This window comes from Phoenix dactylifera, chromosome 1 (assembly GCF_051530095.1).
Source record: "Phoenix dactylifera cultivar Ajwa chromosome 1, Ajwa_hap1_PhDact_Kaust_v1.1, whole genome shotgun sequence".
NCBI classification, from domain to species: Eukaryota; Viridiplantae; Streptophyta; class Magnoliopsida; order Arecales; family Arecaceae; genus Phoenix; species Phoenix dactylifera.
In genome coordinates this window covers 57,426,662-57,498,750 of record NC_143190.1, presented here as the reverse complement: position 1 = coordinate 57,498,750, position 72,089 = coordinate 57,426,662, and the positions used below count along the sequence as shown (strand labels likewise).

Below are 72,089 nucleotides of genomic sequence, written 5' to 3'. Positions count from 1 at the left end.
ACCACCTTATTTGAAAACACTCATTATAAATATGATAAAGCAATATGTGATTTGGAACAAGCACCAAAAACATGATATAAAAGCTTGAGTAACTTTTTGGTAGAATATAATAGTGATAAATTTATGCATCAAAAAGAAGAATTTGTGATATCTTATTTGCTCAAAGTATACATTGATGACATCACTTTTGGTTCTACAAATGAAGATTTATATGAAGATTTTACTAAGCTCATGCAAGGTGAGTTTGAAATATGTATGATGAATGAATTAACATTTTCTCTCGAACTCCAAATTAAGACAAACAAGAAAGAGGATCTTCATTGACCAAAGTTAGTCCACAAGAAAACTCTTATAGAAGATTGGCATGAAGAAGGCATGTCTATGACCTCATCTTGTAGAATTTGAAAAGGATGAGCAAGGTAGATCTATTATTTTTAAAGCTGTATTGAAGCATGATAGAATAATTATTTTATCATACAGCTAGTAGACCAGATTGTATGCTCATTATGTGCCCTTGTGCAAGACTTCAATCTAACTCTAATGAATCATAATTTATTGATAACAAATGAATCATAATCTAAATTTTGATAGAAACAACTGTTTAAGATAATTTGATAAAACTTAGCTAGCATGTCTTATTGATAATTATCTTAAGCAAATAGAATCTAAGCTAAATTGATTCTGAAAATAAAAAATTGATTTGACCTTGATGAATCTTCCTATTACCTCATATGCTTGTCCTTGAACCATCTTGGTTAATGAAACTATCTCTTTAAGTTCAAGTGACATGTGCTTGCTTATATTTAGGCAATCTCTTGAATAAAGTGACTCAACATTCAATTATTGTCATATTGTACGTTGAGTCATCTAGTTAAGAAATATATAGTATGAATGTTTTGTATCTTGAAGAAACTAATAACTTTCCTTCAAGAAAGAAAAAGATTTTGTTAATAATGCACAATCCTTAAGCAAGAAAATGAGAGATTTCAGCTTGAAGGACACCTCCACATAAGATATAATAAACATTCACATGCAAACAAGAAAGGGGACCTTCTTCAGCCAAAAGTTTACACATAAGAAATCTAGTAGGTATTTGACTGAAGAATGCAGAATGAATCGATAATTCTAGATACCTCTCTCATAAATTAACTGAGCAAAGTCAATAACTTAAATCTTATTATGGCATGATTAAAGTCTTTAATTATTAATTTTTGATATCATGTCTATATATGTATTGATTGACTTATACTTTTAGAAATTGTTTCATGGTTTGCCCAAACTAAAATATATCTTTGCCTATGTCATAACCATGAATACACAAGTTTATGCTTAAAATTTTGATTTAAAATAACTTGTGAGAAGCTATGAATCCTTGAGCATAATGAAAATGTTGTTTGCATGATATACCTCTATATGATACATTTGATTATTTCTTTATTCTACTCTTTCATGTAAATTACTTGAGAATAACAAAAAGAGAGAGAGATAAAGAAAAGAAAATGAACATTGTTCAAGGGAAGTAAAAAATCTAAGTAAAGGCAAATACTCCAATCTTAAGGAAAAGCAAAACAAGCATAATATATTCGGTACATTTGTGAGACTTGTGTGAGCATTTTTTTTAAGAGATAAAATTCGTAATCAATTACATTTAAACAGGAGGAGTTTGAAGTAAATCTCTTAACCTTTCTATATTTCTCATCATAGGGATAGTGCCAATGGGGAGGCTAGTGGTAGTACCCGGCACTATTTGACCCAACTATTCAGTGTAGGGTATATTAGGGACGGCACAAGAGGGAGGCTAGTGGTAGTACCTCGTGCCCCTTCCAACTCCACCGGATAGGGAGCAAATAGAGTATAGAGCATAAGAAAGTAAAAACGAAAAAACAATATCAAAATGTTCGTTAATCGGTTACGAAAAGAAATTCAAAAAAAAAGGAAATGAATGACAAAGTAAATGAAAGTATATAAGAACAATCAAATCAAGTTTTAATCACTTGAAAATACACCTTAAGGATGAAATCAGTGCAAGATTATATTTAAATAGAGGGAGTGTATTTGAAAAGAATTGATTTTGATCCTTGACATGCTTGTTCTTAATATTTTAATGCATGACTTAACACATAATATATTTTGCATGTGGCATGATGTTTTGAATTATGGGTTCTCAATATTTTGTAATGCTCCATGCTTGGATAAGTTGATTGAAATATATCCTAACTTGGAATATGTCTTAACTTTGCCCACAAGTCTTTGCTTCACCCTTGCTTCAAACTAACTTGTGTTCCAATGCTTGAATGTTTGAAATACTACATAAAGTTTTTTTTTATAAGTAATATTAAAAAGAAATTTCAGTTTTATCATTCACGATTATCTTTGAAAGTTAAATAGATTTACAAAAAGAAGAAGAGAAGGATATTTCTATTTAGGCAAAATGAATTGATCTTGATCTATCTTTCCACTTGCCTAACTTTGATACATAATCTCCTAATACTTGTTAAAATATCCTCCATTTTGTATCGAAACTCAATATTAAATACAAAGATTCTGAAAGTGCTCAAATGTTATTGAAATATGTGTTTTCAATCTTAGTGATTTAAGATGAGCTACAATGTAGAAGATACATATCTCAAATTATAATTTTGAAAGCCTTCTTGAAAATTCTTATAAAAATTCAGAATCTGATTTTGTATAAAAGCTTAAACTTAACTTAAAAATGCTTATATCGTTACATCTTTGTAACCTTAGTTATATGCTTCAATGATCGCGTCATTCAGGAGAATAACTCAATATGATTTCTAAATGAAAATTTTAACATAAGAAAAACAGAATTAATTTTGACGCCTTGGTTGATTGTCTCGATACGCATCCGAAACGTATCTTTTCTTATTCTTAAAGTGTACTAATATTGGTCTAAATAATGTGTCTTTCAATGATCTTAATTGCAAACAAATATTTTTAAATATATGATTTTATTTTGATATTGAAAAGATTTATTGTGCTTCATGTATACATTGCTGAAAAACTATGATTAAGAAATTGAGTTCTAAAAATATATATACCTCAATAATCATCTATATGTTTTTCTCTCCTACACTCTTAAAGACTTCCATCAAAATATATATATAGAGTGAATAATCTTAAAACTAGAAATATTTCAGCTCACTCAAATGATTCTTAAAAGAAAGAAAATGTAAATGCTTTTGAAAGAAATTGAGCTTCAAATGAATCATTTTCTGATTAATATTTCTATACATTTTCTCTAAGATTAAGAGAAAGCATAACTTGTTCTTGAAGGATTAGAAAGAGTAATTGCTACAAATTTTGAATAATTCTAGATCACTCTACATTCTCGATATCATAGAATTTCAGTTCTATTCATGCTTGTCATCAAAATCTGAAATTCAACAAAGAAAAGGATGATTAAAGAAGAATGCATCTTTTGAGGGGGAGCTTTAGATATTCAATCTAAATACAAAAGGTTACATCCATTTGATGAATATCTTGAATGTTTTATGGATTGATTTTGATGAACCTCCTTATATTGCAAGACTTGCTTTAGTTACATAATAAGTTTATATCTTAAGATGAGTTCTATAAAGGTTGTCTTATCTCAAACCTTGAGCTTTATGACAATATGCTGAAACTTATAGAAAATATATTTTTGTGATTGACAATTTTATTGAACATTATCCTCAAATTATAAACTCTTAAATGGAATGATCAATTTAGGGGGAGAAAGAAAATTTCAGAGGGAGAGATCATATAGAACTTAATCCCATAAATCCATAACTAAAGGAGAGAGAAAGAATACTAAATGAGAAGTGATCCTAATACTCTTCAATATGTATCATCTGAAATTTAAATCTGAAAATCTTTATGATAGACCTGAGGCTTGTTATTTGGTTAATATATCTTATGCATCAATCATGAACCAAATTGCAATTCAAATAGTTGATCTTAAGAGCCTCTAATTTTATAAAAAAAAGGAGAATAATGTTGAATTTCATTGAGTATCTCTCAGAAAATCTATTTTGGAATTCACTAATGAGTCCTAATTGGCTTGCTCTTTAGAACTTCAATTTTGTACCAATTCATATTTTTATGTATCAAAATGTGCTTATTTTTAAAGGAATAAAAGAAAGTCTTTAAAAGAACTCTAAAAGAACTTTCAAAGCTTAGCATTTTATGTATGCTTTAAGATATATCATAAATCTCATGAATTCATATTTTGGTATTTATGCCACAATATTTCTATATCTTAAAAGAACTTTGAAATCATTAAGAGTTAATGATCCAACATGATGTTATATTATTCGAGTATATAAGTTTTGATATTATACTCCAAAAATTTTGATTAGATTACTCTCATGTTGCTTAAATACTTAATATATTGGACAAAAGATTTTAAATGAACAAGCTTTCATGCTTATTATTGAAGAAGAGGTTAGATTTCTATTCGTGCTTTCTTTGAATATCATTCTTGGTACTTCTTGAATTAACTTGAAAAAGATTCCACCTACACTTGATTTAAAAACTATCTTTGGAATCACATTCGATGTGCTCTCCTTATAATTTGCTCTAAAATCATCTTAATTGGCTCTGATTTATGTTGATTAATCTCATTCTGACATTATTGCCTTGAGTTATATGATTCATATTCTTGCAATAATTTGACATGCATTAACTGAAAATCAGAGTACAATAAGGAAAAGAAATATTTAAGTATCATTATCTTTGTGCTTAATGTTTCATTATCTTGTAACCTTTTTGATGTTGTCAAAAAGGGGGAGAAATATCTGAGTATATGCTCATAATGCTTTATATGTTGATTATGTTAAGTTGATTAAATCTAAAACATTATCATGAAGTATATTTTAAAGATACATGTTTTCTACTTCATGCAACTTAGTTATGCATTAGTTCTAAAACACAATCTATTTTATATTGCATATACTCCAAGTTTTGTCATCATCAAAAAGGGGAAGATGTTGGGAATTGTATCCTAAATGTCAATCGTCAGCATATTGATGATTGAATATTGTAAATAAATTGACAAATTAATAAAGTATTATTTGGCATTATTCATCATTTCATCTTCAAATGAACTCTTATATGATGAAGTCCTTAGGACTTATATTATGATAAAGGAGGATTTATCTTTGAGTCCTTAAACTTGTTCGCGACCAAATGATATGTTGTTACTAGGATGACAACATTATCGAGATTAGGTCGTTGTGTGACATATACGTTGGTTGTCCTCTTAACCAAGGAGTGTGGAGACACTGGTATGCCATACAGGTGAAGTGTAGGAGTACATTTCACTGAACGTGACCAATTCCGGAACGCTCTACTGTCGAGAGATGTTCCGAGTGGATATGGGTATAAGTTTGGCCCTCTGACCTGAGACCGCAACCTGTGACTAGCAAGCAACTCACTGTACTTTGGTACCGGACTACCTGAATTTCTAATTCAGTGACGGAAGGTCACTGGGTGCAGTCAAGTACTTGCGTAGTCAGTTGTGAGTCAAGATGGAATTGACCCCTCCTGCAAACAGGAGATAATGTCTTGTGACTAATTTAGCAAAACCTTGGCCAGGGTAATCTCAGTGAGGAGTCACGGGATATCTAAAGTTAATCACATAATGGATGTACTAATTATAGGGTTGACAGTGAGCTCTAAGTCATCCTGGCATTAAGAGTCAAAGGGATTGAATTATACAGTAACCATAGTTCAGGGTTCCAGAATATTTGCTTCACATATATTCGGCCTATTCGGACGTCGGGTACCATTGCTAGATGGTCACATCGATTAGTGTAGGAAGTCGTTCCTATACTACCGGCTTAGGTTCGAACCTATGGGGTCACACGCATAGAAGATTCCTGATTGATCAAGAAGGCTGATGAATGATTAAGAATCATTTAGGGGTAATTTGGTCAATTCGATTGGCAAATTATCTTATAAAATAATTAAAGTAATTATCGGAGGATTAATTAGTAATTAGATTGCTAATGAACTCAATTGGATTGAGTAATTAGACTAAGGATGAGCCAAATTGAATTAGATTCAATTCTGGGCTCAATCAGGATTTTTGACCTGATTGGATTAGGTCTGAATCAAGAGGACTTAGGTTGACCAAATTAAATTAGATTAAATTTGTGCTTAATTAGGGATTGACCTAATTGGATTAGGTTCAACCCATGGTAATTGAATCATTCTAATTGTTAGGATTTAATTAAATTAAATGGGTTTGATCTGAAACTATTCGGATCTTGAAATCCACTTGTCACATATCCATGCATGGCGCCATAAATTGATTTTTAATATGATTAAAAATTAATTTAATTTATTTAATGGTGCCATGGGACACTTGGCAACATCAGGGACCTCTTTCATCATTAGATGGGTCGAAATGGAGAGATAAATTCATGAAAAGAATTAGATAAGATCAAATTCTCTCTCTTCATGACATATGCCATCCTTATCTTTATCTCACTTCTAATTAAGGTTGAATTTCGAATTTAATCACCACAAAATCACCACGTGACCCTCTAATCTGATTAGGGGCATGGGAATTTCGAAATTGAAAGAGGGAAGTGGCAACATGATGAATGGTTTAGATTAGATCAAGCTTCATCATGTAATGGCACATGAACTTGAATTTTGAATTCAAAATTCAAAACCCCACAAAGTCCTCCACAAATATGGGATGGTTGGCATGAAGTTAGGTAGGAGAGCAACATTAAAAGGACCTCCATCATCTGGTGGTCGAATTCAAGGAAAAAAGAGAGAAAAAGAAGAAGAAAAAAGGGAAAAGAAAAGAGAGGAACCCTAGTTCATGCATGAAAAAATTCTGCATTCAATCTAGCTGACTTCTTCCTCCTCTAAGTCCATCGCGCCATTAGTGTTAGGGGTCCCTGATAAGAGTCTTTAGATCAGATCTAAGTCCTCTTCAATCCCTTTAAACCTTTCCTCCAAGTTCTTCCAAGAAGGCGGATCAAAAGTTGATAGTGTTTGGAAGATCAAATTTCAGCCTCAAGAAATTCTGCGCAAGCTAGCACTTCCGCAGGATTGGATCTCTTCAGGAACTTCGCATGGACTTCTCGTAGAGGCCATTCGTGTGCGTGGCTGCGAAGTCGAGGATCAGATCCACAAGTTTCATCCATCATAAAAGGTATTAATCCTACATTAATCTTTTATTATGGTGTCAAGATCTAGGTCTGATTCCCGAGGTTTTACCCTCTTTTGGGGCTCCTCACGGAGATATCTCCAGAATCCATTCAATGGATATTCGGAGATTAATCGGAATAGAGTTCTTAAGTTTCAGATCTGATAGTTAATCATGCATAAAAGTTTTAGCATAATTGTTTAAACGATTCCGGCATAATCCTATGTGTTCTTAAGGTGCTGATTTCTAGATTTGATCTTGTAAGCATGCATGAATTAAATTGTTTGATTCGATTTTTCCGCTGCGTTTTAAAACTTAAAAAGAACTACGTATGGCTTGATCCCCCTTATGAAGGGGTACGTAGGCAACCCGATCAGGTTCAGCCATGGTTTTAAAAAAAAAAAAAAATCCGCATGCTTAACACCGAAGAACCTAGGATTCACTTTCAGTGGTATCAGAGCCAGGTTCATGTTTAAACTTTTATGTTTTAATTCTTGTAATTAAATCTGAAATCATGAGCATGCTTAGATTAGATCTAAAGTATTTTTTATGATTGATTTAATTGCTGATTATGCATGATTAACTAGATCTGAAATTTTGAATGCATATGATGCATGTTTGTGTTAAGATTTGTAACATAAATAAATCTGAAATCATAATATTGTTTAGATTAGATCTAAATAAAATTTATGATTCATATGATCTCTGATTTTAATGAACAAATCAGATCTGAAAATAAAAGTGAAAAAACAAATACATAAGATGTATGTTGTTTGTATTAATTCATGTTGTTATGTATATGTGATGCATGAACATTAAATATAATGACTTAAACATGAATTTAATCTGATTACATGTGATTAATTACAAAAACTCAGATCTGAAAATATGTTTTAAGAACTGAAAGATTGTAATTAATATGTAATTAAAAAGAAATATGCAATGATCAAAACTTTCATAAGTCTAAACTTAATTGAGAATTAAGTGTTATGAAATAGAATTGTAACTCAATTAATTGACATTGCATAATTCTTTGGGCATATGGGTTAGCTTGAATCAAGTTCCTAGGATTGGGTTAGACCTAAGGTTAGAATCATACATGGACAAATAGAATTAATTGATCAAATCTAATTAAGTAGTAACTAGATTAGGTCAAGAAAATTCTAGATCAATTTACAATAGTTGTAGATGGATCAAGTCCATGTCTTTGATTAGACCAAGATGGAACTTGATTTAGGCTCAGAGGTGTAGCCCGAGTCATTTGAGTAATCAAATCGAAATTGATTAACCAGTCGGTGTCTAAGGTAAGTTTGGCAGTTTTGACCGGTGGTTTTTAATTGGGAGCTACTCGCACTGATTCGTCTTTGCCGAGTTAATGGCATATCCCTTCCACCGATCTCACTTACCTGGCCGACATGGTCAATCACATTTTGATTGGATCACTTAATGATTCGAGTTAGCCCATGCCTATAAAGAAAATCAGTTTGACTGATTTAGGTGTCTCCTTAACCGGTTTGAGTCTAATCTGATTTGGTGAAGTCAGTGGGAGAAATTAGACTAACCGGATCTTCTCATCTATCCTAATTATGAAATTCTCTAAAATTATTAGGTCCTTAAAATGAAATGGTTATGGGGATAACTAGGTCATAGCCTCCCATTAAGTTGGGTGATAATGGGTCCAATGTTTTGATAATTATTGGAGGCGCGACACGCCTGGTACTTATCAAGCATTGGAATTGTCATTCAATATATGATGAGTTAAGTGTACCTTCAATAGGCGGTCAGGTGAGCCGAGCCACACTCGGGCTTGGTCGTCTATTAGTTGATTAGACTTAACCCTATCATTTAATGGTTGGACCTGACTAGGGTATTCGGTGGAGGCGCCACACGCCTGCCGAAGAACCTAGGGCAAAATTATCACTAGAAGTTGCTTGGTGAAGCAACTGGTTTAGAACCTACCAATAGGTGCATATGGGTTAGCCGAGCCACACTCGGGCCTATATGCGATCTATTGGGTTCTAGTGCCCACTAAAGAATTAGGAGTAATTTTTCGAATTGGAGGTAGAGGCTACCAATTTGTATAAAATAGTGGGAGTATCTTTAGACTAAAGTCCAAGTCTACTGTGTTTAGTCAATTCATATACTAATAGCCAAATTTTCTTTTATGTAGAAATGGCCACAAGTTTGTCACTTCGCTCATTATTGGATAATGACAAGTTGACTAGTCCCAACTTCAATAATTGGTATAGAAAGTTGAAAACTCAGCATAGTCAGACCAAAAGGATTAAGGATGACCAAAGTCAGGCAGAATGCTTCTATTGTAAGAAGCAGGGGCATTGGAAGAGGAATTGTCCTCAGTACCTTACCTCACTTGACCCGAACAGGCTAAGCAAGAGAAAAGGGCAATCAGTTGCTGATCAAGGTATTTATATGATAACACCTTGTAATTTCTCTATATGTGATAATTCAACCTGGGTATTAGATACTGGAAGTCCGTTTAATATGTGCAATTCATTGCAAGGACTTCAGGTCAATGAGAGATTTGAAAACAGCGAGAGATTCCTGAATGTTGGAGATGGAAGATCTGTTCCAGTTCTAGCTTTAGGAAATCTCAAACTTGTTTTCAATTCTCATGTAGTTGTCTTGAGTGATTGTCACTATTGTCCTGCATTCTTATTGAATGTAATTTCCGTAGGCCTTTTGGCCATGAACGGTTATGAAATTTCAATAAAGAAATATTCTTGTGATGTCATTATGAATGGTGTTACTGTAATGAATGGACAATTGAGCAATGGCATCTACTTGTTATCACAACCTGTTAATGTAATGTACACGTCAAGTAAGCGTCCTAGAATAGATAATGTCACGGATGTCTACCTTTGGCATCATAGGCTAGGTCATATTAACAAGAACAGGATGAACAGGTTAAGTAAAGAGAGAATCCTCAATGTTAATGATTGTGAATCATTGACAACCTGTGAGTCATGTCTTCTTGGTAAGATGACCAAATCACCTTTTACCGGAAAAGGTGAACGAGCCAGTGATTTATTGACCCTTGTACATTCTGATGTATGTGGGCCAATAAGCACAGATGCTAGAGGTGGGTATTCATATTTCATTACGTTTACAGACGACCTTTCTAGGTATGGTTATGTCTATTTAATGAGACATAAATCTGAAGCATTTGAAATGTTCAAATTGTATCGTAATGAAGTAGAAAAACAAACTGGAAAGAGTATTAAAACTCTTCAATCAGATCGAGGAGGCGAATACCTTTCCAATGAGTTTTTGACATATTTAGGAGAGAATGGGATTCTCTCCCAATGGACTCCTCCTGGTACACCATAGTATAACGGTGTATCAGAAAGAAGAAATCGAACTCTGTTAGACATGGTTCAATCCATGATGGGGTTTGCAAGTCTGCCCATATCCTTTTGGGGATATGCACTTGAGTCAGCCTGCTACATTCTAAATAAGGTTCCAAGTAAGTCTGTAAATAAAACACCACATGAGATGTGGACTGGACGTAAGCCAATGCTGTCTCACCTTAGGGTTTGGGGGTGTCCAGCATATGTCAAACGTTTGAAGACAGACAAACTTGAACCCAAGTCTGACAAATGTTTCTTTGTTGGTTATCCTAAAGAAACTAAAGGATATTACTTCTACTTTGCTGAAGAACAAAAGTTATTCGTAAGCAATAGAGCTGTTTTCTTAGAGAAAGAATTCCTTAGTGAAGGAACTAAAAGCTCTAATGTTGAGCTTAGGGAAGTTCAACATGTAGAAGATCCGACACCATCTACTGAACTAGTTGAGTCAGATTTGATTAGATCAGATCCAGAACCCATCTTAGATGCACCATTAAGGCGATCAGGTAGAGTACCACGTCAGCCGGACAGATACTACGGTTTCTTGGTCCAGGACGGGGATCCTGTCGAACTTGATGAAAATAATGAGGATCCGATCACCTATATGGATGCTATGCAGAGGCATGACTCTGATGCATGGCTTGGAGCCATGCAATCCGAAATGGAATCCATGAAGGTCAATGATGTATGGACATTAGTTGACCCACCCGAAGGGATTAAACCCATAGGGTGTAAGTGGATTTTCAAAAGAAAACGGAGCGCAGACGGAAAAGTAGAGACCTATAAAGCCCGTCTGGTTGCCAAGGAATATCGTCAACGTTATGGTATTGACTATGACGAGACGTTTTCTCCTGTGGCAATGCTCAAATCCATTCGGATTATGCTTGCGATAGCAGCACACTTAGATTATGAAATCTGGCAGATGGATGTTAAAACCGCTTTTCTAAATGGAGATTTAGAAGAAGAGGTGTATATGATGCAACCTGAAGGTTTTATATCTGCAGATGAGTCTAAGGTGTGCAAGCTTCAAAAATCCATTTATGGATTAAAGCAAGCTTCACGAAGTTGGAACATACGATTTGATAAGGTGATCAAATCATATGGCTTCATTAAGAATGAAGAGGAACCTTGCATTTATAAATGGGCAAATGGTTCAGTTATTATATTTCTTGTTTTGTATGTGGATGACATTCTTTTAATCGGGAACGACATTCCTGCATTACAAGGAATAAAGGTTTGGCTATCATCTCAATTTGCCATGAAGGATTTGGGAGAAGCATCTTACATCCTAGGGATGAAGATCTATAGAGATAGATCTAGAAGATTGCTTGGATTATCCCAATCCACATACATTGATACTATACTGAAAAGGTTCAGTATGATTAATTCCAAGAAAGGCTATCTTCCAATGGGCCATGGAATTAACCTCTCTAAAAGGGATTGTCCGACAACCTCTCAAGAAAGAGAGACTATGGATAGAATTCCATATGCTTCGGCAGTGGGATCTATAATGTATGCCATGACATGTACTAGACCAGACGTGGCATACTCACTAGGAGTAGTGAGTAGATACCAGTCTGATCCAGGTAGCAACCACTGGAAGGTTGTCAAAACCATCCTTAAGTATTTAAGAAATACTAAAGATCAGTGGCTTGTCTACGGTGATTCTGACTTAAAACTTGAGGGATATACCGATTCAAGTTTTCAGTCAGATCAAGATGATAGCAAGAGCGTGTCGGGATATATCTTCACTCTTAAGGGTGGGGCCATCTGCTGGAAGAGTTCCAAGCAGCATACAGTGGCAGATTCTACATGTGAAGCAGAATACATTGCAGCATCTGATGCAGCCAAGGAAGCCGTATGGTTGCGCAAGTTCATCACCGAGCTGGGAGTGGCACCTTCCATTGATGGTCCAGTTCCTATATTTTGTGATAACACTGGAGCCATAGCTCAGGCAAAGGAACCTAAAGCACATCAGTGGACCAAGCATATTCTGCGACGTTATCACCTGGTTCGAGAGATTATAGAACGAGGTGATATTGATCTTCAGAAGATTGATACAAAAGAAAATCTGGCTGACCCATTTACCAAAGTCCTCGGCATCAAAGAGTTCAACGAACACAAGTCGAAGATGGGTATTAGATACTGTGCCGATTGGCTTTAGGCTAAGTGGGAGTTGTTGGGAATTGTATCCTAAATGTCAATCGTCAGCATATTGATGATTGAATATTGTAAATAAATTGACAAATTAATAAAGTATTATTTGGCATTATTCATCATTTCATCTTCAAATGAACTCTTATATGATGAAGTCCTTAGGACTTATGTTATGATAAAGGAGGATTTATCTTTGAGTCCTTAAACTTGTTCGCGACCAAATGATATGTTGTTACTAGGACGACAACATTATCGAGATTAGGTCGTTGTGTGACATATACGTTGGTTGTCCTCTTAACCAAGGAGTGTGGAGACACTGGTATGCCATACAGGTGAAGTGTAGGAGTACATTTCACTGAACGTGACCAATTCCGGAACGCTCTACTGTCGAGAGATGTTCCGAGTGGATATGGGTATAAGTTTGGCCCTCTGACCTGAGACCGCAACCTGTGACTAGCAAGCAACTCACTGTACTTTGGTACCGGACTACCTGAATTTCTAATTCAGTGACGGAAGGTCACTGGGTGCAGTCAAGTACTTGCGTAGTCAGTTGTGAGTCAAGATGGAATTGACCCCTCCTGCAAACAGGAGATAATGTCTTGTGACTAATTTAGCAAAACCTTGGCCAGGGTAATCTCAGTGAGGAGTCACGGGATATCTAAAGTTAATCACATAATGGATGTACTAATTATAGGGTTGACAGTGAGCTCTAAGTCATCCTGGCATTAAGAGTCAAAGGGATTGAATTATACAGTAACCATAGTTCAGGGTTCCAGAATATTTGCTTCGCATATATTCGGCCTATTCGGACGTCGGGTACCATTGCTAGATGGTCACATCGATTAGTGTAGGAAGTCGTTCCTATACTACCGGCTTAGGTTCGAACCTATGAGGTCACACGCATAGAAGATTCCTGATTGATCAAGAAGGCTGATGAATGATTAAGAATCATTCAGGGATAATTTGGTCAATTCGATTGGCAAATTATCTTATAAAATAATTAAAGTAATTATCGGAAGATTAATTAGTAATTAGATTGCTAATGAACTCAATTGGATTGAGTAATTAGACTAAGGATGAGCCAAATTGAATTAGATTCAATTCTGGGCTCAATCAGGGTTTTTGACCTGATTGGATTAGGTCTGAATCAAGAGGACTTAGGTTGACCAAATTAAATTAGATTAAATTTGTGCTTAATTAGGGATTGACCTAATTGGATTAGGTTCAACCCATGGTAATTGAATCATTCTAATTGTTAGGATTTAATTAAATTAAATGGGTTTGATCTGAAACTATTCGGATCTTGAAATCCACTTGTCACATATCCATGCATGGCGCCATAAATTGATTTTTAATATGATTAAAAATTAATTTAATTTATTTAATGGTGCCATGGGACACTTGGCAACATCAGGGACCTCTTTCATCATTAGATGGGTCGAAATGGAGAGATAAATTCATGAAAAGAATTGGATAAGATCAAATTCTCTCTCTTCATGACATATGCCATCCTTATCTTTATCTCACTTCTAATTAAGGTTGAATTTCGAATTTAATCACCACAAAATCACCACGTGACCCTCTAATCTGATTAGGGGCATGGGAATTTCGAAATTGAAAGAGGAAAGTGGCAACATGATGAATGGTTTAGATTAGATCAAGCTTCATCATGTAATGGCACATGAACTTGAATTTTGAATTCAAAATTCAAAACCCCACAAAGTCCTCCACAAATATGGGATGGTTGGCATGAAGTTAGGTAGGAGAGCAACATTAAAAGGACCTCCATCATCTGGTGGTCGAATTCAAGGAAAAAAGAGAGAAAAAGAAGAAGAAAAAAGGGAAAAGAAAAGAGAGGAACCCTAGTTCATGCATGGAAAAATTCTGCATTCAATCTAGCTGACTTCTTCCTCCTCTAAGTCCATCGCGCCATTAGTGTTAGGGGTCCCTGATAAGAGTCTTTAGATCAGATCTAAGTCCTCTTCAATCCCTTTAAACCTTTCCTCCAAGTTCTTCCAAGAAGGCGGATCAAAAGTTGATAGTGTTTGGAAGATCAAATTTCAGCCTCAAGAAATTCTGCGCAAGCTAGCACTTCCGCAGGATTGGATCTCTTCAGAAACTTCGCATGGACTTCTCGTAGAGGCCATTCGTGTGCGTGGCTGCGAAGTCGAGGATCAGATCCACAAGTTTCATCCATCATAAAAGGTATTAATCCTACATTAATCTTTTATTATGGTGTCAAGATCTAGGTCTGATTCCCGAGGTTTTACCCTCTTTTGGGGCTCCTCACGGAGATATCTCCAGAATCCATTCAATGGATATTCGGAGATTAATCGGAATAGAGTTCTTAAGTTTCAGATCTGATAGTTAATCATGCATAAAAGTTTTAGCATAATTGTTTAAACGATTCCGGCATAATCCTATGTGTTCTTAAGGTGCTGATTTCTAGATTTGATCTTGTAAGCATGCATGAATTAAATTGTTTGATTCGATTTTTCCGCTGCGTTTTAAAACTTAAAAAGAACTACGTATGGCTTGATCCCCCTTATGAAGGGGTACGTAGGCAACCCGATCAGGTTCAGCCATGGTTTTAAAAAAAAAAAAAAATCCGCATGCTTAACACCGAAGAACCTAGGATTCACTTTCAGAAGATTGATGACCCAAAAATTGATTTAAAGATTAATTTTGATGATCATAAAACCTTGAAGTATAATTACTAATGCTTGTGTTGCAAGAAGAAAGATAATTTGTTTTGCAAGGAATATATCAAGTTGGAAAAATACAAGAAGGCCTCAAAAGCTCTCAAGAAAAGTTGGAAGAAAGCTACACTTCATTGGCCCATGTTTCAAGTTCAAAGGATTCAAGTTGGAGGAGCAAATTCAAAGAAAGATTCAAAAGAATAGTCCTCGAGTCGACTCTTGGAAGTTCAGAGTCGACTCTGGCACTCTAGAGTTTCAAGGAACAGTGCTCGAGTCGACTCCGGAATTCTGCGAGTCGACTCCGACTGAGAACAGACAAAAAGACAGAGAGTTGATTTTCAGCACTGCAGTGCTCGAGTCGACTCCCAGCCGAGTCGACTCCCAGCCGAGTCGACTCCTGCCTCAGCCGAGTCGACTCCTACTTCAGCCGAGTCGACTCGAGCACGCTGGGAGGCATAACGGCTAGTTTTTTCTCAACTCCAACGGCTCTATTTTTGTCTCTAACGGCTAGTTTTTTGTTTCCACGCCATCCAAAGCTATAAAATCAAGGGGAGAGCTAGGGGAGAAGTTAGGAAAGTTGGAGAGAACACTTAGGAAAGAGATTTCAAGAAAAAATCTTCCAAAAGCACAAAAGGGCCATTCAAAGCAAAAGAGAGAGAAGAAGAGCATCCGAGTGAATCCCAAAGCTTCCTCTTCAACTGTGTGCTGCCTCAGTGATCCTCTACCTCGTGCCAAATCAGAAGAGGGTCAAGTAAAGAAGAAGCCGAGTCCTTCATCTACAAATTTGTTTGAGGGCTTCTTCTCTTTACTTTACTTGTTTATATTTGCTATATTTGCTTATTTAAGAAGCTTGTATTTGCTTTAAATTCTTAGTCTAATATCTTGTAACTTGATTCAATCAAGGGATTGAATCAAGGGGTTAAGGTTTGTTGGTGAGCCAAAGGAAAAACCAACGGTGTTAAGGTTTGTTGGTGAGCCAAAGGAAAAACCAACGGTGTAAGGTTGTGGTTGGTGAACCGGGAAAAACCAACTGGGTTGGATTGTGAGCCCGTGAAAACAATCGGATTGGTTCTAGTCGGTGAGCCTGTGAAAACCGACCGAGTTCGTTGTAATCTCGCGAAAACAACAAGTTGGGTTGTGAGCTTGTAAAACAACCGGCTGTAATCTAAGGGATTATAGTGAAATTCCCAAGAGGTCTTGGGGAGTGGATGTAGGTGCTGGGGTGCACCGAACCACTATACATCTTTGTGTTTGTGATGCCTTATTTCTTGCGTTTCATGCCTTACATACATACTTGACTGTGTAATATCTCTAGCTTTATTTCTTAATTGATTATAAGAGATTGTTTAGAACTTGCTTAGCTTTCACTCTGTTCTTACAATTCACATAGATTAAATTGATCATACAACTATAAGTTAATTTAGGATCAATTGCGCCCTAGAGCCATAGTATAATTGCTCTAGCTTAATTTATCACTACATAACTTGTAATTGCCTAGAGCTTAAGTAAGTAACATCTTATCATTCCGCTGCATTCAATTTAAAGTAAAAAATTAGGAAACACAATTTTTAGAAAACCCAATTCCCCCCCCTCTTGGGTTGTTATCTTGGGCAACAATCAATATTTGTTAAATGTTGCTCGAGCCCTTAGATTTCAAGCAAGCTTACCTCTCAAATTTTGGGGAGAATGCATTCTTACTGCTACTTATCTTATAAATAGACCCCCGAGTCAATTACTTAAAGGTAAAACACTTTTTTAACTTTTGTTTGCACAAAAACCAAACTACAACCATATTAGAACTTTTGGTTGTTTGTGCTTTGCCTCTTCATTAAACCGAGCTAGATCTAAATTTGATTCAAGAGCTCACAAGTGCATCTTTATTGGCTCTCCTTATGCAATTAAGGGATATAAGGTCTTTGATCTTGAAAACCATTCTGTGTTCATTAGTCGTGACGTCATTTTTCATGAAGATGTGTTTCCTATTAAATCTGTTCATTTTGATGATACCAATGCTTTTGTTTTCCCACATCCTATTCCTGAAGTAGTTTCTTCTTCTATCAATCATTCTTCTATTGATTCCCATCCTAATGTTACCCATACAGAACAAGCCACAAAACAATCCATTTTTTCTTCTTCTATTCCTCCTCCTAGAAGGTCAACTTGGATACGAAAGAAACCTTCTTATCTTCAAAATTATCATTATCAATTAGCCGCCTCATCTTACAAGCCAGTCAATTCCAGCAGCATAGTTCCCTATAATTCAAGTAATCCTCATGATATTTCTCAATATCTTGGATATGACAAATTTTTTCCTTCTCATTTTGCCTACACACTCAGTCTTTCCAATATTGAGGAACCTACTTCTTTTGAACAAGCTGCTAAGAAACCTGAATGGTGTGAGGCTATGGCTAAAGAAATTCAAGCTTTAGAAGAGAACAACACATGGACTCTCACTTCTTTATCACTGGGGAAACATCTCATAGACTGCAAATGGGTTTACAAAATAAAACTTAAATCAGATGGTACTATGGAAGGATTGAAGGCTCGTTTGGTTGCTAAAGGTTACACTCAAAAAGAAAGCTTTGATTACTTTGACACTTTCTCTCCAGTAGCTAAACTTACCTCTGTTAGAACCTTGTTGGCAGTAGCTGCAACTCAAAATTGGCATTTTGCAACAACTTGATGTTAATAATGCATTTTTACATAGTGACTTAAATGAAGAGATTTATATGAAAATGCCTCCTGGATTTGGCAGCAAGGGGGAGTCTTCATCATCACAAGTAGTTTGTAAGCTGAATAAATCATTGTATGGTTTGAAGCAAGCATCACGGCAATGGTTTGCTAAATTCTCTGATTTCTTAATTCAGCAAGGTTTCAAGCAGTCTAAAGCAGATTACACATTGTTTACCAAATCAAAGGCTAATTCATTTATTGCTCTTTTAGTATATGTTGATCATATTATACTTGCTGGAAATGATTTAGAAGAAATCAATGCTCTCAAATCTGCACTTGATCATTAATTTAAAATTAAAGATTTAGGGGTTTTGAAAGATTTTCTGGGCTTAGAAGTTGTAAGGACCCGTGCGGGCGTGTGTTTAGTCCCACATCGGTTATTTGCTGTGTAGATCTTGGATACTCATACAGGATCAAGGAACTCAAATAAAACCTTCCGGCTAGCCATTTTGTTAGAAATGGTATCAAAGCGGACCCGGCCCATAACATATGTGGACTAGGAGACATTGCAACATGGATCTATTGGGGCTGACCACGGGCCAATCGTGGTGTTTGTGATTAGATTTGAATAGATTTGAACCCTTAGCCTGACGAGGACGTCAGGGCTTGAACGGGGGGCGTATGTGAGGATCCGTGCGGGCGTGTGTTTAGTCCCACATCGGTTATTTGCTGGATGGATCTTGGGTACTCATACAGGATTAAGGAACTCAAATAAAACCTTCCGGCTAGCCATTTTGGGTGAGATCCTGGGTTGTTACAGAAGTAGCCAGGTCTACAAAATGAATATCAGTCTGTTGGTTTCACTGAGGATGTTGGTTTCACTGGTGCAAGAGCAGCCAAAACCCCAATAGAGCAAAACATGAAGCTTGACAGATTTTCTGGAAAATTGTTAAAAGATCCAACAACATATAGACGATTAGTTGGCAGGTTACTTTATCTCACTATCACTAGACCTGATTTGTCATTTGTTGTTCAACCATTAAGTCAGTCTTTGGATCAACCAAGGCAGCCTCACTTGAATGCAACTCACATAACTCTTAGATATATTAAAGGCACACCAGCACTAGGGATTTTCTTTCTAGCCTCCAATGATCTTCATCTAAAAGTATTCTCAGATTCAGATTGGGCAAGTTGTCCAGATACAAGGATGCCAATAACAGGGTATTGTGCATTTTTGGGAAATGCATTGGTGTCCTGAAAATCTAAGAAATAAAACACAGTATCAAGGTCATCAGCTGAAGCAGAATATAGAGTAATGGCCTCAGCTACTTTTGAAATTCAATGGTTGTTATACTTGCAAATTTGGAAGTAAAACATAATAAGCCAGCAATTTTGTTTTGTGATAATCAGGCCGCTCTACATATTGCTGCCAACCCAGTTTTTCATGAAAGAACAAGTATATAGAGTTGGATTGCCATCTTGTCAGAGACAAAATTCGAGAAGGAGTTATCCATACTTTACATGTACCTTCTCAAAATCAGCTAGCTGACATTTTTACTAAAGCAGTTAGTGGTCCTTTGTTTCATTTATTACTATCCAAGATAAGTGTGCATAATATACACACTCCATCTTGAGGGGGAGTGTTAAAATAGCTGAAGCTCTTTCTCTCTCTGGCACACACAGGAACTCTGATACAAACAGTGGCTAACAAACAAAAACCAAGAAAATTCTGTTATTTCTATTAATGTGGATAAGAGAATTAGTTAAAGATTAACAGCTGGATTAGTTGTTATAACAGTTTTCAATTAGTTAAACTTTAATTAGTTACTATAGTTAATCAGTTACTCCCGCTCTATTTAAATACAACTCTGTTTCTTCCCAAGCTTTTTCCCTTTCTTCTCCTGAACTTTCTCCTCTTCTCAGTCTTCATTCCTTTCATCTTTAACAGTGGATAAGGATAGATAATTCATAGCATGGCCATTGTATCATGCCCAAAAAAACACATAATGCATGGAATGTGTTGCTGGAAATCAGACCCGAGGGTGACCGCGAACCAAGGAGGAGGAGCTACTGCTGTAGTGCGGTGGCAGACGGCTGTTTCCGGCGGACCTGCAAAAAGCCTGGGCCGGGGTATCCGGCGAAGGCCCTCCAATGCTTAAGTCAGAGAGGAATCTTGAGATATTTTAATGGAGAGATGTTTTCTGGCGATGGAAGAAGATACCTCTCTCCCCGGAGTCCCCCCTCTTTATAGGAGGGGGTGTAGCGGTTACTCGCAATCAGATGTGATTACGCAAATCTTGGATTAAATAAATTACCTTAGATGGCACGGAATTTCAGGCTAGCTGGCAATCGGTTGAGATTGCTTGGATTCAAATATTGACAGTCGTTGTGGCGGAGACTGCGGAATTTGATCCCGAATATGGAGAATTTTGGTGAGCCCTTCTTTAGGTAGACCAGCTTGACTGTTGGAGTTGGGGTCGATCTCAGCTTCTGACTAAGTCTTCCTTGGCCTCGAGGTCAATCGGGTTTTGCTCAGCCGAGACCACGCCTACCGAGGTCATGCCTATCGAGATCACACTTGCCGAAATCATGCCTGCCGAGGCCATGCTTACCAAGGTCATGCTCGTCGTCGGACTCGGGTGCTTTAATCATATGTGTTGGGTGGTCCACTTTTCCCCCCATCAGAATGCCCTGCTATTTTACCAAACAGCCATGATTCTCAAGGGTGCAATACACAACCCATGCGGTGTGTTAGCACTTTCTTTTTAATTTATTTACATTTGCATGTCTCGTTGAAATATCTAAAACCTGGCTTGCCTGTTTGTTTGTTAAGTTGTTTTCAATGGTTCCTTTTTCGAGAAAAAGTAAAAAGGAAAACAAAATGACATTGGGCATCAGTCGATCTCCAATCTCTAGAAATGAAATGATGGTTAACCTAAATAACTCCACGAGAGATGATCCAATCAATCAATTGGATCCATAAACAATCAATTTAAAACAAATTTAGATTAGTGATATAAATAAATTAAAATCATAAACAAATCAGTCTGTTGCTGGAAATTGGACCCAGGGGCGACGATCGGCTGAGAAGGAGGAGCTCCGGTGCTGGAACGGCATGAGGAGGCGGTCCGTCGGCGGGCGGCGTCCTCCGGAAGACCGGAAAGAAGTCGGTGGCCGGGGTTTCCGACGCCAGCCCTCCGATGCTTAAGTCAGAGAGGAGGCTTAATGGAGAAGAAAGGAGATGTCTTTCTTTTAGGTTTCAGAGTCCAACCCCTTCTAAGATGGAGGGGTTCCCCTTTTATAGAGGGGTATTGTATTACCTGTGAAGTGATGGAGCCAATCATTTTTGTCCCGATTGACACATGATCGTGTGCATTAATATAGTGTTGTGGGAGATCAGACCGGAGTCAGTGAGCCGTCGTGGCTGATCGGACGTGGCGGAGTAGTTCAACTACCTGCCGTGGAAGGCTTGAGATCCATAGATAACACGCGCATTGATTGTTGAGTGAACCAGAGATCAGCAGAGGCCATATGCTTTAATGGTTGAGTGAACCGAAGATCAGCAGAGGCCATACGCTTTAATGGTTGAGTGAACCGAAGATCAGCAGAGGCCATACGCTTTAATGGTTGAGTGAACCGGAGATCAGCACAGGCCATGCGCATTAGTTGTAGACGGCGAAGCAGGGTATGGTCTCCGGTTGATCTACGGAAGGGTGTGACGTTAGTAGGTGAGTGGTGAGGTTGGGCTTTTGAAGCTAGGCTCCCGAAGGAGATTAGACCGAGGTCGAATGCTCTGACGGGGCATCTCGGAGTCCAGCATTTGGTCGGGCGCCGAGCTGAGCTAGTCGCCTCCCGGTCGGGCGCCTCCCGGTCGGGCGCTTTCCAGTCGGGCGCCTGCAGGTCGGGCGCCCGACCTTCGGGCGCCCGACCTTCGGGCGCCCGCAGGTCGTTCTGGGATAACTTAGTTTTTCCCCTAACACTACCCCCCGACTTCCTAGTTCGAGCCGCTTGCAAGCTCGGACGTGGAAAGTAGCTGTCTAATGGCACTCCACACTATTTAATGCCGCATCGGTGGGGGCTAGAAAATTTCGAATTTTTACGGCGCTCCGCACGTTTCAAGGCGCTCCGCACGCTTCAAGGCGTCATTAATGGGAGAAGGTGGGACGACGCCTTTTCACCGTCTGAAACGGCCTCGTGTCGTGGGATGATTCGGTATTCAAAGCGTCGATTTGAATCGGAACGCCGTTTTGGCCTCTTGGGGCCGACGCGTGGCATGATTTGGACGGGAGGCGGGATCCTGTCTTGCCGATCCGGGCCGTTGAAGAGGTTTATATAAACCCTTAACTTGGTCTCAGGGTTTCTATTTGGTTGCCATTGCTTGGTGTTTTCCGGTATCCCCTTGTTTCTTCCGGCGGCCTCCCGAAGCGGTCATTCCGGCTCTCTCTCCAATCCTACGATTCGTTGTCATCTCCGGTGAAGTTCCAGTAGGTGCTTTCTTCCCCCCCTTGTCTGCTCGGAGGGTCTTCATTTTTTGATTCCTTCCCCCTTTTTTGATTGTTTCTCTGGGATGGATCGTGGTCCGGACGAATTCGGATCCACCATGAGTGGCGAGGAGGTGGAGATGGCTGAGGAGTGATTTTTTCCTCGGCGAGGGTTCCGTCTAGAACCTGCGGGGTCGGAGGATCGAATAACGAGGCCTCCCCCAGGTCGGATCGGGGTTATCTGGAAACACTCTGGGCCGGCCTTCGGTTCCCCTTCCACGGGTTTGTGAACGAGCTCCTGGCGACTTATCAGCTCGTCCCAGCGCAGCTCGCTCCAAACGCTTGGAGGACTATCGTCGGTTTTCTATCCCTGTGCCTTTCGCACAGGATACCGACCTCAGTCAATGTCTTCCGTTGGTGCTTCTTACTGAAGTCCAACCCGGGAGACGGAGAATGACTGTATCTTGCCCTTCGGGGTAGTCGGTCATTTTTTCGAGGCGCTCCGACCTCCATTCACGGGTGGAAGGAGAAATTTTTTTTTTTGTCCTCCGAGCGGTCGTGGGGATTCGACCCCAGGTGGGGGCAGGCCCGGCTCAAGACTGCCAACAAGCTCCCAAAATTGTCCGAGAACAGGCAGAAGATCCTCGACGCTCTTTACGGCCTCGAGGAAAACATTCTTCTGAACGACCTCGTAAGCGAGGATGCTCTAGTCAACGTAGGCTTGAGCTCGGCGCGCCCTCAGGGTAAGGGTGGTGGTTGTCTTGCTCTTCTTTTGTCTCTTCTCTGATATTCTAACTTTTCCCTTTCTTGCCTTTACAGACGTTCCGAAGATGGTGACCAAGAACGCGACCCTCTACGCTCGCTTCCGAAAAAGGTCAGCCGAGATTGGTGGGACCCCGCTCGAGCCCAGGAAGAAAGCCAGGTCTTCATCTGGTGCGGGTGCTGGGGCGAGCGTAGCCCAAAGTGGGGCTTCCAGGTCTGCTCGGGAGGTCCCGAGCATCGACCGCAGGGGCTCGGGTTCGGCGGGAGCTTCTGCGATGCTGGCTTGCCCGGCTCCCCTTTCTCAGCGCCCTGATCGACGTCCTGTCGAGCAGCGTCGCTCCGATTCCGAGCAACGACGCTCGGATACCGAGCCGGGGAGTAGTCAGGGGGCTCCAAGGTCGCCCCCGCCCCCACCGAGCCCCGCGAGGCTCAGTCTCCCTGGTCCCCCGGAAGTCGATCCCCGACCAGAGCGGAGGCCTTACCTCCCCTCGTGGGAGGTTTTTGAGGGTGACTCGGCCCTCGACGATCCTGCAGTAGCGCGGCAGGTTTTCCGAGTCGCGCTGCTCCCGGCCGACCAGGCCAAGATTCGGTCCACGAGCTACAACAGCTTCTTGGACGGGATCTATTGCTCCGCGATCCGGGTAAGTTTACCTTTAAACTCTCGTTTTCATCTTTTAATTTTTAGCCTTGACTCATTCTTCCATTCATTGTTAACAGCATCTCCATGAGGTCGAGACTCTGATGCACATAGTGTCCGACTATCGGGAGCGGGCCCGAAGATGCCAGCATGGGCCGGAGGAGGCCGAGAGGAAGCTTTGCCAGGCCGAGGTGAAGCTCTGCCAGGCCGAACTTCTGCGGAAGGAGCTGCTCGCAAGAGTAGAGGCCGGCGAAGGCGAGCTCTGGTTGGTGACCGCGGAGCTTGAGGAAGAGAAAGCCGCGCACGCTCTAGCCAGATCGGAGCTACGCGGCGCCGAGGCTTGCCTGGCTGAGGCTCGATCTCTGGCCGTCGTCCTCCAGAATGAGGCGAGAGCTGCTCAGCTCAAGGTCGAGCAGCTCGAGGCTCGGGAGAAGAAGGCCGAGGAACGAGCCGAACAGGCGGTACAACTCTTCCAGGAATCGGAAGAGTTCCGCGAGCTGATGGAGGAGGAAGCCGTGGACGGACTTATCCACGGCTTTGAAGATTTCCGAAATCAGCTGAAGCGGCTCTGCCCCGAGTTCGATCTCAATCTGCTTTAGCCGGGAGCGGGGATTGAGGAGGGCGAAGATGGGTGTGAAGGCCTGACTAAGGCTGAGGTTGAAGCGGCCGGGGAGGCCACTTTGGAGACTTCCGCCCCGGGGGCTCCCGAAGGAGCTCCTGATGCCGCTCCTGAAGCTGTCGGCGACATCCCAGCTAATGCCTCCACGACCGTGGCCAGGTCGGCAGAAGAACCTGGGGAGGCTCCAACAAAGAGCGCCGAGGCGGCCGTCACGGACGACCTCGGAGCCGCGCCCGCTCCTTAGGATTTTGTTTCGGCCTTTTTCTGTGTTTTGTTTTGTAGGCAAGGTCGGCCCCCAAAATTGTATGGCCGAACCTCAGTTGTACTCAGCCTTCGGGCTTTTATTAATAAAGAGTTTCTTTTTCCTAAATTTGCACTCGTCTCTTTCTTCTGCATGGTAGATAACTTTTTAATCGTTTAACTAAAATTTCTTCCGGCCTCGTTTGGCGAATTCCGTGAACTCGGCCTCGTTCGTAGATTCAGGGTCTGTAGACTTAGGTCCTGATCGTGTTCGCTAAGCTGTCGAGCTTAGGTCCGATAGGGAAGGTTCTGAGATCGGACTTCAGGGAAATTCACCGAGCCCTTGAGCTCGGCTCTTGAGCCCTTCGAGCTCGGATTCGAATCTCGCCGAGCCCTTGAGCTCGAATTCGAATCGCCGAGCTCGGCTAGATATTTAGGCTTGGAGTCGCCGCTGCAGGCCGACACTTAGACTCGGCCAAGCCCTCATTCAGAGGGGTCCGCACGAGCTAATCTGTAAATTAGTGGTAAGGAGATCATGCCTTAGGTCGAGGAGACCTCGGCTTATGGCTGGCTCAGAGGGGCATCCCGACCTTGGTCGAGAAAGGTCCCGATCTTGGTCGGAAATTTGTCGATCGGTATATAAACAAGTAGATGCAATAATGTAGGTACTAGGTAGAAGGTACCTTTCACCCTGTTAGAGCCGAGCACCTCACGTCGGGGTAGGTAATTCCATTTTGCAGTCGACACTACGTAGTGCTCATTGGCTCGTAGTTCGCTTCCGTAGGCGATGCCGTCTATTGTTGAATAAGATGGCGCTTGGGTTGGGGCCTCGTGCGACAGCGCAGCTCGCTCCAGCCAACCAGGGGGAGTGCCGTGTTTATTGTCTGCTTTAGGAGTGCCTGCACGCTAGGGGGTCTGCGCAGGAGCCACCCCGTCGTTGAAGGCTACGGGGGGCCCGCAAAGGTCCTACCCCGCTCTTGTTGTCTTCCCGAGGTCGAGGGAACTTGGGCTCACTGTCGACCTGGCGACGCTTCCCAAGATCGAGGAAGTTTGGGACTCTACTATCGACCCACGGGACATCTCGACCTTAGTCGAGGGATCGAGCACGAGGTTGATGGAGCTCGGGCTCGTTGTCGACCTGGTGACGCTTTCCGAGATCGAGAAAGTTTGGGACTCTACTGTCGACTCACGGGGCATCCCGACCTTAGTCGAGGATTCGTGCGCAAGATCGAGGGGTCTGGGAACGCACTATCGACCCGCGACGCTTTCCAAGGTCGAAGGAGTTTGGGACTCTACTGTCGACTCACGGGGCATCCCGACTTCAGTCGAGGTATCGTGCGCAAGGTCGAGGGGTCTGGGAATGCACTATCGACCTGCGACGCTTTCCAAGGTCGAGAGAGTTTGGGACTCTACTGTTGACTCACGAGGCATCCCGACTTTAGTCGAGGGATCGTGCGCAAGGTCGAGGGGTCTGGGAACGCACTATCGACCTGCGACGCTTTCCGAGATCGAGGGAGTTTGGAACTCTACTGTCGACTCACGGGGCATCCCGACTTCAGTCGAGGTATCGTGCGCAAGGTCAAGGGGTCTGGGAACGCACTATCGACCTGCGACGCTTCTCGAAGTCGAGAAAGTTTGGGACTCTACTGTCGACTCACGGGGCATCCCGACTTCCGCCGAGGTATTTGAGGGAGATCGAGACCGAGCTCGATATCAGCACGACGAGGTGCTTCAAGCTCAGCGCGGCGAGGTGCTTTAGGCTAGACTGGAGCATCTGAGCTTGGTCGGGCATCCGAGTTTGGTCGGGTAGTCTAAGGATCACAAACATCCCAATATCAAGAGAAACATAGCATAATTAAATGACCGCAGATTATCATGAAGAGACGAGACTCATGCCCCCGATCACCGAGAATCCCTCAGGGTTTTACTGGTAGTACATCCGAAGGTTTTCGGAATTCTAGCTCCGCGGGATGAGGGTCCCTTCGAGGGATTCCAACTTGTATGCTCCGGGCCGCTGGACACGCACGATCCGGTAAGGTCCTTCCCAATTCGAGGCCAGTTTTATCCGCTCGGTTGGCTGAAAGCTTCAACTCTTCTGAGGACGAGGTCTCCCATTTTGAAGGACTTGGCCCTGACTTTGGCGTTGTAGTACTGCGCCGTCTTCCGTTGGTACCTTATCATGCGGACTCGGGCGGCTTCCCTCGCCTCTTCGATGAGGTCCAAATTGTTTCTGAGCTGAGAGGAGTTGGAGTCAGCATCGTAGCACTCCACCATTGGTGAGGGGAGTCCAATCTCCAAAGGGATAACGGCCTTCGTTCCGTATGTCATGTTAAAGGGGGTCTCGCCGGTAGGTAGTCGAAATGTAGTCCGGTAGGCCCAGAGAACATTGTATAAGTCTTCGACCCATTGCCCCTTGGATCGGTCAAGCCTGGCCTTGAGTCCCTGCAAAATAGTGCGATTTGTTACCTCGGTTTCTCCATTCGTTTGTGGATGGGCGACCGAGGTGAAGCGGTCGAGATACTTCCTGAGGGATTCCCCCTTCCGCTGCTTGACGTCCAGGAGGGAGTCCGATGTTCGCCGTTGGCGCCGCCTGGCCGCAAAGTTGGTGACGAACTGCCTGCCGAGCTGCTCAAAAGAGGAGACCGTGCTCGGCTTTAGCCCAGAAAACCAAAGTCGAGCCGTTCCTCGGAGGGTCGCTGGGAAGGCTTTGCAGAGCATAGCCTCCGAGGATCCTTATAATGCCATAAGGGCTCGGTAACTCTCCAAATGGTCGAGGAGGTCGGTCATCCCATTGTAGGGCTCCACGTGGGGCATTTTAAACCTCGGTAGGACCGGCTTGTCCTCGATCTGGCGGAAGAAGGGGGACTTGTTGGTAAATTCGAAGTCACCCTCGCGCCTTGCCCTCCTGCTATGGAGCGCCTCAATCTGGCGCTCAAGATTTTCGACCTTCCTGTCGAGCTCCCCAGCTTGGGGGATTGCCACAGTAGTCTGCTCCGACTCGTGACGGTCCGGAGCTGACTCAGCTTTCGAGAGCTGCGGCTTCCTGTCTAGGCTCCTCCCTGGCAGTTCTCTCCGGGAAGAGGCTCGTTCTTCATTATTAGCCCTGGAGGAGCCATGAGGATTTTGGCCCTGGAGGATCGGTCTATTTGGGGGAAACACTGGCTGGACCTAGGCCTGTGGAGGTAGCATAGGTGAGGCTTCCTGACGCCGCAGGCCTTGGACGGCGGCGGCCAAAGCCTGGACCTGCTGTACCAGAATGTTGAACTGTTCCGGCTGGACTTGAGGAACCGGGTCAGCCGGAGGCGGCGAGTTTTGGACTGAGTGTCCAGGACTTGGTGGAAGATGCCGGAAAGCATTGGAGGCTCCTTTACTTCTCAACTTCATGGCCGCAACTCGAGCCCTTCCTCTAGCACCAACTGTTGCTGGAAATTCGACCCGGGGGCGACGATCGGCTGAGAAGGAGGAGCTCCGGTGCTGGAACGGCAGGAGGAGGCGGTCCGTCGGCGGGCGGCGTCCTCCAGGAGACCTGCAAGAAGTCGGTGGCTGGGATTTCTGGCACCGGCCCTCCGATGCTTAAGTCAGAGAGAGGGCTTAATGGAGAAGAAAGGAGATGTCTTTCTTTTAGGTTTCAGAGTCCAACCCCTTCTAAGATGGAGGGGTTCCCCTTTTATAGATGGGTATTGTATTACCTGTGAAGTGACGGGGCCAATCATTTTTGTCCCGATTGAACATGATCGTGTGCATTAATATAGTGTTGTGGGAGATCAGACTGGAGTCAGTGAGCCGTCGTGGCTGATTGGACGTGGCAGAGTAGTTCAACTGCCTGTCGTGGAAGGCTTGAGATCCGTAGATAACACGCGCATTGATTGTTGAGTGAACCGGAGATCAGCAGAGGCCATACGCTTTAATGGTTAAGTGAACCGAAGATCAGCAGAGGCCATACGCTTTAATGGTTGAGTGAACCGGAGATCAGCACAGGCCATGCACATTAATTGTAGACGGCGAAGTAGGGTATGGTCTCCGGTTGATCTACGGAAGGGTGTGACGTTAGTAGGTGAGTGGTGAGGTTGGGCTTTTGAAGCTAGGCTCCCGAAGGAGATTAGACCGAGGTCGAATGCTCTGACGGGGCATCTCGGAGTCCAGCATCTGGTCGGGCGCCGAGCTGAGCTAATCGCCTTCAGGTCGGGCGCCTCCCGGTCAAGCGCCCGCAGGTCAGGCGCCCGCAGGTCGTTCTGGGATAACTTAGTTTTTCTCCTAACACAGACTATCTAGACATATTTATTAAATGGATTGAATTTAGATTTAAATCTTTGATTCATTAAATCTGTCTTGCCCTGTTTAAACTTATTTAACCTACTTCTATCATATTGAACACAATCTGCTTAATCTATTTAATCTATTTAAATTCATTTTATCTATTAAAAATCTACTTAACTTATTTAATACATTTAACTTGGTTCGATTTGTACGGTAAATTAGCTGTGCATGTCAAATTATATTACCTATTTAATAAATATATCAAATCTAAAATTTAAATTTTGATATGTCTAATAAATAAATAGAATTTGTATTGATAAATTTTTGACCCAGTATTCGAGCCATATTTGACCCGATCCATCCTGAGGCTGTGTTTGGTATACGTTTGCCTCAGACATCATCCCTGTTGCTATCCTCCAAATGTGGAAGCACCTTGAATGGACGGGAGCTGATGCCGTTTTGTTAAAAAAGTGCCACCACTTACCCGCCAACCTCTTGTCTCTCGAGTCCAGTTGGTCTGATGAAAAGATGCCCGAATAGATCACGATGACATTTTAGATTTATTTAAATGCATCATTGCAACTCTTGAGTTGCATTAGTGAAAGAAACCACAAACTTGGTTATCACAAGGTTACCAAAAAACCATAAATCTAGTGTAAATATATGTCCAAGGTTTTATATCTAGGATTCCAGATAGATCAGTGGAAACCGAATCGACAACGACCAAGGATGGCTGAGGTCACCTTGCCATCAGGAATCGAGTGGAGAACGGCCGCCGACCAGGATAAAAGAGTCAATTTATTGGTTCAAAGGCGTACCTCACAATACATCCCATCTATTGGATGCCACACCTCTGATTTATATCCTCCACCAACTCCCAAATATTATCCTTTCTCATCTCATATGATCAAGCCTTAAAATAAGTTATCAAACTTAGCACGTAGAATCGCATGTGACATACCTAATATTCACCTAATTCAAGGCGCACACGTGCCAAGTGCACACCAGGATTCATTCCATGTCCCTCGGATGCGAATTCGCCCTCCTGGTATCCAATCATAGACAGAAGAACATCACATGCTCTTATCTGGGTTTAGAGCAGACCCTTCCTCTCTTTTAAATAAGTTTCGGACGCAAGGTTCACCATCTAAGCTGGGTCTTAGATCTAGAATCTTTGACTTGAGCTAATAAAAGATAAATCAATCTCTTATTAGATTAGGCTAATAAGAGATCCTCACGATCTCCTACTAGATTTATTTTTCTGTTTTGTTCTTTGATTATTGGAATTGAATCAATTTAGTTTATCTTCATTGTTCTTCAATGTGAGATTGATTCTACTAGATTGAGCCCATGATTTCCATGGCCAATCTAGAATTCTATGCTGTTGAAAAACATAAATTCAGCAAATGTTACCTACAAATTGGTACAGTCTTAAAGGGCGGATGCCAAAAAGCGATGCAAGAGCTTGATGGGGCTTGGGACCATAAGCCCCATCATTGTAGCATTTGGAATAGAGAGCCATTAATTTTGGGTGCTTGTCTCTCACAAGTCATCCCCTTGGTTGCTGCCCATCATATGGTGGGGCTCTAATTTGTCCCGCTTTATGCCTCGACCAAAAGTTAGGCTCTTTGTCCCGACCATAGAGCTCAATTAACGAGCCAATCAAACAGAGTACGGAAAGGAAGAGGGAAATAAAAAGGCGAAAAAGAGAATCCATGTGTCAGGTTTCACTCGACTCGGCTAATATGACTCATCTTATTCACCTTAACCACGGGATCACTTTCATGTACCAAATGGGCTGTTTTTTTTTTAATTGCCCCACTTTGGCCAAGAGCTCGCATGTTCCTTGCCTTTGAGTGGGTCCACCGTCCAAATCACCATTTGAGGGCATCTACTCTTTTGTCCACACATGAACCTTACCCTTAGGCAAATGGACAAACTTCACCCTGCTGTAATCCGTGCTGCAGTGGACGCTGCAAAAAAACTCGGCACGAGGACCAATTCACTCAGAAAGTTTCCAAGGCTGACGGCCGACCATGTCTTCAAAGTCTTGAAATCGGCAGGCTTCTCTAACACTGACCACCCTAACTGCTACTATTGAATTCTTGATCACTAATGACTACATATATAGATATATATTCCTGATGATAGAAAGGGGGTCCATATTTCATAGCCTTCCAAATCAATTTGAAATTGTTAAAATCACCACTTGTCTCAAAAGCTTAAATTTATAGGATGAGATAGATTTATTTATATAGTTTATATTTTCTTATATTTTTCTTCACATGTGAATCGGATTTTTCTTTAATAGATTGCCTAACATGTGAAAGTTTTTAATAACAAAGTTAAAAAGTGCGGAGACAGGATACTTAAGACCTCTACTTTGATACCAGATTGAAATTACCACTTGTCCCAAAAACTTAAACTTGTAGAATGAAATAGATTTATTTATATATTTTATATTTTCTTACAGAAATATGGTTTATTTTTTAATGTTGGTGATTTAGTTCATGATTTTCTCCTTTGTTTAGTTGTAGGCATGCCTTGGTCTCCTCCCCTGGAATACCAAAAAGCGAAAAGGGGACAAAACTGTAGCTTTCTGACAATCATTTACAGGCTTGATATATGAGATAATTTGGACAAAAGCCTTTGGCACTAATAGGCATCAAAACTTGTTCACTGAATTCATGAGTTCGCCCCTGTCTATTTCCTTCTTGCCATGCATAACACCTCTAAGGGAACAAGGGTGGTCAAGAGGCTATGGATGCTAAAGATTTTTAATCTAATCTGGATTCATAGGATTGTCTTTTCTTCAAGCATTTGAGAATAACTTTGGCTAAATTTTGTAACCTATAATATTGTGTCGAGACAAGAAGATCAAATCCATATTAGTCACGAGTCAACTTTTCTTTTCCCACCTACAAATTCTCTATTGTTTTTTTGCCTAAAAGTTACCCAGGGACTTTCATTTTTCTTGCAAAATTGATCAAATGCTTCTTGCCACTGGAGGATTTCATCCATGCTTGCACGTTTCCACTAGAATGTCTTTCAAGAGAACTGACATTCTTCGCTCAAGTTCCTTTCAGGAACATAATTCAACAGATTGGATAGGGAGGAAAACTTAAATCCGTATCTGTTTGTTCGTTTTTCCTAAAGTTTGTCATAAGCAACCGAAATGTTGTGGCATGAACTAATAAACGAGTGTGCACAATTGAGTATGAAAAATTATAAAAAATAAGTCCTAATTAGCCATCAACAAATGATCAACATACAAGCACTCACCATAAATTTGCGACCAGTAAATTTTACGCCTTACTTAGACTTGCTAGATGGAATGCTTCTTTGTAGAATTAGGATTGTGAATCAATCAAAGATATTGTTTTCAATCATGAATTGACAACGACATGGTAATTGTAACAACACATTCTATCAATTACACAATCTTCAGTTCTAATCCCATATACCAAGTACCCATATTTATGGTCAGAAAAGTACCACTAAAATTGCAAAAATGGTCAATGATACCAACACTAATACACCGAATTTCATTAGAACTCTCCAGTTAAATGTGCTTAGGCAAGAATAGTACTAGAATGGATAACTTCCTAGAAAGTCCTCGTGTTGCTTTTTTTTTATTATTTTTTTAATAAAAAAGCCATTACTAAAATTGCAAAGGGTATTATTAATAGCATTAACTTCTGGTCTTTATATATATATATATATTCACCTAAACCTATACTCACACGCGAAAGACTTGATTATTTCAAAGCGAGTCCTCTACAGTAACAATCACAGGAAAGTAAAAGGATTGGAAAAGAAAAGGAAACAACCAAGATCCCGTTCTGCTGTCATCCAACTCCCCGTTGTTGTCCTTCTTTCTCTTTCATCTCCTACCCCCGTCCTCTTCCTCTGTTTCTCTTTTCTTCCCCTCTCTCTCGAAACTCCTGTAGCCCTCCTCTCTCTCTCTCTCTCTCAGGGCTCAACCAACCCCACCACCATCCTTGAGGAGGAGAAGAGAAGAAAAATAAATAAAAAAGAGAAGAGAGAATTACCGGCGGAGATGGCTCGGCTCTTTAGAGAGAAGGGAGCCCTGGGGGACTCCAAGCGAGAGACGAACGGCAGCTCCCTGAGGCTTTCGTCCACCGCCGCCATGACCGCCGCTGATCTCCCCTCCCCCTACGGCCAGTTGGGCTGCGGCCTCCTAGATCCGGAGCTCCGAGAGACCGCCTACGAGATCTTCGTCGCGGCCTGCCGCTCCACCGGCGGCAAGCCCCTCACCTACATTCCCCAGTCCGAGCGCACACCGCCCTCCGCCGACCGATCGCTGTCCTCACCGGCGTCCTCGTCGCCGCTTTCCTCCTCCTCCTCGTCTCTCCAGCGCTCGCTCACCTCAACGGCGGCCAGTAAGATGAAGAAGGCCCTCGGGATCAAGTCGTCGAAGAAGAGCCCCGGCAAGGAGAGCAGCCCGTCCAAGGGCTCCAAGCGCCCGACTACCGTCGGAGAGCTGATGAGGGTGCAGATGGGGATGTCCGAGCAGGCGGACTCCCGGATCCGGCGGGGACTGCTCCGGGCTGCCGCGAGTCAGGTCAGCTCTGAAATTTTTAGGGTTTTCGGTTCAACTGTATTTTTCCTTTTTTTTTTGGGTGTTTCTTTTATATTATTATGTAACATAATGCTTGATGTGTGGTAGAAGCATATCTGAATTCTTTAATTAAGAAGATCATTTATAAAAAAGGTGACCTGTTATTATTTTTCATTAAATTTACCAACTAACTTTGCTCAAGCTTTTAATCTGCGGAGTTATTTTTATTATGTCGACACTTCTAGCTATATTCTTCATTGCAGTTAAATTTTTAAGCCGCCAAATAATTATTCTCTTCGCTCTCAAATATCCATTTTATCTGGCGCTGCATTATGGGGGTTGTTTTTCTTAAAGTTCTTATTCATGTTCTTATTTGCGACCTAAATTAACTATTTTCCGGCTTTGATTAATCTTGTCTGTGGTGGTCAAGGGGCAAATCTTTTTTGGGTTCCCCTCTACTTTTTAACTATAAACCAATCTTATGTTGATTACTGATCTTTCATTTTGTTGAAATCCTAGTGGTGATGCTGATTCCACGCTAACCTTATTAGTATAGTGAGTCTCAACTCAGTTGGTAACTTATATCCTGCAGCCGACTTAACTGTTGAGTGGTAATTGGGCTTGTAAACTGCGAACAAAATCTTGTGATGCTATGTTATTAGAGGTTTCTATAGCTTTGTACAGTGCTGCGATCAAAAGAATGTGTTAATTCGGGTGTTTATCCACCAGTCTACAGATTGAAATGCTAAAATGTTCCACTCAAGTATGGTTTATTGTAATTGCTATAAACCATTATGCAATAACTTAAGCCTAACCTGTCTATTTAATTCTTTGCAATAAAATTTCACTTCCAATGCTTAGACTTTCCTCTTCTTTTTTTTTTGGTTTGGTTGGGGTGGGTGGGGGTGTGTGGTTACTATTATACAGCCCTAGTATATATACAATTACCAGAATCTGAGTTCAAAATGTCATGAAACTGCCTGGGAATAGAAGAAAAAGACTTCCAGAACACTATCCCAGAGTGATTGGCAACATGAGAAGCTACCCAATCTGCTGTTTCTTTGAAAATTGAGATCCCTTGGCAGGGTAATTCAGTACTAGATTGTCATGGAAAAATGCTGGTTGTCATCATTTGATCATGTGAATCTGGTTTTCTGTTTCACATTTAAAGAAACAGTAGGGCCCTTAGAATAACTCTGTCTTTTGATTTTACTTGCCTGGAGCATCAATGCTAGTAATATAATGATTTGTTTCTTTCAAGATATTTACATTGCAAAAAATAAGAAAAAGAAGAAAGTCATTGTGTTTTGACAGCGGCATTTTTTTCCTCTTCCCCAAATAACAGCTTGGGAGACGCATGGAGTCCATGGTTTTGCCACTGGAGTTATTGCAGCAGTTCAAGGCTACTGACTTTCCTGATCAACAAGAATACGAAACCTGGCAGCTTAGGAACTTAAAGATTCTCGAGGCTGGATTACTCTTACACCCTTTTCGTCCATTACAAAAATCAGATGTTTCAGCTCAGCGGCTAAGACAAATCATACGCGGAGCTTCAGAGGGACCACTTGAAACGGGAAGAAATTCAGAGTCAATGCAGGTTCTACGCAGTGCTGTGATGGCCCTGGCATGCAAAGCTTCTGACGGATTTGCTTCAGATACATGCCATTGGGCAGATGGTTTTCCACTGAATCTCCATCTGTACCAAATGCTGCTAGAAGCTTGTTTTGATAACAGCGAGGAAGGATCAATAATCGACGAAATTGATGAGGTTCTAGAATTGATAAAGAAGACTTGGACTATCCTAGGGATAAATCAGATGCATCATAATCTCTGCTTTACTTGGGCTTTATTTCACCGTTTTGTTACAACTGGTCAAGTTGACATTGATCTACTGTTTGCAGCTGATAATCAGTTAGCTGAAGTTGCTAAGGATGCCAAAGCAACAAAAGATTCAGCTTATTCTAAGATATTGAGTTCAACATTGAGCTCGATAATGGGATGGACAGAGAAGAGACTTCTTGCTTACCATGATACCTTTGATCCTAGTAATATTGAATCCATGCAAAGTATTGTTTCTTTAGGAGTATCGGCTGCCAAGATACTAATGGAAGATATTTCACAAGAGTATCGTCGTAAGAGGAGAGAAGAAACTGATGTAGCTCGCAGCAGGATTGATACATACATTCGGTCCTCACTCCGGACTGCTTTTGCTCAGGTAACTCCTCTTCAACTGCAAATTAAACTCTGAATGGCCCTTTTTAACTCTGTCTACTGTACTATTTGCACATGCTTTCATGACTCTTAGAAGAGTGGATTAGAATTGTACCAGTTAATTCTTTTTAAGCCAAAGAAAAGCTTGTATCATCATATTGTTTAAGGTTAAGGTTACTATACTCCAAATTAATCATAAAAACTGAATTATACTGATTAGGTCATGAATATTAGTTCATTGAATGATAATGGTAATTATTTATTTGGGGATTTATATTTATTGATAGTTGACTGCAGATTACACACACACACACACACACAAATGGCCTATTTACCTGTTGTTGGAGAAACTTTATTCCTTTAACTGGATTATATTGGATGTTTTTATATCACTGCCAACCCAATTGGGGATAGTCAATCAGTGTTTTGATGCAGAGAATGGAACAAGCAGACTCAAGCAGGCGATCAACAAAAAATCAGAGTACTCCAGCTCCAGTTCTTGCCATCCTTGCAAAGGACATTGGTGATCTAGCAAGCAAGGAAAAAACGTTATTCAGTCCTATATTGAAGAAGTGGCATCCTCTGTCTGCAGGTGTTGCTGTTGCTACCCTCCATTCGTGTTATGGTAATGAACTTAAGCAGTTTATAACTGGTGTCGCGGAACTGACACCAGATGCAGTCCAAGTGCTTAAAGCTGCAGACAAATTAGAGAAAGATCTTGTACATATTGCTGTTGAAGATTCCGTTGATAGTGATGATGGTGGTAAGTCATTGATCCGAGAGATGCCTCCTTATGAGGCTGAATCTGCAATCGCTAATCTTGTGAAAACTTGGATAAAGACAAGAGTAGACAGACTGAAGGAGTGGGTCGACCGGAACTTACAGCAAGAGGTTTGCTTCTGTTGGCTTTATTTGTAATTTCTCTTCTTACTTACTGGACATATGCAAATGCCTTAATGCGTAGTTTTTGTACATATCATCTGGCCTGCTGGTTGCATTTAAAATCTTCTGCCTCTATCATTAATTTACTTTTTTCTTGTTCCACACATTAAGCACAATGTCTACATACATTCAGATTGGTGGCTGCCTTTAAACTTCATCACTGAATGTTGCCGTTAAACTTAATTGTGGAATTGCTAATCTTTTCATAATTATTCATTACATATTCAATATAACACCATGAAAAATCCTTGCAATGCTATTCATTTCATATTATTTATGATTTAGAAATCTATGATTATATATGATTAAAATGCAGAAGAATTCAAATTATACGCTGGAGCTTATTTCATAATTATCTTTAAAAAGAATCACTATTTTATAAAAAACACTATTACTGGATCAATTATCTGTGATACCTTAAAATTTTGTTAGTCGGAATAAGAAAAATGAATGAAGGTAATTTAGTCTTTGTTGCCCAGATAGACAACCCAAGAGGGGGGGTGAATTAGGTTTTAAAATAATTTTGCAATTAAAACGTTGTGGATGACTAATTAATGCTTTACCAAGATGACTAATTGATTGCTGTGTGTTGTGAATGAAATGAGAGTAAAAGAAAGAGACAAACAATCACAAACACAAGGATTTTATAGTGGTTCGGAGCTAACCCTTGCTCCTACGTCCACTCCCCAAGTCTCACTTGGGAATTCACTATAACCCCTTGGATTACAGCCGGTTGTTTTCCAAGCTCACAACCAAACTTGTTGTTTTACGAGCTCACAACGAACTCGGTCGGTTTTCCCAGGCTCACCGACTAGAACCAACCCCGATTGTTTTTCCGGGATCACAATCGAACCCTTACACGTTGGTTTTACACTCGGCTCACCAACCAACCTCTACACCCTTGATTCAATCCTCCGATTGAATCAAGCAAAGACAATATGGAAAGAATAAGAAACAAACAGAAAAACTGAGCTTCTTAAAAAGCAGATTTGCTACAATATAAACTAGAGAGAAGTTAAGAGCCCTCAAACACTTTTGCGTTGGAGTAGAATAAGGCTTCTTGAATTTTGAGTCTCCTCTGGAACGTCTGATCGACTTGAATGCAGGAGGAGACTTCTTTCAATGCTAGGAAGAGGTTGTTGGATGGAGTTAATGGCGCTCTTCCTTCTTTTTCGTTGAAAGCAAGTTTGCAGAGAATAAATGCTTGATCTCTTTGAATGGAATGGTAGTTCTCTGCCTTGCTACAGTCCTCTGTGGCTATTTAAGCCATCCCCCACGGAAACTAGCCGTTAGACACCTTTTTCTGCCCGTTCTGCACACTCTGCACAACCTGACAATGTGTCCGTTAGGGTCGGAGTCGACTCGCGCGATCAGGAGTCGACTCGGCTGTAGCGGGAGTCGACTCATGCTTTTCTGGAGTCGACTCGGCAACTGTTCCGGATTTGAATTAAAGTAGCTTCTTCGACTGGGAGTCGACTCGTCTTGACCTGGAGTCGACTCGCCAACTTCTGGAGCTGACTTGGCATTTTCGGAGTCGGCTCGTCCCGTGAAATCCGTAGATCAACTTTTCAATTTGGTCCGCTCGAGTCGACTCGACAGTCCTGGGAGTCGACTCGGCGCTCAGAGCCCGAACTCCCGATCTTCTGTCTTTTGGCTCGTCCAGTCTTGGAGTCGACTCGAACTTCCCCGGAGTCGACTCGGCTCTCAGTTTCCGAAACTTAGTCTTCTGCCTTTTTGGTGTACCGCTGCCTTGGAGTCGACTCGAGCTGTCTGGGAGTCGACTCGGCTCTCAGAGACAACAAATTGATCTTCTGTCTTTTTGGGTCGCGCTGTCTTGGAGTCGACTCGCGTATTGCGGGAGTCGACTCGAATCTCAGAGTCCGAAAACGGTTCTCTGACTTTTGCCTTGTGTTCCACTGAGAGTCGACTCTCACTTTCTTTGGAGTCGACCTGCCAACCATCGGAGTCGACTCGCGTTCCACAGGAGTCGACTCGAATCTCAGGGTCGAAAAAAAACGCTCTCTGACTTTTCTGTCTGTAGCTTCTTGGAGTCGACTCATATTACTCCGGAGTCGACTCGGTAAGCATCGGAGTCGACTCGCGCACTTCAGGAGTCGACTCGCTGACAGGTTTTGAGTTGATGCTTTCTGTTCGTCTGTCTGTTCTCAGTCGGAGTCGACTCGTACTGGTCTGGAGTCGACTCGAGCCCGTGCCAGTGATTCTGATACGCTTGGAGTCGACTCGTAATATCCTGGAGTCGACTCAAGTCTCAGACTTTGGTTCAAACTGACTTCATACCTTATCCAAAATATCTTGAACCAAGTCTAGAAACACTTAGACACGATTTTCATTGAAACACTTAATTGAATTCATTAGTAAACATAAGATATACTCAAATGCTTTGAGCTCATCAAAATCAAATAGGGGTTTTAATCAATCACTCCACAATCTCCCCCTTTTTGATGATGACAAAACTTTGAGTATATGTAAAGTGAATTGCTCAATAAACAAGGAAATAAAATCCATAAATAAATTCAAATGTCTGGTAATTTAATATATCCAAGCTTGAAAGGTGTGAAGCAATAAATTTTGGAGTTAAAGCTCCCCCTTTCATTTGGAATTATATAAGCCTTCATATTATGCAATCAATTGTTTGGCTTTTATATATAATTAATGATTTAGCTTTCTTAAAAAATTCAGATTCTCCCCCTCAACATATGCATTCTACTTTGTTTTGATTCTCTGAATTTCTTTTTAATGCATTGAAGTTTTTGAACTGAATATTTAGTTTTTAGAGGAAAAATCTGTCAATTTGTTCTTGAGTTGGATTCAATTAATCTCCGAATATCCCTTGAATAGATTCTGGAGATTACTCCATTAGGAGCCCCAACAGAGAGATAATGAGCCTCGAGGTACCAAATCCACTAAGAACAAATTATGTTTTAATTTTCATTTTGATTCCTTTTATGTTGATTCCATTTACATATCTATTAAATATTTCTCCCCCTTTTTGTCATCGTATCAAAAAGGAGGTAATCAGAACACACAATCAATCATAGATCAAATGGCACAGAATTGCAGAAAATATGGCTACTCATTGTATTGATTTGTATGTAAATACATTTGAGAATACAATAAGTAAAGCAAAACAATACATGTCAACACAAAAACAGCTAAGGTCTCCTCGAGGATGTAACTCCTCTCGAGGATGTGGCTCCTCTCAATCTGTTCTGCTCCATGAGGAGGGTGACCGCATCTGTAACATGCCCGAGCTGAGAGATAATGGACGAAGTGGCCCTGCTATGTGTAGTGGAGAGCTCGGTCACCGACTTCTGAAGTGCGTCCAGCTTGTCGATGAGCACATTCGACAAGCGCTCGGCCCCCTGAGTAGTGGTGCTCATGTCCTTCCGGATGTCATCGCGCATCGTCCGAGTGGTGCTCGTGACCTCGCTCATACTGGAGAACTGGGCCTGGATCAAGCTCCGGACATTGTAGATCTCTTCCCGTACATGGGCCGTCATGTCTGTCATGGCTGTCAAGGAAGGGACCAACTCAGAAGATGTGGGTGCAGGAGAGGGAGCAGGCACTGAACCTCGGAGCTCCCTAAGCAGATCATCTCGCAGGTCTCGGACAATCTCCTGCCGCAACTCCAGGAGCTGCTCAGGAGCGATCCGGACCTCCATGGGTGGTGGAGCTGAGGAGGAGGGTCCGGCTGAGGTGGTAGGAGCAGAAGTGGAGGAAAAGTCAGGATAGTCAGAATCTGGCTCAGGACTAGGGGAATGTCTGGTGGTATGTGTGGAGGTGGAAGACTTCCTAACCCAGGTCCCCTCTACCTTCCGAAACCCCATCCTGTGTAGGGTCCCCGGACGCATGCGATCAGTCCATCGCAATGCCTTAGAGGGTTCCCCTTCAGGAATGGGAATCTCGGCCTCCCTAAACAAAAGAGTGAACATCATACCGTAGGGTAGGGTGAGCCTAGGTCTATCTAGTGGCTCACATAGATACCTATACATCATCTTGGGAAAGTTGATTGGGGTGTCCTGGAGGATGTAGAACATGAGAGCTAGGTCTCTCTCAGATACAAAATCAAATCTCCCGGTCTTAGGGAACAAGGACCTAGACAGGATGCTCAAGAGGATCCGCACCTCAACTGGAAGTGAGCTAGCGGATACCTCGTCTAAGGGGGACTGAGGAGGATATCCTAGTATGGCCGTAAGGGCCTCAGTCCTATCCTCGGGGTGTGTGGGAGCCACCCCTACTTGTGGAAGGTGGAGGATGTGGGCAATGATATCCTCCGAAATGAACAAAGGGACACCGGCTACCGTGCCCTCTATACCCTGATCGGTTCTTTCAATTTTAAAAATAAACCACGCAATAGCACGTATCTTGTAGGATAGTGATTACGGGTGTCGGTCCACAGGGATTGGAGACAAGTTATTTTTCTTTTAAAAATAAATCAAAAAGAAGGATTTGATAACTTGATTTAACTTAATTAATCTATGAGTACGAATTGAAATTTTATCAAGGTAAATAGATCTAGGGTTTGGAATCCACCACATAGCATTGCATCAAGGATTGTGTTCTTAGTTTTTATCTTTTGGAGAGGCATGCAATTTTGGCTACAAGCCTTTTAAAATAAAAGCATAAAGAGTTTTAGGAAGATCCATCTTCGGTATAGCATGAAGTGTCTACCTAAGTATGCTAATCTAGGGTGTAGCACATCTCATCTTCCTAGGCATGGATCATCTTAGACTACTTTAGCAACATGAATAGTAAATGGCATGCTCAAGGTTTAAACATCATAAAATAATTTTTCATTGAGAATGAGAATTTAAACAAACTCCAAAAAGATTAAAAGAGTAAGAACTACAATGCCCTGTTACATTGCTAGGGCTTCATCCAGCCCTAGACTAGGTGTTCAGCCGCGCATGGTGGCCGGATGTCCTTCCATCTTCAAATGAAAGCCTTCACCTCTCATTCTTCCCAGAATAACACAAACTCTTCTCTTTCCTCCTCTCTCTCTTCTTTTTTTTTTTTTTTTTTTTCTTTCTCTCGGCTGGTGGCTTCTTCTTCTTCACCGAAACAGGGGTTCTCCCCTGTTTTCCTCCTCCTCCGATCCGAGCTCCTCTCTCCCCTTTTATAGATCGCCCGAGCCTTGAAGCTGGTGATGGATTCATGGGGAACGGACGCATGATTCTTGGGACGGTCTGCACGCAAGGCTGGATCAAGGGAGCTGGTTCGATGGGAGCTGCCGTGAGATTAGCTGGGACGGCTGGCGAATGGCTTGAATCCAGAAGAGAGGGACGGCTAGATGCTTGGGCTCACGCATGATCTCACGGGATGCTGGAGATGTTGATCCGGAAAGGAGGAATCTGCGGGATTAATGGGAAAGCATTACGGGATGCTGAGAGGCTGACTTGGAACGGAAGAAGTTGAGATGGGAGGCTGGCTGCGGGATCCTTGATGGCTGAAGAGGAATGGATCTGGGGTCGTGATCGATGGGAGGAAGGAAGCGCGGGCTGAGGCGGAGGCGTTGATGAAGCGGACGGTGTGGCACGCGGACGCTGGGAGGAAGAAGCGCCACGGGATCCGGCGGAGAGAGGTGGCCGACGACGACGTTGGGGCGAGCTCCTTTGATCGCGCGGGGGAGGATTGCGTTTGTTGTGAGCGAGGCGGGATCACGGGAAGATTTGGCAACGGGAGGAACAGTGGATTAGTCGGGAAGAAGAAGAAGATAAACAGTGAATTTATTTATTTATTATTTAATTTTTATATATACATAAATATATATATATATATATATATATATATATTTGTAAAAACACTGTTCATATGAACAGTGTTTTCACGGGATACTGTTCATATGAACAGTGAATCCAGTAATTCGTCCCGAAATTATTTTTTATTTATTTTATTATTTTATTATTTATTATTATTATATTTTTTTTTTGTTTTAAAATTATAAATTTTATATGAAGGCACGCAAGGCATTGGTTGGGAATTGACTTTGGGTTTGAGGTGGGTCATGATTGTTGATTTGCTTGAAATTGTTCTCGAGCCCAATGTTATTTAAATTTAATTCTTCCTGAGCTGCTTCAGATCGAACTCGACCCGACAAGACTAAAAATCGGACCGTGACCTAATAAAAAGGGTTAATCAAACTTTTGCCCCATACATAATTAATTATAACTTTCGATCGAATCAGGACAAAAACCCATTTAATTATAACCTCGGCTTGATTACAACTCTATTAGGTTAATAAATCAGGTCAACACAATCTCCTCCTTATATGTTTTTTTGTAGTTTTCATGAAAGATCGCAACCGGAAGAGGGACAAGTTCAGAGTCGGTTTTAAGAAAAGAATTATTTACTTCTTACCATAATTTAAATTTATTTCAATGATTATTCGATTTCATGGTAAAACAAGTAGTTATCCGTTTAAGAACATTGATAAGTGCTGGAAAAAGAATATTAAATTATAGATTAATCAGCACTTATCACACCCCCAAACCTATGTTTTGCTAGTCCTCGAGCAAAATAAAACTAGAAAAGAAAAACTCTAACTCACTTTCGCAGGCATCGCGATTGCATTTACCACATGCAACAAGGCTTTAAACCCCTAGGTTACCCTAGTGGACGAGTTATAGTCTCGTGAGGGTTTCCAGTGAAGATACCCTCAAACTTCAATATCATTTATTGTTATGATTAATTTGTTGTTGTTGTTGTCGTTGTTTTTTTTTTTTTTTTTAATTCGATTGATGAAACTTCAAATTCCAAGTGCATACTAGCTAGAAAAAAAAATTTTTTTTTTTTAAATTAAAATCTAATTTAAGATACATAAATGATAAGAATTTCAAAGCACACACGGTTTTATTTACTAAGTCAGCCCAAATTCTAGATTAGTATGCAATCTAAGTTAAAGTCATTAAGTTTTCGTTTAGGGAGTTGTAAGACTTATTTATATTGGAGTGCTCGGTGAAATCTGGACCGTACACAAGCTAAGGGTTCGGATTTCCAAAATATTGTTAATACTAGTAGTTTCCAAGGATTGGTCGAAAAGACCTACTCACTGATTCAAAATCATCTTATCTGCAGGATTTTGAGAGTTGTGGATGTTTACTTTAGTACCTCACGGGCTTTATCTGTAATATTCCAGTTTACTCGAATTTTTACAACGACGGCTTTCACACTATTGTCTTTCGGTCAATACAACATTTTTTTTCTTTTTTTTTTCTTTTTTTTTTAAAGAAAGATATATAAATTGTGCACTTTTACTCTTGTGGTGATTTCTCCGTGTAACGAGCAATCAGTCGACAACTCTCACACCAGTTGGCATAAGGTGTCGGGCATCAAGACTCCCCTACGGACTTATGCTCGGAGTCCTCATCACAAGCCCACTTGACCTTTGACAATAGGTAGCCCTTTTCGATGTTCCTGACTAAATCCATTTTTATTGATTTTTTTTTTTTTTTTGGATTAGATAAGTATGATTCATCAGGGTCCAAGGTTGCTACCATACTCTCAACATAATGTCGAGCCTAGACCTTAGAAGAGTCGGCCAGTGTGTAGTGAAATTCCAAAGTATTAATTAGCTTACAACTCCCTAAGAGAGACTTAATAAAAAGAACTTAAATTTGTATTACTTCCCACTAGTCATTGGGCTTTTTAGATTTTATATACCTTGTGTGTTTATCATTCTCGCATAAATGTATATAAATTAGGGTTTTTTTTAACAAAAACTTTTTTTTTAAAAAAATGATTTTTATTATTATTATTTTATGAAAATAAACACATTTTTTTTAAAAAAAATATTTTTAATTTTTTATTTTTTTTAAAAAAATGATTTTTTTTATTATTTTTTAACTTTTTTTTTTTAAAATCAAGATGAATACCCCCAAACCTAAACCTAACATTGTCCTCAATGTTAAGAAATAATCTAAGAGAATTGGGTTGCCTCCCAACAAGCGCTAAGTTTATTGTCTTCAACCAGACATAGTGAGATAGTTTTTGCATCTCCTTCTATGAGGTCATCTATTTTGTCTATCATAAAACACTCAATTTCCCTTGCGGGTTGGTCGGCCGCATTGAACACATTTAATTTTACCTTCATATTCCCAAATGATATGTTCATTACCCCTGTTCTACAATTGATGCACGCATTGGCCCTTGCTAAAAAGGGCCGCCCAAGGATAACGGGGATTAGTTTATTAGGATTGGGCTCATGTTCCATATCAAGGACAATGAAATCTACTGGAAAATAGAATTTATCTACCTTGACAAGAACATCTTCAATTATCCCACGTGGTGTTTTTACAGATCGATCAGCCAATTGAAGGGATACCGAGGTTGGTTTTAACTCACCTAAACGAAGTTTCTCATAAACTGAATAAGGTAAAAGGTTGACACTTGCCCCTAGATCTAAGAGTGCTCGATCAATGAAATTATTTCCTAAGACACAGGAGATGGTGGGAGCACCAGGATCTTTGAATTTTGGAGGGGTGTTGTGTTGGAGAATAGAACTCACTTGCTCAGTTAGGAAGACCTTTTTAGGCACATGTGTCCTAGATTTTCGCTTTTGTGTACAAAGGTCTTTGAGAAATTTGGCATAGGAGGGAACTTGTCTGATGGCATCAAGGAGTGGAAGGTTGATTTTAACTTGTTTGAAGACCTCCATCATCTCTTCTAATGAAGTTCCCTTTTTGCCAAATGGAGAGGGTGAAGTAAGAGCTTCAGGATATGGAGCCTTTGGGATATGAGTTTTGGCAGAAGGTGGACTAGGTGAAGAAGAAGAAGAAGGTTTTTCATTTGACACATTTCTATCCTCTTCTTCATCTTCCTTATTGTTGTCCTCCCCAATCTTATTGTCTACTACACGTCCACTCCTTAGGGTAGTCAAAGCATTGGCTTGTTCATGATGAATTGCATTTAGTTGATTTTCTTGAGCCATGTATTGTCCCCTAGGATTACTTAGTGGTTGGCTTGGAAGTTTTCCTTCCTCTCGCTTGTTTAGTGCATTAGCTAGTTGACCCATTTGAGATTCTAGCTTGGCGATTGATTGCGTATGAGAGTGCACTAATTGTGTAATGGTTTCCAAACCTTGAAGGGCGTTCAACACTTTCTCCTCAAAGGCTGTGTTTCTTTGGGGTGGAGGAGAAGTGTGTTGAAATTGAGTCGAGGGACGGTAGGGATAAATATTTTGTTGGGCTTGAAAATTCTGAGGATTTTGAAGATTTTGGGAATATGGTTGGGCAGTATTCGAAGCTTGCTGCTTCCAAGAAAAGTTTGGATGATTTCGCCATCCCGGGTTATATGTATTGGAAAATGGGTCATTACCCGGTCTAGGCAGTGTTTGAGCAGCATTGATGTGTTCTTGCACGAGTTCGGGGAATTGGGGCGCTGAAGGGCACTTATGAATAGGGTGGGATGGGCTAGAACAAATAGTACACACTTGTGCTTGGGAAGAGTTCATGTAATGCCCACCTATCATCAGTTGGTCAATCTTATGGGACAATGCATCTACCTTGCTAGACAGGTCCATAGAATGACTTATTTCACAAATGGTCCCTTTTCTTTGAGAACTCGGGGGTGCTTGACGAGAACATGAAGCATGGTGGAGGGAGTTTTCATTAAGATTTTCAAATAATTTCCATGCTTCATGCTCATTTTGAAGCATAAAAGTGCCCCCGCATGCAGCATCGATCATCTGACGGTTTCGTTCTGTCAATCCGTCATAAAAACATTGCACTAGTTGCCACTTAGGTATTTGATGATGAGGGCATTTACGGATTAGGTCCCTAAATCTCTCCCAAGTTTCATGAAATTCTTCTCCCTCAGTTTGGGAGAAGCTTGTAATGGCACGTCTAAACTGGTTCGTTCTTCCTATGGGAAAGTATTTTTTAAGGAATTCTTGTTGCATTTGATCCCAAGAACGAATTGAGTTGGCTTCTAAAGAATTCAACCATTGCTTGGCTCTATCTTTAAGGGAGAAGGGGAATAACCTAAGTTTCAGAGCATCATCAGTGAAATTCTGAATCTTGACAGTGGTGCAAATTTCAAGGAATTCATCTAGGTGTTTTTATGGATCTTCATTGGTGAGCCCATAAAAAGATGGAAGCATTTGGATCACACTAGACTTTATTTCATATTGTACAGCTGCTACCTCAGGTAATCGAATGTAAGATGGGGAAGTGTAAATAGTGGGAGTAAAGTATTCCCTCAGGAGTTTGGGTTGTTCTTCAGCCATCTTAAGAGGTGGGTATGATCCTAATGTTTTGATCTTAGCTCGAATGTTCCTAAGGGTTCGTTCTATTTCAGGGTCAAAAGGTAATAGATTTTGTACTCTAGAACGACTACCGTGCATACACTAGTACTCGGTCAATCAAGCATGCAATAAAAGAGAAAAGCATATCATCTCAGTCTTTGTCCTAAAATCACTAGACAGCTCCTAACTGGTTTGAAGAGGGCACCTAAGCCTCCAATCCGGTCTAATGAACCGAGTTGACCAGGTAAGCTCCCAGGTAAGTGGAGGGGTCACGATGCGTTCGCAAAGGTCCCACTTAAAACCCACTTGCCTCGAACAGATGAACTGTCTCCCTTATAAGGACAAAGCTTGCCTAGACATCAACTAAGCCACAGAGCGAAATTGGTGCAACCTTCGGTGATCTTCGTCCTATTGAGCTCGAATGTCCCTAGGGGCCAACGTCTAATTGATTTTAATTAAAGATGACACTACGTGAGATTGAGTTCACCTAAGTTGAGCAAGAGTCCGGTGATGAAATCCGGCTCTTATCTTGTTGGGGTGATTGCCCTTACTATGTGCAAATTGATTTGTGTATGTGTATCAAGCATGCATTCACACTCTTGCTGAAATTGAAATCAAACAATCACCACAAAATTTCAAGCTAATAATTAATTTAAATAAGAAAGGTTTAGAGGTTACCAAAGGAAATTTCCCCAGCAATTTTAAATTTTTTTTTAGCAAACCTCCAAAGCATTCCTTTCTGATAGCCCAGATCTCCTCTTCGATTTCTGATCAAATAAGACCAAGAGAAAAAAAAAAAATTAGTAGAAGAGAAAAAGGAGATAAGAAAAGTAACAATAATAGAGAATAATTTTTTTATATATATATATTTTTTTTGAAAGTTTTTTTTAATTAATTAATTTTTTTTATGATAGGAAAAATAACTATGCAAGCAATCCCCGGCAACGGCGCCAAAAATTGATCGGTTCTTTCAATTTTGAAAATAAACCACGCAATAGCACGTATCTTGTAGGATAGTGATTACGGGTGTCGGTCCACAGGGATTGGAGACAAGTTATTTTTCTTTTAAAAATAAATCAAAAAGAAGGATTTGATAACTTGATTTAACTTAATTAATCTATGAGTACGAATTGAAATTTTATCAAGGTAAATAGATCTAGGGTTTGGAATCCACCACATAGCATTGCATCAAGGATTGTGTTCTTAGTTTTTATCTTTTGGAGAGGCATGCAATTTTGGCTACAAGCCTTTTAAAATAAAAGCATAAAGAGTTTTAGGAAGATCCATCTTCGGTATAGCATGAAGTGTCTACCTAAGTATGCTAATCTAGGGTGTAGCACATCTCATCTTCCTAGGCATGGATCATCTTAGACTACTTTAGCAACATGAATAGTAAATGGCATGCTCAAGGTTTAAACATCATAAAATAATTTTTCATTGAGAATGAGAATTTAAACAAACTCCAAAAAGATTAAAAGAGTAAGAACTACAATGCCCTGTTACATTGCTAGGGCTTCATCCAGCCCTAGACTAGGTGTTCAGCCGCGCATGGTGGCCGGATGTCCTTCCATCTTCAAATGAAAGCCTTCACCTCTCATTCTTCCCAGAATAACACAAACTCTTCTCTTTCCTCCTCTCTCTCTTCTTTTTTTTTTTTTTTTTTTTCTTTCTCTCGGCTGGTGGCTTCTTCTTCTTCACCGAAACAGGGGTTCTCCCCTGTTTTCCTCCTCCTCCGATCCGAGCTCCTCTCCCCCCTTTTATAGATCGCCCGAGCCTTGAAGCTGGTGATGGATTCATGGGGAACGGACGCATGATTCTTGGGACGGTCTGCACGCAAGGCTGGATCAAGGGAGCTGGTTCGATGGGAGCTGCCGTGAGATTAGCTGGGACGGCTGGCGAATGGCTTGAATCCAGAAGAGAGGGACGGCTAGATGCTTGGGCTCACGCATGATCTCACGGGATGCTGGAGATGTTGATCCGGAAAGGAGGAATCTGCGGGATTAATGGGAAAGCATCACGGGATGCTGAGAGGCTGACTTGGAACGGAAGAAGTTGAGATGGGAGGCTGGCTGCGGGATCCTTGATGGCTGAAGAGGAATGGATCTGGGGTCGTGATCGATGGGAGGAAGGAAGCGCGGGCTGAGGCGGAGGCGTTGATGAAGCGGACGATGTGGCACGCGGACGCTGGGAGGAAGAAGCGCCACGGGATCCGGCGGAGAGAGGTGGCCGACGACGACGTTGGGGCGAGCTCCTTTGATCGCGCGGGGGAGGATTGCGTTTGTTGTGAGCGAGGCGGGATCACGGGAAGATTTGGCAACGGGAGGAACAGTGGATTAGTCGGGAAGAAGAAGAAGATAAACAGTGAATTTATTTATTTATTATTTAATTTTTATATATACATAAATATATATATATATATATATTTGTAAAAACACTGTTCATATGAACAGTGTTTTCACGGGATACTGTTCATATGAACAGTGAATCCAGTAATTCGTCCCGAAATTATTTTTTATTTATTTTATTATTTTATTATTTATTATTATTATATTTTTTTTGTTTTAAAATTATAAATTTTATATGAAGGCACGCAAGGCATTGGTTGGGAATTGACTTTGGGTTTGAGGTGGGTCATGATTGTTGATTTGCTTGAAATTGTTCTCGAGCCCAATGTTATTTAAATTTAATTCTTCCTGAGCTGCTTCAGATCGAACTCGACCCGACAAGACTAAAAATCGGACCGTGACCTAATAAAAAGGGTTAATCAAACTTTTGCCCCATACATAATTAATTATAACTTTCGATCGAATCAGGACAAAAACCCATTTAATTATAACCTCGGCTTGATTACAACTCTATTAGGTTAATAAATCAGGTCAACACAATCTCCTCCTTATATGTTTTTTTGTAGTTTTCATGAAAGATCGCAACCGGAAGAGGGACAAGTTCAGAGTCGGTTTTAAGAAAAGAATTATTTACTTCTTACCATAATTTAAATTTATTTCAATGATTATTCGATTTCATGGTAAAACAAGTAGTTATCCGTTTAAGAACATTGATAAGTGCTGGAAAAAGAATATTAAATTATAGATTAATCAGCACTTATCATACCCCCATCTCCCCGATGGACGGTACCGTAAAACTCTCTAACTAATCCAGGATAAGTGGGGAGATCTAATGTAAGGAAATACTCTAAGCCCTGGACACGCAATCTCTCACCTATGGTGAAGTCCTCTCGGGAGAGATAGTCGAAATCGACGTATCTCCCGGTGGAGACCGCCTTCCCGGCGCACGGCCTCGCGGGAACTGCCCTCGGCGGGGAACGAGCCGGAGGTTGTGACCTTGCGGGATCGTGCCGAGCCTTGGAGCGCCTCTCGGGACCGGCCTCGGGTTGGGACCTCTTCCGGACAACGGCTTTACGAGGCATAGTGACCTAGAATGGGAGGAAAAGCCCTAATGGACGGTGAAAAGGTCGACGGAAAAAGCTTGGGGACGACCTAGGAGTCGGCTCTAGGGCTTGTGAACAGTGGCGGCGGAGAATAGAAATGTTTTGAAAACGATGGAGCTAGGGTTAAAAAGTCGGATCCCGACTGCGAGTCGACTCCTCTGAGTCGCGAGTCGACTCTCCTTATGCGCCTATTGACCTTGAGTCGACTCCCGACTGTATGCGAGTCGACTCACCCTCTGCGGCCATTGATCTCGAGTCGACTCCCGTAAATGTCCGAGTCGACTCCCCCTTACGAGCCGACTCTGAAACTTACTCGAGTCGTCTCGAACTTTGGCACGCACCTAAAAATCATGCTATGTTGTGCCGAATGAGGGAAAATCACTAAATTATGATCTGATTTGATGATCATTGAAAAGAAACTCTATTTTAACCACAATCTAATCATCAAAATCAATGAATCTAGTGGAAACTACCACTAGGATGGATCAATCACTCCTAATCCCCTCCTAAGCACACTAAATCTCTCTTCACTTAAGGATTTTGTAAAAATGTCAGCTAATTGATCATCAGTACAAACAAATTGAAGTGTCACATCACCATTCAGTACATGATCTCTTATGAAGTGATGTCTTATCTCAATATGTTTAGTTCTTGAATGCTGAATTGGATTTTTAGTTAGATTAATGGCACTTGTATTATCACAATTAATGGGAATTTTGTCTTGTTTAATGCCATAATCTTCTAATTGTTGTTTGATCCACAAGATTTGAGCACAACAACTCCCGGCTGCAACATATTCAGCTTCAGCAGTAGATAAAGCAACCGAGTTTTGTTTCTTGCTAAACCATGAGATTAGGTTTTCTCCTAGAAATTGACAAGACCCGCTGGTACTTTTTCTATCAAGTTTACATCCAGCAAAGTCTGAATCTGTGTATCCTATTAATTTTAGGCTAGATTCTTTAGAATACCATAAACCTATATTCTTGGTTCCTATTAGGTATTTAAAGATTCTTTTGACTGCAATTAGATGAGATTCTTTAGGATTAGACTGATATCTTGCACACATGCAAACACTAAACATGATATCAGGTCTACTTGCAGTTAAATACAACAAAGATCCTATCATACTTCTATATAGCTTCTGATCTACAGATTTACCTGATTCATCTTGGTCTAATTTGCATGATGAGCTCATGGGGGTGCTGATTGATTTGTTTCCCTCCATATCAAACTTCTTGAGCATCTCCTTGATGTATTTGGCTTGACTGATGAAGATACCTTCTTCAGATTGTTTGATTTGAAGTCCAAGGAAGTAATTCAGCTCTCCCATCATGCTCATTTCAAATTCACTCTGCATCAAATCAGCAAATTCTTCGCAGAGGCGATTGTTAGTAGCACCGAAAATAATATCAACATAAATCTGTACTAATAACATATCTTTGTTTTGCCTTTTCAGAAACAGTGTTGTATCTACATTACCCCTAGAGAACTCATGTTCTAATAGGAATTTGCTAAGTCTCTCATACCATGCTCTAGGTGCTTGTTTCAAACCATAAAGTGCTTTGTTCAATTTATAAACATGATTAGGGTATTGATGATTTTCAAAACCAGGAGGTTGTTCTACATATACCTCCTCATTAATATACCCATTTAAAAATGCACTTTTTACATCCATTTGAAATAATTTAAAGTCCTTAGAGCATGCAAAAGCTAGTAAAAGTCTAATTGCTTCAAGTGTAGCTACCGGAGCAAAGGTTTCATCAAAATCTATACCTTCTTTTTGATTATAACTCTTTGCTACTAGTCTAGCCTTATTTCTTATTACAATACCATTTTCATCAAGTTTATTTTTATAAATCCATTTGGTACCTATAATTGAATATTCAGTAGGTCTTTCAACTAGATTCCATACTTTGTTTCTAGTAAATTGGTTTAATTCTTCTTGCATTGCATTTATCCAATTTACATCTTTTTCAGCTTCTTCTATGTGTTTGGGCTCAAAATGTGAAACGAAAGCTAGATGATTGTTTAAGTTCCTAAGGGATGCTCTAGTCCTAATAGGTTGAGATGGATCATCTAGAATTAATTCTTTAGGATGCCCGTGAGCATACCTCCAAGCTTTAGTTAGCCCATGATCCACAATAGCCTCTTGGCTTGATGATGCACCTTCAATTAATTTTTGATTATCATCTTGTAATGTCATCTCATCTATCTTTTCTTCAAGAATTTCAGCATCATCATCAAAATTAACTCTCTTGCTAGAAGAGATGTCACTAGAATCATCAAATACAACATGTATAGATTCTTCTATAACTAAGGTTCTTTTATTAAAGACTCTATAGGCTTTGCTAGTTGTAGAGTACTCCAAGAATATAGCCTCATCAGATTTTGAGTCAAATTTTTCTAGATTATCTTTCCCATTATTATGAACAAAACACCTACATCCAAAGACATGAAAATAGTTTACCTTTGGTTTTCTGTTTTTCCAAAGTTCATAAGGTGTTTTCTTTATAATAGGTCTCAATAAAACTCTATTTAGTATATGACAGGAAGTATTAATGGCTTCTCCCCATAAGTACTTAGGGAGGTTACTTTCACATAACATAGTTCTAGCCATTTCCTCTAGAGTTCTATTTTTCTTCTCCACAACTCCATTTTGTTGTGGTGTCCTAAGTGCAGAAAAGTTGTGTTATCCCCTTTTTACTACAAAATTCTTCAAATAAATAATTTTCAAATTCGGTATCATGGTCACTTCTAATAGCTATTACTGAAGTATCCCTAGCATTGGTTACTTCTTTATGAAATTTCTTGAAAACTGAAAAAGCTTGATCCTTATGAGTTAAGAACATGACCCAAGTGTATCTAGAATAATCATCTACAATAACTAGACCATATTTATTTCCACCTAGGCTTGTGGTTCTAGTTGGTCCGAATAGGTCCATGTGTAGTAGTTCTAGAGGTCTAGAAGTTGAGACACAATTTATAGATTTAAAGGAGTTCCTTGATTGTTTGACAAATTGACATGCTTCACAAATTTTATTCTTTTTAAACTTTAATTTTGGCAAACCTATCACAGAATCTCTTTTAACTAGTTTGGATATTGTGTCCATGCTTGCATGACCTAACTTACGGTGCCATAACCAACTAGCATCATTGTCCTTAGTTTCATTAACAACTAAGCATGGGTTGTGTTTGGCAAGATCCTCAAGGTCTACAACATACACATTCCCACGTCTTATTCCTTTAAAAACTAAACTATTGTCATTTGGGTTTGTTACGATGCATAGTGATGGTTTAAACATAACATCATAGCCTCTATCACATAATTGACTAATGCTTAATAAATTATGCTTAAGACCATCAACATATCGAACATTATCAATAAAAGTAGAAGGGGTAATTTGTACTTTACCTATACCAATGATGTGACCTTAGTTGTTGTCTCCAAAAGTCACAGCACCTCCCTTCTTAGCTTCAAGGGTGAAGAATTGATCCTTGTCACCCGTCATGTGTCTTGAGCAGCCACTGTCCAAATACCAGCAATTTTTGTTGACCTTGGCTGCAAGACACTCCTACACAAGCAGATCATATAATCTTAGGTACCCAAGTTTTCTTGGGTCCTTCATGGTTAGTCATATTGATTCCTTTTGGAACCCATACCCTTTTAATTTTTCTTTTAGTTTTCCCTTTCCTATAGTCACATATGTTTGCTTTATGTCCTACAGTTCCACAACAAAAGCAGGTTACTTTCTTAGTTTTGCTTTCTCCAGCTTTAACAAAGAAGTTACTAAGAAGTTTTTGCTTATTTTTAGGTTTATATCCTAAACCCGCTCTATTAAATACGGCTCGTTGACTATTAAGTATCATATTCAGTTTTTCTGAACTATATGTAAATTTTTCAACCAAAGGTTTGTACTTTTCAAGTTCTTTAGTTAGAGTTTGTTTTTCGGTTTTTAGAATGTTTAAATCTTTTATGACATTCTCGTTTAAGATTTGTTTATTGTTTTTAAGTTCTGAAATTTCCTTAGTTTTTCAATATCTTTACTCAAGGTATTAGTCTTTTGAGTTAAGAGTTGATTGCTTGTCTTAAGTTCTAAATTTTCTTTGGTGATAGAGTCCTTATCCTTAACTAATTTATCGTATTTATGTAAGTAAGATTGATTAGCTAGCTTTAGCTCTTTGTTCTTAAGGTTTATAGCCTTATATTCTATCATTAATTCATTAAATGCATTATACAATTCATCAAATGTAAAATCTAGATGCGTTTCGGACGTTACCTCATTTTCATTGGCCATGAAGCAGAAATTGGCCTTTTCTTCTTGTTCTTCATCCGATGATGAAGATGATGCGTCGGAGTCCGATAAGGTGGTGACAAGGGCTTTCTTCTTCTTGTACTTGCTGCTCTTCTTTAGTAAGGGACACTCAGCTCTGATGTGTCCCGGCTTTTTGCACTCATAGCAACCAATCCCCTCATTTTCCCTTTCCTTACCTTTATCCTTGCGATAGGAATTTGAGGGGCCTCTCCTTTGATGATAGGACTTCTTGTGGTTGATGAATTTTCTGAATTTGCGCACAAGAAGAGCCTCATCATCATCTCCCTCATGATCCTCTTCTTCACTGCTGCTACTGCAAGATAAGTCCTTGTTAGATGATGTAGATTTAAGAGCTATTACCTTTTTCTTATGGGAGAACTCTTCTTCGCTGTGCTGCTTCATTGTTAGCTCGTGAGTCATTAGGGATCCAAGGAGCTCTTCAAGTGGAAGTTTGTTCAAGTCCTTAGCTTCTTGGATTGCCGTCACCTTGGCTTCCCATGACCTTGGTAGACAGCGAAGAATTTTTCTGACAAGATCACTGTTAGTATAGTTTTTGCCAAGGCTTTTTAGGCCATTGACAATGTCAGTAAACCTAGTGAACATGCTAGTGATTGTCTCATTAGAATCCATCTTAAATAGTTCATACTTATGAACTAATATATTTATTTTGGATTCTTTGACTTGATTCGTGCCCTCATAGGTCACTTCAAGTCTGTCCCAAATCTCTTTTGCAGAATTGCAAGTAGAGACTCTATTGAATTCATTCTTATCTAATGCACAGTAAAGCACATTCATTGCTTTAGAATTGAGTTGTGCCTTTCTCATGTCATGTTCATCCCAATCCTTTTCTAGTTTGGGTACAGTGACCCCCTCTACATAGATGGATGGGATGTATGGTCCATTTGATACAATGGTCCACATCTCATAGTCTTGGGCTTGGATGAATATTCTCATCCTAGCCTTCCAATATGAGTAATCGGATCCATTAAAGAATGGGGGTCTTTGGGTGGACTGACCCTCAATGTGGGAAGATCCAAATGGGGTTGTCATTTCGATCTTTTACTCTTAGGGTAGAAGAGTTTAGGCTCTGATACCACTTGTTGCCCAGATAGACAACCCAAGAGGGGGGGTGAATTGGGTTTTAAAATAATTTTGCAATTAAAACGTTGTGGATGACTAATTAATGCTTTACCAAGATGACTAATTGATTGCTGTGTGTTGTGAATGAAATGAGAGTAAAAGAAAGAGACAAACAATCACAAACACAAGGATTTTATAGTGGTTCGGAGCTAATCCTTGCTCCTACGTCCACTCCCCAAGTCTCACTTGGGAATTCACTATAACCCCTTGGATTACAGCCGGTTGTTTTCCAAGCTTACAACCAAACTTGTTGTTTTACGAGCTCACAACGAACTCGGTCGGTTTTTCCAGGCTCACCGACTAGAACCAACCCCGATTGTTTTCTCGGGATCACAATCGAACCCTTACATGTTGGTTTTACACTCGGCTCACCAACTAACCTCTACACCCTTGATTTAATCCCCCGATTGAATCAAGCAAAGACAATATGGAAAGAATAAGAAACAAACAGAAAAACTGAGCTTCTTAAAAAGCAGATTTGCTACAATATAAACTAGAGAGAAGTTAAGAGCCCTCAAACACTTTTGCGTTGGAGTAGAATAAGGCTTCTTGAACTTTGAGTCTCCTCTGGAACGTCTGATCGACTTGAATGCAGGAGGAGACTTCTTTCAATGCTGGGAAGAGGTTGTTGGATGGAGTTAATGGCGCTCTTCCTTCTTTTTCGTTGAAAGCAAGTTTGCAGAGAATAAATGCTTGATCTCTTTGAATGGAATGGTAGTTCTCTGCCTTGCTACAGTCCTCTGTGGCTATTTAAGCCATCCCCCACGGAAACTAGCCGTTAGACACCTTTTTCTGCCCGTTCTGCACACTCTGCACAACCTAACAATGTGTCCGTTGGGGTCGGAGTCGACTCGCGCGATCAGGAGTCGACTCGGCTGTAGCGGGAGTCGACTCATGCTTTTCTGGAGTCGACTCATGCTTTTCTGGAGTCGACTCGGCAACTGTTCCGGATTTGAATTAAAGTAGCTTCTTCGACTGGGAGTCGACTCGTCTTGACCTGGAGTCGACTCGCCAACTTCTGGAGCTGACTTGGCATTTTCGGAGTCGGCTCCTCCCATGAAATCCGTAGATCAACTTTTCAATTTGGTCCGCTCGAGTCGACTCGACAGTCCTGGGAGTCGACTCGGCGCTCAGAGTCCGAACTCCCAATCTTCTGTCTTTTGGCTCGTCCAGTCTTGGAGTCGACTCGAACTTCCCCGGAGTCGACTCGGCTCTCAGTTTCCGAAACTTAGTCTTCTGCCTTTTTGGTGTACCGCTGCCTTAGAGTCGACTCGAGCTGTCTGGGAGTCGACTCGGCTCTCAGAGACAACAAATTGATCTTCTGTCTTTTTGGGTCGCGCTGTCTTGGAGTCGACTCGCGTATTGCGGGAGTCGACTCGAATCTCAGAGTCCGAAAACGGTTCTCTGACTTTTGCCTTGTGTTCCACTGAGAGTCGACTCTCACTTTCTTTGGAGTCGACCTGCCAACCATCGGAGTCGACTCGCGTTCCACAGGAGTCGACTCGAATCTCAGGGTCGAAAAAAAACGCTCTCTGACTTTTCTGTCTGTAGCTTCTTGGAGTCGACTCATATTACTCCGGAGTCGACTCGGTAAGCATCGGAGTCGACTCGCGCACTTTAGGAGTCGACTCGCTGACAGGTTTTGAGTTGATGCTTTCTGTTCGTCTGTCTGTTCTCAGTCGGAGTCGACTCGTACTGGTCTGGAGTCGACTCGAGCCCGTGCCAGTGATTCTGATACGCTTGGAGTCGACTCGTAATATCCTGGAGTCGACTAAAGTCTCAGACTTTGGTTCAAACTGACTTCATACCTTATCCAAAATATCTAGAACCAAGTCTAGAAACACTTAGACACGATTTTCACTGAAACACTTAATTGAATTCATTAGTAAACATAAGATATACTCAAATGCTTTGAGCTCATCAAAATCAAATAGGGGTTTTAATCAATCACTCCACAGTCTTGTATATGACTTTCAACATCAACTTTTTTGAGTTCTCGTACGACCTTTTGAAAGGTTTCTACTTTTGCCTGGTAATCCAGGAAGGTTCTCATTGCATCGTAAGATGTATCTACGATTACTTTTATAATTGATGGCAAGCAGTATGGTTTGGTGGCCCTGGAGAAAGGTATTTTATCTGACTCCTTTAGCAAATATCATGGAATTGCCAAGAAGAAGATTGGTTTGTAGTAAAAACACAAGAACCTTGCTCTTCCTTATGACCGATGTCACGAAGATGTTGAGATTTGCTAGTATTCTCTTCATCTGGAAGGCCTGCCTGGCAAAGAGAGATCCCATCAAACTTTAGTCTTAGTATTGCCAATATTACCAGATGCCACTTTTGAGTGAACTTATGATGAAATAACCTGTCATGCTTGCATCCATTAAAAGTTCCAATTGAATGATTGTTTTTGTAGTAGTCAATAAGAGAAACAACTAAGGAAGCTAATTGGTCTCATTTTTGTTACACCATCACGAGCCTGGGTCAAGCCCAACAATGATTTTGAAAATCTGCCTAACCTGAGCTTGAATAATAATGCTTGACCTGGACAAAAGTTCTATCCATAATTGTCCCTAGCCTTGTATCTATGATTGATAGCCATTTAGTGGACACCTTTATGATTGAACTAATACCGCTAGTCTAGTGGCTTGGCTGTGGTGTATGATTGTAAGTTAAAAATGACAGTCAAATTTTAAAAGACGTAAAAGGTGAAATTAGTGTCGGTATGACTTTAAATGTTGATGATGACACTGTATAGAAGGAGAGGTGCTTATTTGGCTGGTTCCTGTAGGCAGCCATAGTTTCAGATTAGTTTTAGATTTTTATGATATTTTTATTTTTGACTTTATAAAGAAAATCATTGACTTGGATTGGGGTTTGCAATATGTTGTGGATCTAATCATTTTTTGTATCTTTTCTATTCTGAAATTTTATTTTCAAATTTGGGACACGGTCAAAGAAATTTAATTTTCAATTGGATGCAAGCCTTTGGACCTTCCAGCATTCTTGTGTGATCATGGTCATGCTTCTTTGCTTCTATGTTGATCTTCCCCCATGCCACAAATTCTGGTATCTTTTAGTAATAGTCCTAGTTTATTCACTTCTATTTACCTGCTTGTTTAGATTCCTTGAGACTATGTTTTCATTTTCCATTTTTATAGCAAACATATGCAACCGTTTATGGTAGCAGCTCACATTTCCGTTGACTCATGATCCAGCCAACTTCTTCTGCGATGGATGTCCAACTTGGTTCCTTTCTTGAGAGATATTTGTCATGAAATCTAAGTTATTTTTCACCACATACGAGGCAACTAATAGTGTCCGGTCTCCAATAAATGTGGTTTGTATGTGGGTTTTGGCATCATCTTGTGGCTTTATTTTGCCACTCCAACTGCCAGTATGCCTTCTTCCGTGTTGGTCAACTTTTACAAAAGCAATGCTTGCTGCTAGGTGGCATCATTACACTTAGAAAATGTAATTTTAGTTTGCCAACTGCACTGTATTAGATATTTACATGATCTCCTATTGTTTGCTAGTTATCTTGGTGTAGGACAGCCTTGATTAGGGAAAATCAAGGATGCTTAATGGGTTGTTTTGGGCTAAAAAGGTAGGAAATTTGTGTGAGAAGCTAGGTTTTATGTTGGTATATGGATGGGAAGGATTTGGGTGCAAAATAGGGTCAAAAAGATGAAGTTTTGAGGGCTTTATGTGAGCTGGAACAAGAAAAACGGGATAAAACTTTTGTTTGTTTGGTGAATCTGAAGGCTAATTGATTGATGGATGTGTATGGGTTTGTTGCTTTTGGTTGCCAGAGTTCAGTGGGGATGGAATCAGATCTGAATTTGAGGTTTTAGGGTGCTCTAACTAAAGAAAAAGAAGAAGAAAAGAGGCAGATTTTCTAGGAGTCCTGGAATCTCGCAGGCATCACACTTCGGGTTAGAATTGCATCACACAACTCTAAAAGAAAGTATAATTGCTTAGAAAAAAATCTCTGAAATTTTTTATTGCCTTCATAATGAGAGATTACAGCCGTATTTATAGAGTTCTAATTCTCCTACTACTAGGATTTGGATTTCAAATAACAAAGTTGTAATTGACTAATAAGATCCCACTAAAGACCATAAATAAGGCCTCGAAACATAAATAGACCTATACGAGCCATGACCCCTATGACAGCCCATGCCTAGAAAATTTGGAAAATTACAAAAATAATTTTGACTCTAAAAACTTAAGAAAACGTTCATAATACTGAACAAGCATTATAGTACTGCTGAAAACCATAAAATTAAGATTCTATAATGACTAGTTGACCCTAAGCAAGGTTCCAAGAGGGTCCCATGTCATCCAACACATTCCAAATCAAGGCTTAAGCATTAGGACCAGCCTTAGGATGCCTTTTATAGGTCTTCAATGGCTGCTGCCAACGTCCTCCATCATTTCTTCACGGGTGAGACTTATTGTGACCACAAGCAGCTTATCTTTATGGCCAGGTGTCACATCTATGGTTACCTAGGAAGCATCGATACCTAAATCACATGTTCTGTCCATATTGTAGCTGCATCGGATACCAGATATTCTCGGATATATGTCCGATTTGTATTAAGTATCCTAATTTTCAATTTTTTTCGAAGTATTCTAGATACTTCACGGGCACACTTTAGATACTTCACTTATGCATTTAAATGAGGGGTGGGTTAAGCTTTGTAGTCTATGAGAATTTTAAAATATTTAGTATGGATTTTTTCTCTCAAGAAAAAAACATTGAATGATGAGCTTACAAAAGTTATGCTACTGTACAAAGCAAGGTTTGCTGTACCGGTTGGTTCTAATGCGCACTAGCTGTACCGGTACCAAACCAGTATGCGGTATGGAGGGCATATCGTCATTTGGTATGCCGAATTGGATACCATACCGAGCATACTGTCATTGTAATAGGAAGGTACTGGTACATGGTTCGTATCGAAACAGTGAACCTTGGTACAAAGTGTGCCCTATATTATTTTGATAGCCTAATATGCTTTGTGGATGTTTTTTTATATACATATATATGTATTTATGTCTATGTATGTGCATGTGTGTGTGTGTGTATAATATAAATACACATATATTGTATCTATTTGTATATATGTATGTATATATTTGTATATATATACATATATGTATGTGCATATATCTATATATCTATATATATATATATGTATATGTACATACATTTATCTATATATGTATCCACACATATATATATATGTGTGTATATATACACATATGTATGTATACATATGTGATTACATACATACATACACGTAGCCATATTTTATCCTACAATTTCAAGATTTGTCTTATTAGCGTATTGGTATTGTGTAGTATCCGTATCTCCTATCTGGGTCCATGCTTCATAGATGGTTACTAAGGCCCTGTTTGACAGAGCTGTTGGCAGTAGAGCTTTCGGAATTAGAGCTTTTTGAAGTATATATGTCTGGTAACTATATTTTTAAAATGCCGTAGAATTTTAATATATGTTTGGTAAACAAACTAAGAAAGTACTTTTGATATGACAAAATGACCATAAAGGATATTGCATAGTATTATACAACAGAGCATAATAAAATATAATAGATATTAATATAAAAATATATGATATAGTATAATAATACTATAATGTAATATAATATTATTATAATATTTTAATATAATATTGTATACTATAGCATAATAATATAACATAATTTGATATTATATAACATAACATATCAATGTATTATGATATAATATAATATTATATTATATTTATAGTATAATACAATAATAAAGGAATAAATTAATATAATTATTATCATTATATATTAATATTTTATTAATATAATATTTTTAGGAACTAATTTTTGGGTTTCTTGTTTTCTTTGTTGGAACTCCTGCAAATATCTATAATATAAAGAGACATTTTCTATAATTATAAAATTTTATTATGGGTATTTTGGTCCAAAAAGAAAAAAAATTTATAAATCAAAACAGCTTTCCGACGCATACTAAAAGTTCTTTTTCGAAGAAGCTCCATTTTGGAGCTTCTCCCAAAAAGATGTTTTAGCTTTCTAGCAAAACTAAAATAGCTTTCTGATATTTTTTACCAAACACTTCTATTCCATCCAAAAGTACTTTTGGAGGGTCAAAAAGTATTATCTAGCCCACCAAAAGCTCTTCCAAACGGGCCTAATGCCCCCTTTAGCTGCATTATGTCATTGTCAACTCTCTTGCACACTTATGTGGTTAATAATATTACACTAAGGCACTGGACCTTTGTAGTAGGAAACTTTTAACCAAGGTAATGTTGATGCTTTGGAAATTCTCTTGAAACTTAAACCTGCACCTGCTTATTGATCACCTCCTCAAGTGTCCTTTTAATAACTGCCTTTTGTTAATGTTGAGCTATGGGTCTTTCTGCTCTGCCAATTGGCACCTCTGTCCTTAGTGCTTTAATTTGGAGACATTCCAAGCTTGACTCTGATAAGGTGGCACTGCCACTGTTGTTCTCAGAAGAAGAACAAAAGATCAATGCTGAAATAAGAAATACCAAGATGTTGGTTTCTATCCTATCAATGGTTCTGTATATTAAATTATCAGATAGTTGAATCTTATATCTTATTAAAAATGATTTGTTAGGAGGCGTACCTTGGGTCAAGTTAGAGATTGCTTAGTTCTTATTTTTGTTTGATTATTTTGTTTAATTTTCTTGATCTTGTTTCTGACTGTGGAGCTACAATCATGTTAGTCTTTTGACGACTCAAGTAAAAGTAATTCTGAGTCTTAGAAGGTCGATTGGCTTTCCTTTTGTCATCATTTGATTGGAAACAACTCATGGAAACTAAATGGTGAAACCTTCTTTTAGCTGAGTCAACTTAGATGTAGAACTAGGCCATATGTTGTACATGGTCACTGGCTGCTGAGCCTTGGCCAGGATTTGCACTAGAAATGCATGCATGTTAATGGATGCTTATTTCCTGGTGTTTCCATTTACATGGTTTATGTCGTCTTATAAAGTTACTGGTGTTAGACCTATCAACTCCCATCTGTTATTGATTTGTTCAAGATTCTCACTGTTTTAAAATGTAGTGCATACTGTTGCATGTGCTCCCGATTATGCTTGTGGTCCCTTGATCTTATGGCATTTCCTTTATGTGGTCATGCTATAAATGAACCAACAAGTTGGTCCGCTTAGTAATGTGCAAACACATATATGACCTACTTAGTAGTGTATTTGTACAACTAATATGTGAGCCATTTTAACATTTTGGAGCCACATATACAGCTCACTCTTATATGGGCCTGAGCAACGGAAGCCGATTCAAGCTAATGGTTAGGTTTGATATAGTTTTCAGGTGGGCTTGATATAGGTTTTATTAATGTTAAAATATTTATTATTATTAGAGATTAGGCATTAAGAAATAAGTGCTAAGTGTTAGTGATTATTCTTATTAATATTATTATTATCCATCCAGAAAAAAATTACTATAATTTTTGTTGTATTGTTATATTTTTAGTATGTTTATTTTTAAGTAGTTGAAAAATAATAACCACTTATACCTGCATATGCGGTCCACATGGGGCCCTCTGACTACCCGCATACCGCAACCATCTTTTAAAACACTAGATTTGTTTGAGTGGAACTCTCATCTTAATTTCCATAATATACTAAATCTTGAAGAAATGAGTACAATCTTAACTTTGATGGCTCCCACTGGGATCAGACACCTCTGTTACTTTGTACTATGAGGAATGTGGTCATGATTCCGTGCTTGGGTGTATATGGTGTATAAATCTTGACAGATTAGTCGAATAACCCATTATATGGTCTGAATTACATCTCATGGATCTTACGTGATTTGTCTTCTTTTTTCATATAAGTATGCATATATTCCATCAACTACTGTTTTCGGAATTTGGATGATCTTCTACTTTGCATCTAGATTGACACCAAAAGTCAGCTTTGTATCCAAACAACGGTCAGGCACGCACGTTGTAATGAATGTAAAGGTGCACTGTGTATATCATATCTCTCAAATTCGTCTTCTTGAATTTATGCATTTCATAAGTCCCTGGTAAATCTTGTAATTCAAGCATGGAGTGCTCTCTATTTCGAAGCAAAGTGTAGCCCTGTAACTAATACACACATCATTGTACTTGCAAAGGTTTCCCCCGCGTCCTTTTAAGCAGTTACCTATTCTGCAAAAAGGTATATTTTCTTGCATTCAGTTGCCAATGTTTTTTTTTTTTTGGATCATTTTTCCATAGGTTTGGAACCCTAGGGCAAATAGAGAGAATTGCGCTCCTTCTGCAATTGAAGTTCTACGAATAATTGATGAGACCTTAGATGCCTTCTTTCAACTGCCTATAGCAATGCACCCAGCCTTGCTTCCAGACTTGATGATTGGACTGGACAGAAGTCTGCAACATTACATATCTAAGGCAAAGTCCGGCTGTGGTAAGTTTGAAACCTGAAACTGGATAACTTTATGAGGTGTCAATGTCATTATATTTTGTCACTAATTCTACTTTTAATTTCTAGGAACACGCAATACTTTTATCCCTGCACTGCCAGCATTAACCAGATGTGAGGTTGGTTCAAAGTTGTGGAAGAAAAAAGAGAAATCACAAACCTTACAGAAAAGGAGATCACAAGTCAGATCAATGAATGGAGGTGATTCTTTTGGCTTGCCACAGCTATGCGTACGTATGAATACACTTCACCATATCCGAACAGAGCTGGATAATCTGGAGAAGAAAATAAGAACTTGTTTAAGAAATGTTGAATCTGCCCAAGCAGATATATCTAATGGATTGGAAATCAAGTTTGAGATTTCTCTAGTCGCTTGTCAAGAAGGGATTCAGCAACTGTGTGAGACAACAGCATACAAGGTGATCTTCCATGATCTAAGTCATGTTCTGTGGGATGGCTTATATGTTGGTGAGACTGCTTCTTCAAGAATAGATACTTTACTGAAAGAACTTGACCCTATTCTCGAGATAATATCAACCACTGTGCATGACAGAGTGCGAAATCGTGTGATAACAGCATTAATGAAAGCTTCTTTTGATGGGTTTTTGCTAGTGCTTCTTGCGGGTGGCCCATCTCGTGCTCTCTCTCGCCAAGATTCTCAGATAATAGAGGAAGATTTCAGGTCTCTCAAAGCCTTGTACTTGGCTGATGGTGATGGGTTGCCAGAGGAATTGGTTGAGAAGGCTTCAACCCAAGTGAGAAATGTGCTACCCCTATTTCGCACTGATTCAGAAAGCCTCGTCGAGCGGTTCAAACGTATGATGGCAGAGGCATATGGTTCTGCAGCCAAATCGAGGTTCCCATTGCCGCCTACTTCGGGGCATTGGAGCCCAACTGAGGCAAATACAATATTGCGCGTCTTATGCTACAGGAATGATGAGGCTGCCACAAGGTTTCTTAAGAAAACTTATAACCTCCCCAAAAAGCTGTGACCAGTTGGGGGAGTCCATAACAGCTGTGGTAGATCAGTCAGTAGTTGTGTGGATGACTTTCTTGTATGTACTCTGCATATCTAAGATATCAGCCTTGATAAGAATCTTCTCAATCTCTTTGGTGGATCTGATTGCTTCATGTGAAGCATATTACAATTATTCTAGCGCTGTACAGCAGAAATACCTCAGAGTAATGCTTGCTACGCCACATTGCTACAGGACTTGATTTACTTCAGGCAGGCTTCATCCAGTGTAATTTGACTTACCAAACGAGCATCCGTTTGGTTTGTGAGGAGTTATGAGGTGGAACTGGATGAGCATTCCCACGGTTCTTTCATAGCAGCAGGATCTCATGGAGCCTAAAATGTTACTCTCACCACATTTAGAAGCATTCTTTGGTTCGGTTGAAGCTTTTGGGTTTCGTCATCACATTCTTCTACTTTTAATCTTATCTTTTACTGACTCTATATGCCGCTGATAAGTTGAAGGAAATCTATTGTGAATAAGTTACTGGATAGCTTTTTTACTGCTTATGCATCGTATAATGTTATGTATCAAGAGATCTAGAGTTTGTATTGGGTGCCCATTTATATAATTCTCTAGTTTGAATTTGTGGGAGGGACTGGAGTTGTGACTACATTTTTCTCGTGCTGGATGTAGTGTTCTCTGGACATCCGTAATGTTTGGAATCCTAGCTTTACAGTTGAGCAACAGTTTCCTGTTGTCCTTCATTGATCTCGTTATTCCTGCTCGAGGAATATTTGGCTGGCAGTGGTGCAAAGTTCATCATCTCCATGATATATTGGGGGTTACCCACGGCCTCCATTTAAGGTGTGGCCTGCAAATGTTGTTTCATCCTGTGTGGTCTCTGCAAGAGTAGCAAGGTACCAATCGTCTCCAAATTGTAGCATGTCATGGGTCTCCGGAGGGGCCGAAAGATGCAACGTAGGTTCCATAGTTTGGGGAACACACCCTATCATGATGGACAAAACATGTGTCCTTAGAGCTGGTCATCCGCTCCCTTTTCATCTCAAAAGTCCCACCAATTTTATGCAAATTAGTGGGGTGCCAATGTCTAGATATTTCAACATTCGGTCATCTATTTATCGAATTGTACATATTTGACACTAGTCAACTAATATTCCAAGTTGTTCCAACCAAAAAGGCTACCTGGCTACTACTGGATTACAGGGGGTAGATTAATTGATCTTTTGGGATTGGATCCTTCCTGAAAAGGAAAATTGCTGAACCATGGAAGTTCGCTACGTCCTGAATTGCTGATTTGGCAACTCTATACCAAGTTATCAACTAATCAATTAACCTCATGTATTGGCAACAAATTCCAAAATTTGCACCAATCCTCATTTACCACATGGTAAGAGAATTGCGTGCAAATAATAAGAGAGAGAGAGACGCGGAGTCGCAGTCTCTCTCTCTCTTGAATGCGTATATTTAAAACAATCCAAATGGACTGCAGGACCTATATCTCATAACATTTATTGCTTCTCTTACCATATGGCAAGAGAATCGTTAGTGTGCGCATGACAGCAGCCCGAACAAAACAAGTATTGTGTTTTGCAAACCAAGAAAAACAGACATCTAATGGAAGATATACTTGAGCACAGGGGCATCTACAGGTATCATGTACCTTTTTCCCCCAAAAAAGAGAGGCTACAGAACAGACAGTCATAGGGGTTCAGTGCCTTCCATCCGACTAGTATTAACTTTTGCAACAAATGGCATCCAGTGATTCCTGTGATGGTAGATGTCTTTCGCTTTAAGTGCATAAAATGAGTTCTGGTGGTTAATGTAGTTGGAAACAATACAAACTACATTCATAATAAACCCGGAGGGCACAACGGGATCCTTTGCAAATATGTCCTCAGATGGCTCCATCTATACAGCAGTTCTGACATCCGTGAATCTGATCATGATTAGCGAGCCAATCTGCTTTAAAATTGGCCTTTTGTTATATATAAGAAAGAATCACCCCTTGAAACTGAGAGACAAGGACCTACATTTCTTGCAAAATTTGTTCAAATTCTGCTGGCCAAACAGCTTTGTCATTAGGATATGTTACCAAGCATTAGGCATCCATCTCTACCCAAATACTTTTTATTAGAAAATTGCAATAACTTCTCATATTGCTTCTTTGACAGCAATCCTCCAAGCTTGGGATCGACATCTGCAACCCATCACCCATGTTTGTTTTCTATGGTTTTCTTTTAAGACTGTGCCATAATAGACAGCCTGTCTCATGGATGACTACTAGAGACATTAATAGCTAGAAGGCAATCAATATATCAGCATTTCCTTTTAATCGTCTGATTCTTGATATCCTCAAGTTTCTTACTATTGCAATCAACTAGAGGATGTCAGTCTTGCAGAATAGCATATTCCCATGATTGACCGGTTAATTAACCTCTGAGAAATTTCAGTCAATTAAAATATAGAAAAATGGCAGACAATATACACTTTAAACTAGCAAGGTAAGCAAAATTTAGCTATAAATCCACAACATGAAAAGAATCCTACGTGAAAATCAAACCCACAAAACTAGCTGGAATATTAAGGGTTTTTTTTTTCTAGACTCAAAAAGGCACCCTTTGAGATGCCACTTCTTTTGGGGATGACTAGATACATACCTTATTGCTACCTGTTAAGTAGTTCGACCATTTTTGGTTGAGATATCTTCAAATAATTAAAACTTCCACATATGCATTCAAATGACAACTAATGCCTTAATAATCAGATGAAAAAATCAATCAACTCATATTTACTTATACCGTACCAAATATATCCAATGAATGCACATGCACACATACAATTTCCATCGTTTAAACTTTTTTTTTTTTTTTGCTAGGAATCATTTTACCTTATTCACACTAATTTCTAGATATGTCTAGAATAAACACTATTTACCTATGACTAAACTAAAGAATTCTAGTATCTTCAGGAACTTTCTAAATCATGCAGAGCACATAAATGAAACGCTGAATTCAAGTGCTATCGCGAATGTTCCAATTCATAAATGTATATAACCAACAAGTTGAGTTCAATCCTATAAAAAGCTATGGAGGGTTAAGATATCGACTTCAGGCTCTTGCACGAGAGTTCCAATACATAGTGTAAAGGCAACAAACAGAGTTCAATCCCATAAAAGGTGATGGTTGAGGGCTAAGAAAGGTTATCTAACTGAGCTATCTGCCCTGTGATAAATCCTATGAAGCCAAGAGTGTCCACCATGCCCCTTGTGGGCATCAACGTGCTCAGAACCACTGGAGTGTATCTTTTAGATGCCATACACATCTGTTCCATACCATCCATGCCTAAGATCTCAGCTTCCCAGCCTCATTCAAGCACTGTCCTTTGCTTAAGATGGGTTTTTAGAGTGCAGACCCAAGTCCTAGGCCAGCACAATTTGGGGTCGATAGTTGGGAACTTGGGATCAAACCCCAATTTAAAACCTCATCCAGCTAAGACAATGTAATCTGCCAAGTCTTCATTGACAGAAATCATGTTCACTACCCGAGAACTGCTTGTTTAGCAGGCTGGAGGATACCTATCTGTGAGTACTCGATTTGATGCTTGATTTTTATTTCTTATTCTCTCGTAAAGACATCGACTTTCAGAGTTGTACATAGTATACACCATCAATATTTACAAATTCTAAAATACATATATGTATTTACATATACTGGAGTTCCTTTTTACATAGAAGCCAAAACATATATTGGTACTTCTGCCACTGATGCCGGTACCATGCCCAGATGAAAAAGGGTGGCAGCTTGACATGGTTGAAACCCATTCATCTGCCTGTGCATAACTTGTATGCAAAAACTCTTGGCAAATCTAGAATCTTAAAGAAAAGAGAATTTGAATTAAATGAATTCTCTAAACTATCCACACTGATACATGAGTGCCATTTCAACACCATCTATGGTCCTCTGCATACTTCGGAATAGGATTCCCTCATTTGTAACTTGGTCCTAGACAAGGAAGCCTGTAATTCATTTGTATCACTTTGGCACTGCCTCTGCTGTACATCCTCTTTTATGGGAACTTATTGTTGTGTGGCTACATAACGTTACTTCTTGAGACTGACAAATTACTGTTATCATACTATATGCACTATATACCAGACTACATTGATCGTAAGGCTCTACATTGTGTTCATCATGATAAAGCAATTATGTCATAGATTTCTTGTCTAGTTCTACAGAATGTAAAATCTATATCTTTGTATCTACATAATTACCTATCAAAGGAAAAGGTTTTCCTCATTATATCCATCCACAATTACACCTTACTTCAATGTCTGAAAATTTATATACCCTTTTCTGAGCAGTAAAGTTTATTTTTGAGCAGTGTATATGTTCAAGCCTACCTTTTCCTTTGTCACCCTTCACAGCTATATCAGTTTCCTTAAGCTTTCCATACAAAGCATGTCTAAGGAATCCCTGGCATGGCGAAAATACCAGTTTTTATTCTTCATCTGCTTAGTAATGAACAAAGATATTCAAAGCAATGAATTGATAAGCAAGAAAAATGGCAATCTTGAATTAGCTCTTCTAAGGATAAAATAGCAAGTTGAGATTCTGATTGGTCAGGTAAATCCACACTAAACTGTAAAAATATGTAGTATCATGCCCTGCAAATCAAGCAAAATTTGTTCTACGTGGTGTAGCCCAAACCTGGAGAGATGGTTGAGCACAAAGTCATCTTCAGATCGAAATATATATCCAACAGGCAATCGTAGTGGTTGGAAATTTGTTGGCTGCCAAATTAATTTGGAAACTCAGTGTATACAGCAATTTCCGTAACAAGGGTCAGCATAAACATAAAACAATCAACATTTTTTAAATCAATAGCTACAGATTATTAAGGCAAGGATTAAGAAAGAGACAAAGGACTGGAAGATGGGTTGATAGTGCTAATTGACTTAAACTGCCAGTGCGGTGCTATTGTCTCATTATCATTGTTGGTGCTGCTAAACTGGGTGGATGGATGCACAAGATTTTGCTGGCACAAGTGACACGACAATAGCCTCTATACTTAATGGCCCATCAGACCAAGCTCAGAAATGTCTACTCCCATTGTGTAGCCCATTTCTAGCCTATGTGCTGACCTACCAAAAAGAAGGAACATGCGTCATGCGGTGTACGCACTACTGATTGATAACAATTCTGATCAGTATGTTTTAGCATAAACTGATAAGGATAATTTAAGAACTATATAAAAAAGTATCAACATCAGGTCATTTTCTATCTCTATGCATATTTGGAATATTTATGGAAACACAACAAAAAAGTTGCAGGAACCATATCAATATAAAGCAATGAATCCTTGTAAGCACTACCACTAGTACCTAAACTAACAAAGCATGTACACATACGAAACAAATTATCATAAGGTAGAAGTATATTGACTTGATCCCAAATGTTTGCAACTGCAATTTGCCTTCCTACTGTATAAGCTCCACAATGAGACTAACTGCATCATATGCTTGGCTTTCCCATTTCAAGAAGTACAGAAAACAGGGGTTGTTTGTCTGTTTCTTATGAATGTATTATTACGAGGTAGATTTGTTTGAATATTGAAATCTTTCATTGTAAGAGGTTGCATCATCAGATGACACATTGGCTAATATCCTCTATTGTGATGACACCATTATACTGATTATACACCTTGCAAGCTTGTCTTAACACGAAATTAGCACTGAGGACTGCAATGGGCTTTAAAGTGGAGATATGGCTTATACAAGCTTTGCTAGAGGACTTATGAATCCTGGTGTAAGACCAACATGATTAACCCCTAGAAGTGCTGATGACAGTTGTGTTCTGACAGGAGGTTAATCTGAAAGTTCGCTTGTAGGTTCATAAATCTAGTTTTTAAGGCAATACAGTAGATGTGTTGCACCAGCAATTTCTTAGATTTTTGTTTTTCCTAAAAGGTGGAGCGGAAAATATTATCTTAAAAGGCAACATGCAAAAAAAGTATTAGGATTAAATGAGGCTTATATGAGTAGCTGATAATGCCTTCTGGTTTATCTAGATTCTCCAAAAACTCTAATGCTTTAATACATATAAATTATCATAAATCAAAACCTTCCACTGGAACGAATGCTGCTATTACTCTGATGAAATTCTCACTACAGCCAATTGGAGATACAAAGCTTAAAGTTGTTTACTTTAAACACTTTCGAGGACTTCACATTATAATATTTGTTAACTTAAGTATACATGTTTTGTATGATTCTAACAAAATCATTTGGAGGGTAGTCTTATACAATAGCATGGTCCCCTTATCAACGTGTTATCTTTACACTAATATATTTCACATGAATAATTCTCAAAGAACGGTAAGCACCACACACCTTTAAGCATTAGTCCATTATCATCAATCAAGACCTGGAGGTCATGGTTTCAAAACATAGAATAGCCACTCTGCACGTGAGGCTAAGGTTGCATACACCTGACCCTCCCTAGACCCCGCAATAGTGCTCTTGTACACTTGGCTGCCCTCTTTTAAGACCATGAATTTAAGTGCTAGTTGGTATAGATATCGTGCATAAACCATACAAGCATGCAACAGTAGAATGGTACAGCTTGTGCTCTAGCACTTGGCATGTTGTCATGCTAGCATGGACTAAGT

General features: G+C 40.0%; 1 protein-coding gene and 1 non-coding gene across 2 annotated transcripts; both read left to right on the top strand.

The window, feature by feature from the left end:
* Positions 1-30,313: 30,313 nt before the first annotated feature.
* On the top strand, positions 30,314-66,053 carry LOC103717855 (elongation factor Ts (DUF810)). Its single transcript, XM_008806394.5, has 5 exons — positions 30,314-33,640; positions 34,983-35,852; positions 36,284-36,739; positions 64,239-64,428; positions 64,513-66,053. Exons 1-5 carry the CDS (start codon positions 33,116-33,118, stop codon positions 65,433-65,435), a joined length of 2,964 nt encoding a protein of 987 aa, XP_008804616.3. The 5' UTR covers positions 30,314-33,115; the 3' UTR covers positions 65,436-66,053.
* On the top strand, positions 46,552-46,657 carry LOC148715426 (small nucleolar RNA R71). Its single transcript, XR_015974187.1, has one exon. It is a non-coding gene; the product is annotated as a small nucleolar RNA R71 (small nucleolar RNA).
* Positions 66,054-72,089: the final 6,036 nt, after the last annotated feature.

What these genes read in the sequence shown, in the direction of transcription:
- LOC103717855 (XM_008806394.5), top strand. Translation starts at nt 33,116, where the DNA reads ATGGCTCGGCTCTTTAGAGAGAAGGGAGCCCTGGGGGACTCCAAGCGA. An exon ending in TCCGGACTGCTTTTGCTCAG is followed by an intron (nt 35,853 to 36,283) that starts GTAACTCCTCTT and finishes GTTTTGATGCAG; the next exon opens with AGAATGGAACAAGCAGACTC. An exon ending in TAAGGCAAAGTCCGGCTGTG is followed by an intron (nt 64,429 to 64,512) that starts GTAAGTTTGAAA and finishes TTTAATTTCTAG; the next exon opens with GAACACGCAATACTTTTATC.